The sequence below is a fragment of the Chenopodium album genome, chromosome 9 (genome assembly GCF_948465745.1).
Source record: "Chenopodium album chromosome 9, dcCheAlbu1.1, whole genome shotgun sequence".
Classification (NCBI taxonomy): Eukaryota; Viridiplantae; Streptophyta; class Magnoliopsida; order Caryophyllales; family Amaranthaceae; genus Chenopodium; species Chenopodium album.
In genome coordinates, this window is record NC_137842.1 from 14,781,294 (window position 1) to 14,853,382 (window position 72,089).

The window sequence follows — 72,089 nt, forward strand, 5'->3', positions numbered from 1 at the left end:
TTTCCTTCGGATTTCATTCTTTCTAGTAGGAATTTTCGAAAATCAAATTGTTTTCATGTTGTCTTAGATTAGTTTCAATTAAGTGAATCATTTGGCATGTCATGAATCAATTACCAATTTAACATATATAATTTTACAATCAAATCATCAAACAACTTAAACTAAAAATAACTAGTAAGTTAACAACCTGTAGACACCCAAATGTGTCTCCCCAAAACCAAACCCAGTGATGAATACCTTTCATATCATTTGATTATCGAACAAAGCGAAAGTGTGAAAAGTCTAGTGATGAGGATGTTTTTATTAAAATATCTATTCTTTCTGTTTTTGAAAATATTTCTTTTCTTACCTTATTTATGAAAAATGTGCATTCCAGTTTAGTTTGGTCCATGATAAGGGTCCAATAATAGTGTAGTTGGATAGGGCTTGAAAAGACCTTTCCAACGATATATTATTAGCCCAATTCCGATGAATAATGAGGAAGTTATGGCCAAAATACTAAACTTGGCCCGGATTGGTTTTTACATGCGGCCCAATGATCTAGAGGAGGGCCTATTATTAATTATCATTCCTAAAGCTATTAGGATTGATGATAGTTTTCTAGAATATTCTATAAGGTTCTTTTAAATCCTAATGGAGTTATAAGGATTGATAATTATGTTTTAAAGAGTTTTAAATTGAATAAAAGTACTCCTTTTGAGAATCCTTGTTTTGTACGAAGTGGAATATATTCAGATTTTATTTTCGTGCCTCATAATATTTATCCAAATTTTATATGGTTGGATAGATCTTGAAATTATCTTTCTAATGATATATTATAATATTAAATCCGAGCTATAACAAAAAAGATATGAATGGAATACAAAACTCTATCCAAAACTGACACCCTTCCACTATTTCGGTCATATCTTTTTATATACAAAAGATTTTAATCTGATTTTAATTGGGTTGGAAATTAGACTTCAAGAGATTTCCAAGGACATATTATATGACTTATTAAGACTTCTGGATCAAAAGATATGATAAAAACAAAATCCGCAAAAACTGTTTCGCAGCGCCGGACGCCAAGCCTAGAGTCTGGCGCCAAACCTGGCGTCTGGCGCCAGACTTAGCGTTTGGCGCTGCACTCAGCGTTTGGCGACACGCGCGTGTTTGACGCTGCGGTCGTGTTTAATTCTTTTTGAAACTCTGATTCGTTTTTTAATCACATCCGGCTGATTTTCTCTATAAATAGCCTCCTAAAACCTCTGTTTTTAATCATCAACAACAATCAATTCTCATCAATTTTTATTTTCTCTCTCTCTCCGCACTCTCATCAAGAATCTCTTGATTACTCTCTCTCTCTCTCTTTTCTAAACTAGCTTTTTACATACAAAATTTCGCATTCACAAGATCTAGAAACACCTAGCATTGTTCGAAGTTGCCTTCGCCCTAGACGTGAAAGGTTTTAATTTCTGAGGGTTTGGTCCCAAATCTCTCTTTCAATTATTTAATTTAATTTTTTGTTTTATTTTTTTCCTTGAATTTACTAACGTGTGTATTTTGTTATTAGAAAGAGATACGAGGCATCCAAGTAAGTGATTTAATTGATTTATTGATATTATGATTTAGAAATCATGTCTAGGTTATTATTATGATTCCTAGTGTCATATTAGGATGTTTTGATCTTCCTAGTATCATGTTTAGGGTAATAACTATAATTTCTAATATCAAATATGAAAATTGTGATTCCTGCGATGCTTCCTATTCTTTCCTAATATCATGTTTGTATCATGTTAGGGCTATATATTTGATCTTTATTGTTTAGCGACATGCTAGGGTTTGTTATTAATCTTGTTAGTATCATTCCTAGGATCTTGCTATTGTTATGCTTTAACATGATTATGATTGTTATGATGATTATTATTATGTTGCTTGATTATATTTGTTGTTATTGCTTGATCACACCTTTTATGCATGTTTAAAGGGAATTGGTACTTGTAATCAAGCTTAATAAGATAATTAATAATCTTGTTTAGGGTTAATTTGATTATAATTCAAGTGATCGCCAATAATAGATTTATTTGTGCATTAATATTCAACCAAATGTAGACACCTAAAAATGTCTCCCCAAAACCAAACCCGATGATGAACGATCTTTCACCGCCACTATTGGTCGGGTTCAGTATTTAATCCCGAGAGTGCTTAAAATATCGTATTTAATTAAATTCAATTTTGGAATAGTCCATGGATCAGTCTTGATGTTTGGTCAAAGCATATTTTTAATTTCAGCCCAAACTTATTATTTAATTTTAGCCCAAACCTTTTTTATTTTATTGTTTTATTATTTATTTTGGCCCAAACTTTTTATTTATTTTAGCCCAAATAATAATAAAATCAGAAAATGGCCCGAAATTATCAATCGACACTTAAAATGCTGAAAGAAATTAAGGTTAAAAATGAATTTAGACTGAAAAGCGGACTGAAAATTCCCGCGTCACGGCAACATTCCACCGTGTCACGGGAAACCTTCCCGTCTGACGGTGGGATTCCCCGTGGCACGAGAAACCTGCTGTGACACGGGAATTTCCGTGTCCTTTCCGCGTAAACCCTTAACGCGTTTTCTCCCCCGTTCACTAAATATTTCCCGCGTCACATAAAATGTATACCGTGCCACGGGAATGTTTCCCGTCTGAGGGTGGGATTTCCCGTGTCACAGTACACTTTGCCGTGTCGCGGGATACTTTTTTAGGGTTTTTATCATTTTAGGGTTCTGTGTGTTCCCTCAGCACATTTTTTCTATAAATACCCCCTCATTTATGATGTACGGGGCATCAATTAATTCTCTATTTTTCTCTCTTCTATGCTCTAGCCTAAACACTAGCTTACCCTTATTCTTTCAAAATTCCTTATTCAAGCACTCCAAGGAGTCCATACTTTACTCGTGGTTCTGTCCTTAAGCCAAGGCGTGAAAGGTAGAACTGTTTGAGGGTTTGGCCCCAAATCATTTCTATTTAATTTAATTATTGTTTTATTATTATTTCCTTGAAGTTACTAACTCGTTTATTATTTTATAGTTGCAAGGAAACAGAATCAAAGTAAGAATTATGTTCCTTTTATTTCTATTATTTTTCTAACAATTTTATATTGTTGGAATTATTGTTGAATTGCTTCCAATATTAATGTTTATTCTATTTATTTTATCGATCACCATATTATATGTTTAAAGGGAATATGTAATTGAAAATCACGCCTAATAAGATAATTTGGACAACCGGTTTAGGTTCCTTTTTAATCTTGCTAATTAATTCAAGTGATCACAATATTTTAGAATTATATGTTGCATTGATATTCAACCAATTTAGCTTAATAATAGATTAGAGCAAATTGAATCTCTGTTTGTATGCCTTTGAAATTGCAGGAATGCTTTTCACTATAAGAATCGAGTAGAGGCCAATACGGGCGAATGTGACTCCATGACTCACTTCGTACCATCATCCCCGATCCTCCTTTCGTGGTTCCGAACCATATGGAGTTAGTAATCTGATGGATTATGAATGAGGTGTAACCTTCACGAGTGTAGACACCTAAAAATGTCTCCCCAAAACCAAACCCGATGATGAACAACCTTTCACCGCCACTATTGGTCAGGTTCAGTATTTAATCCCGAGAGTGCTTAAAAAATCGTATTTGATTAAATTCATATTTTTGAACCGTCCATGGACTAGTCTTGATGTTTGGTGAAAGCATAGTTTTTATTTCAGCCCAAACTTATTATTTAATTTTAGCCCAAACCCTTTTCTTTTTTTTTTTTTTTTTTTTTTGGCCCAAACTTGTTGTTTATTTTTATTTAATTATTTTCTTATTTTAGCCCAAATAATAATAAGTCAGAAAAGGCCCGAAATTATCAATCGGCACTTAAAATGCCGAATGAAATTAGGGTTAAAAATGTATTTAGACGGAAAAGTGGGCTGGGAATTCCCGCGCCACGGTAGACAGCCACCGTGTCACGTGAATCCTTCCCGTCTAACGGTGGGATTTCCTGTGACACGGGAAGTCTGCCGTGACACGGGACATTCCGTGTCTTTTCCGCGTAAACCCTTAACGCGTTTTCTTTCCCGTTTTCTGAAAATTTCCCGCGTCACACTAAAAATGTACCGTGTCACGGGAAAGTTTGCCGTATGACGGTTGGACTTCCCGTGTCACGGTACAGTTTGCCGTGTCGCGGGATACTTTTTTAGGGTTTTTATCATTTTAGGGTTTCGTGTGCTCCCTCAGCACATTTTCCCTATAAATACCCCCCTCATTTCTGATGTACGGGGCATCAATTAATTCTCTAGTTTTATTTTTCTCTCTTCTATGCTTTAGCCTAAACACTAGCCTACCCTTCTCATTTCAAAATTCCTTCTTCAAGTGCTCAAAGGAGTCCATACTTTATGATATGTCTATTTTATATAGTATTTTACCCCCGTCCCTCGGTCATAATTAGTAGTGTTTTTGGCCTTTTGGGGCCACTTTTATTACTAATATGTGTTTTCTAGTGTTTTCGTAGTTTTGGTTAAGTTTTGCAGGGAATTACACCTTTGGAGTATTTTCCCGGGATCTTTATGAAGCGACTACGAGCATTGGAGGAACACGACCACTTGTGGAGCCTAAGGCTGGCTAGAGCCATCGAGCCGGTGATAAAGGGCTCGGTTATTTGGATCACGAGGCAATTGGACCATGTATTCGAGACCCGGGAGGAAATATGGATTGGGCCGAGAAATCTAGCCCAATCGAAGTCCAAGCCTCGAAGATGAAGACCCGGGCCCGATCGGGCAAGCATACGCCCGATCGGGCGGTTGCGCGCATGAAGGCTATCAAGAAAGGCGCGCCCGATCGGGTGAGCGTGAGCTTGATCGGGCGCGGCACTTTAGACTGGGCATAGGAAAAAAGGCGGGCCCGATCGGGCGCCCCTTCGCCCGATCGGGCGCGTGTTTTTCCTAGTGTCTGATTTAGTTTAGTTAATTCTTGTTTTAGGGGAAGTATATATAAGTTTTATACGGATTATTTACGGACCTTCTTTCTCTTAGACTTTCTCTCTCTACTTAGTATTTTTCTCTCTCTTAAATTCTCTCTAACTCTTGTTCTTAATTCCTTCATTAATTCCAGATTTAGTTTGGTACAATTTCTTCCCTTTTTAATTTCAGCTATCTTAATTATTTTCTTGTTTATGTTTTTAATTGTTTATTTGATTGGAATAGTTATGATGATTAGTGAGTAGTTTAATTCTAGGGTTTAAGGGGATCCATAATTAATATGAAGGGATAGCTTGTTATTATTGATTGTTGATATTGCATGATAATTTCCTATTGAATTGTTTTAATTCTTTGCAATTAGAATATGAATCGAGCAGATGTAATTTGGTTGTGAATGTTTAGCAATATTGAATTGATGAATCGAGCAGATGTTGATTTAATATTAAAGGCTATTTTTAATAGGAACTTAGGTCTAATAAATTGCGAGAGCCTGTTAGATCTATGTTGGTTAATAAATTGCGAGAGCCTGTTAATCATATTATCTATGCTTTGTTAATTATTAATTACTTCATTCTATCCCGAAATATTAATTATTGGTGAACCTGTGATCCTAGGTTTCCTTATTATTGATTCTTTTCTCCCTAAACTCATTCTTCGTAATATAGAATTCACATTCAAAATATTAGTTACTTGGATAATTTAGATTATATTAAATAATTAGAATTAAAAAGACATGTTTCCCTGTGGAGTTCGACCCTACTTCCCTATCTACCTTAGTTAGTGATTTAGGTAATTACTTTTGATTTGGGGATACGACTTTACCCTGTCACTTTACTCGTGGTTCCATCCTTAAGCCAAGGCGTGAAAGGTAGAACTATTTGAGGGTTTGGTCCCAAATTAACTCTACTTTATTTAATTTGATTTAATTATTGTTTTATTATTTCCTTGAAGTTACTAACTCGTGTATTATTTTGTAGTTGCAAACAAACAGAATCAAAGTAAGAATTATGTTCCTTTTATTTCTAACGATTTTATATTGTTGAATTTATGGTTAAATTGCTTCCAATATTAATGTTTATTATATTTTTTATTGATCACCATATTGCATGTTTAAAGGGAATATGTAATTGAAAATCACGCCTAATAAGATAATTTAGACAACCGGTTTATGATCCTTTTTAATCTTGTTATTAATTGAAGTGATCACCAATATTTTAGAATAATGTGTGCATTAATATTCAACCAATTTAGCTTAATAATAGTTTGGAGCAAATTGAATATTTTGTTTGTATGCCTTTGAGATCTCAGGAATGCTTTTCAATATAAGAATCGAGTATAGGCCAATACGGGCGAATGTGACTCCATGACTCACTTCGTACCATCATCCCCGATCCTCCTTTCGTGGTTCCGAACCATATGGAGTTAGTAATCTCATGGATTATGAATGGGGTGTAACCTTCACGGGTCAATCGTTGTTGCCATGCCTATCGTTGTCCCTTATCGTGGTTGCCTTTTTATGATCCGTGAACGGTTTACAAGTTCCTTAAAAAACTTGTTGGCGGCTCCCTACTTTCCTTGTCCCTAATCGTATATGTCAATTCCCACAACCTATGAGTGTCAAGCATATTCACCACATGCTTTTAACGTAGGCGCACTTTGAACGACGCCTACAATGGGTCAATCGTTGTTGCCTATCGGTGTCCCTTATTGTGGTTGCCTTTTTATGATCCGTGAACGGTTTACAAGCTCCTTAAAAACTTGTTGGCGGCTCCCTACTTTCCTTGTCCCTAATCGTTATGTCAATTCCCACTTCCTATGAGTGCCAAGCATATTCACACATGCTTTTAACGTAGGCGCACTTCAAACGACGCCTACACCAACATAGATAAACAGGTTTAGGGTTGATCTTATTGATTGTATGTTAATTAGAAAGCGCACATGAATACGATCAGAATAAAGTAGAGGCCTATTATTAGAGCAGGTTCAATCTCTTTTAGGTTGGATTTGTACCTTCATCCCCGAACTACCAGTCATGGTTCCAGACCTATTGGAGTTAACGATCTCCTGGATCGTTAAGGGGTGTAACCTTCACCTTGTGAACGGTTTACAAGTTCCTAAAACTTGTTGGCGACTCTTTTGCTCTATGTTCTTTCCCTTTGGACGCCATCGTACTTTAGTGTATGATCACAGTGGGGTTCAAGTTTGGGGTAATGCTTGAAATATTCCCTACACAACCAAAAAAAACCTTTATATTCTAATAGAATAACATAATTTATACTCCGTAATATCGAATTCAAGCAATGTGGGATTTAAATTTCAACATACACCTCAAGTAATAATCCAATATATACATACAAAATTTTATCATTCAAACAATTAGAAATTACTCCATATTATTATTGTAGAAAATATAGTATGAAATTTATATAGTAGTTAAGTAACTAATGATTGCATAAACAAACAAACAAAAAAAAAAAAAAATATTTTTTTTGGGGGGGGGGGTATCCCCCTCCTCCGCCACTGTATGGGACATGTGGTATGTGACCGAGAAGGAAGTTGGAGATCAAAGGGTAGGATAGGTGTTGGGAATCGATTGTTGGTAAGTCATGAAATATATGTAAATTTTGTTTGGTAGTGATGAGAATGTGTAAGAAATATTTAGCAAATTTACAAAAGTATTTTTACTAAATTTATTTTTTCTTTTAATATATATTTACCAAAAACATCATTCTTCCTTACTTTTCATTAATGACCATTTTATCATTTTGCTCGTTTCTCTCAATTTTCCATTCCTTAATACTAGCCCTCTATTAGTTTGTGGGAATAGAAAAATTTTATTACCAACCCCAAGGAAGCATTGTGCTCCTCAACTTTCGATATGGGAGCGTCATATGTACCTCAACTTTTCTTATATGTGGGTTGATACTTCAACCTAGTAGAGATCTTTTGGGTAGGAATTTTGTCCTGCACCAAAGCAAACCTTATGGACTCGGTCTAGAGAAGACAATATATATCTACTAGTGGGTTTATATTGATCTGGCCTACTACACAAAAAATTTAAATTCATGCCTTGAGTATCCTTATTTCTCACTTGAAATTCTACTACTACCAACTCTTAACTAAAGTTAATTTGAACATAAATTAGTCTCAACCCTAATTTCGGCTAGTTTAACCCATTTGACATGTCTGGTCATATCCAATTATTAAACACCCCATCATTCTCTATTGTTAGGCTTATCTTCTTCTTCTTCTTCTTCTTTTTTTTCCCCGATTTGTCGTCCTTTAGATTCTATCCCATAATATAAAGGCAAAATTGGTCTCAACTGCACGGATTTTGAGATTTTGTCAAAGACACATAATCTTTTATTTTTTGTTAATTTTTTGCAAAATTGACCTTGTATTTAGTTCTTAAGGTTCAAATTGACCAAAGACCTTAGTCAAAACATTTTATAACACGCAAATCGATGCGTTTTTTTGTAAATTCATGCTAAATTTGATCTCAAAATTGATCCATATGGACTAAGATGATCACTGAAACCTTGTTTGATCATTTTTCGATCATGCAAATCGAGTCACGCAATCCATGACGATTTTTGATAATAATAAAATATTAAAAATGCCCTATCTTTGACAAAATCTTTGGTGTCAGGTTTTATTTATGATATTTTGTGCACCTGTTGAAGAAGTTTGTGTTATTATAGCTACTAGTCAAAGTTATTGCTACTACGTGTTATTCAACTTGCTAAGGGCTTGTTCTCATTGACTGAACTCAGCTGAACTGAACTGAACTGAACTGAATTGAGCTGAAATGAACTGAACTGAACTGAACTGAACTGAAATGAATATTTTATAAGAGAAGGAAATTAGGAGCTGAGCTGAACTGAACTGAACTGAGCTGAACTGAACTGAACTGAATTTCAACGTAAGAGAACAGGCCCTAAGAGTCTATGATTTTGAGGCCAATTTTGCCTAAAATATATGGTTAATAGTAATTCCATAATTATCACAGGTTCAATTTGGTGTGGATTGAGACTCAACCCAAACCAATAAAATTTTACGATTTGGCTATTTCCAAACAAAACTAAACCAATTACATTACCGCCCACATTAGACCAAACCAAACCACACCACGTACAATAATTTGCTACCAACTTTTTTTAATTTTTTAAATTTTTTGTACAGTAAGGTTAACTCAGGGTTTCAGTTGAAGGCTCCTATCACAAGGTTAGCAATGTGTAGGGCTTGGGGGGGGTGTTAGGGAAGGGGATTTGTTCACGGTGAAGGTCGAACCTTACGCCTCGAGGATGCGAGGCGACCCTTGAGCCACTACACTAGGAGATCTTCCATCCTCTAATAGTTTGTAACTTAGAGGCTCAATATATTAACAAAATGAATTAGATAAGTCAATATTAACTTGATATTCTATTATATATATGGAGTACTTGTCTATATATGTAAACTAACTTTAATTTATTTAAACTAAAATAACTTATTTTTCGCGTTAAGTAACTTAGGGCCTCTTTAGTTCTGGTTGACTGAAAGCTGAATTGAACTGAATTTATTGGAGCTGAACTGAACTAAACTGAATTAAATTGAACTGAATATTTTATGAGAAAAAAGAAATTAAGATAAGAAATGAAATGAACTGAACTTATTGGAGCTAAACTGAACTGAACTGAAAATAAGTTGAAGAGAACAGACCCTTAGGGTCTGTTCACATTTAATGACTTGAACTGAACTGAAAATAAGCTGAAGAGAATAGACCTTCAGGGTCTGTTCACATTTTGAACTGAACTGAATTGAACTGAACCAAATGGATTGGAGTTGAACTGAACTGAATTTAGTAGAACTGAAATGAATATTTTATGAGAGAAGGAAATTAGGAGCGGAATTGAACTTAACTGATTGGAGCTGAACTGAAGTGAACATACCCTTACCCTTATTATGACCTTTTTTTTTGTGTAGGGGGGGGGGGGGGGTTGGTTTAAAATTTGAAAAGCAAAACAAAATCATTAATTAATTGAAAAAATATGTCAAATCAAACTGCTAATAAATTAAATTCGGTTTAGTTTTCGATTTGGTTGATACACATACAATCATTGTATATTGTCCCTACATACAACACCATTAGAAATTTGACACATCATAAAAAAAAGGGAGAAAATTAGAAGTCAAATATAAATTGAATTCTAATGGAACATGAGTCCATTATTGTAGCCAATAAAAACATGACAAAATAAGGTTGTATGTAGGGACCATACAACAATTGTATGTGTAGCCTTTTGCGATTTGGTGCGATCCACAACATAGTTTAAATTATGAACACCTCTAAATTCCTGGTACATACATGGAAAACACTTGGAAGTTGGCAAAGGCATGCAATATTTAATGAAATTCCTACCCAGATACTTGTATTATAAATGATGGACCGACCTTTATCTTTTGTTCATAAATATTTTCAACTACAAAATAAATGAATGTTGTTATACATTGATAGTAGATAAAAATACGTTTCATTCAATAAGAAATGCCCTCAATTTTAGGCAATGTGGGAAGTTTTAAGATCTTGGTATTGGCATGTTCTAGCTATATGAATGATAGCTACTATGAACTTGCTACGTAGTGTACTTTCTTTTTCTTTTTCTTTGCTTTGGTTTGCTTTTTCAAGTTTCATACTTCGTATTTTTTAGGGTGGTGAAGGAATAAATAAAGATTAAAAGATGAGTCTAGTTTTTCAGCTTTAAAGGATAAGAGATGTCCCTTTCTAGATTAAGATAGATTGTTCATGAAGAAATATTATTATTCTGTTGATCTACTACCATAGTTGGCTAGTTCATAACACAACTTCTAAGCTCGAGATTAAGTTATTATACGTATTAGCTCTAACCAGACATGAAATTTCTTCAATTCAGTACAATATATGTCTCTATATACAGTGGTAAATCCAGAATTTTTTTTTAATGGGGTTAAAATACATTTAATAAATTTTAATGGGGTCGTTTGATCAATATACAAGTAACTTTTATAGGAAAAAATATATATAATTATATAGGAAATTTTTTTTCCTTGTTCAAATGGGGTCACACTCGAATATACATGCATTCGCCAATGTCTATACAAAGGGGTGTTTGATATTATTTGAATTTACCAATTGAAACATAATAACTTGACAATGTAATTTTATTTTATTATTATTTTATTTATTTATTTTATTTTTTATTTTATTTTTTTCTTGAGGAACTTGACACTGTAATTTGTACATAGTTATAACTTTAAATTGAATTTTTATACGTAGTATAAATAATTGATAGACACGTTACACTTTCTTCAATTCTCGTATTTGTTACATATCTTTTGTTTATATGGAAAGGGAGAGGGTAAGGGGGTTGGGTGTAATTTGAACATTGTTCAAATGAAGAAAGAACTTTCATGCATTGTTCACTTTGTATGCTTATCTTTAAACCTTTAATTTGTATAATCATGTAGATCTTTTCCATGCATGCCAAATATAAATGTCATCCATATTACTCGATCTACCATGACCCTACCTAAGACGCTTATTTAACCAGAACTATGTTGAGATAAAATTTGAGTTCGATCCAAATCAAAGTTGATTGTACTTTATAAATTGATCAATAATAGATTAAAATTGAATATTGACCGACTTAATTGTTTTCTACTTGATCTAACAAACACTGAATGACTTGTTATTTAGTTACTCACTCCGTCCCTAAATTACATTCCTCTTTCTCTCTGTTATGTGAGGAATAAATGCTAGAAAGAGGAATGTAATTTAGGGACGGAGGGAGTACAATCTAAACCCAAATCAAATGACCTACTCCCTCCGTCCCCGATTGATAGTCACTTATGCTATTTTTAGGCACCCAAAATGTTAGTCACATTTGCTTTTTTCAAGTACCGTTAATATTATTTTTTTACCAAAATTCTCTAACATTTGCAAAAGTATTTGTGCAAATTTATATTTCCAATGTAAATTTTACTTTCACATGTACTTTAATTACTTTCTCTTTCTACTTTTTTTGCATACCTAATGTAAATTTACTTTTTCAATATACTTTCTTTAATTCTCCTTAATTCCCGTGATTTTTCTTCAAAAGTGACTATCAATCGGGGACGGAGGGAGTATTTACCACCTTTAACTAGAGAAAGATATGTAGTGTTTCAACAAAAAAATATTTTTAACCTTCCTTCATGTCATTGTTAAAATGACTATCATTATAATTATATTTTATTGGCGGATCGATTTTAATTTTTTTTAATGTCCAAATTTATTATAAATTATTTATTTAATTTTGAAATATTTATTGTATTTTTTTTATTTTTCCTAATTAAGTTACAAAATTTAGTTTTCATTATTATTGAAATTAAAAAATAGTTCATAAATTAATTATGAAATTAGAAAAAAAAAATTTTAAAAAATTAAAAAAATAAGAAAAAACATTTATAATTAATTTTGACATAAAACTGAATAATAAATCAACCAATATAAAACTAATAATATAGTGGCAGTCATTTTGAGATGACTAGCTACCATAGAATTTTGCGTCATCAGATGATGAATTTGACTAAAAGACTAAGTTGATGGTTTAGAGACTAAGCAAAAAATTATAGAGTATTGTGAAACCCTAAACACAAAAACTTTTACCCATAGAGATCTGAGTAGCTCTTGAAGTAATTCCAGCCTTTCAATTAGGGTACAAAGTTGGAAGGTACCTTTATTACCTTTGGGGAGCAATCATCATTGAAAACCTCATACATATTGGTGGTGGCGAAATACACTTTCAAGGCAGTCGTAAAACACATCACATCTTTTTTAGATCTTTAATATGGTCATCATATTTTTTCCTAATTCTATATTATTTCATGATTTTAAAATCTATATTTCCTACAACATCTTAATACTATATATATATATATATATATATATTTTTTTTTTTTTTTTTTTTTTTGAAAACTCTTAATACTATATATGTCAAAGTACTAATTTAACTAAAATCTTAATTAAGTTGATGGTTGAATTTCATGATTAAGTTGATGGTTGAATTTCATGATCGATTATTATATTCTTAATTTTACTTCATACTAACACTTGTAGATGGTTAGGATGACAATGTCTTACCAGCAAAATGTATATTTTGTACTTCAATTAATTAATGTGATTATTAGTAAACTAATACTAATACTCCAAACCAACTTTGACAAGATACATGGTTGTTTCTTAAATTGTTCAAGTCCAATAAAATATAATAAATACATCAATATAGATAAGATGTTGCTCTCATTGTTTCTTTTTTTTCCCTAAATGTTTATACTGTCGGTGCACCTAAGTGCCTTTGAAATGGTTTCAACCTTTTACTGTTATTTAATTTAACTTTGATAGAAATAAATAGAAAATAAATGTATGTGGTCACATACATGAAGCAAAAACATAATAAATTCAAAAGTTTACACTGATTTGACTTAATAATTTAGAGAAATTGACATAGTGTATTAGTCCCCATCCTAATTTATGGCTAAGATAAAGAGTACGTACTATTCATTCTTTAACTATGACCATGTGATATACAAATTTATAATAGAGAAATGTTATTACATTGTACGTTATTATATGTTGTTGAATTACACTCACTGTATGCATTCAAATTACTATATAAAATCAAATAATTTTAAATATTGTTGGATTACACCAAAGGTATGTTTTCAAATTATAACATATAATTTTGTTCAAAAAAAAAAAAAAAATTATAACATATAATTAATTAAGTTTAATTAATTGAAAATTTATATTTTTTTATGGTAAAATACAAACAATGAAATGCGTGACTCCAAATATTGCAATACATTTTTTTAAGAAATAGAGGAAATATACTGAACAAGTTATCTTCTTTTCTAAGGATTGTATTGATCACATTTAACTATTATTGGTAGAAATGGTATAAGGTAAAATGTTTAAGCTTTGAAACTATGCAATGAAAAGTGTCTAATATGGACTCGTTGGTAATGCAATTATTTACATTGTTTATTAACTCAAGCAATAAGATCGATATCCTACCTACACAAACAGTAAAATTGTTTTATATTTTTATGAAACATTTTTTAATCGTGTAAAATGTGAAAAACATAACAAAGACAACTTTTTGGTTCACCAATAATTGTCCTATTTCAATTTTAGAAAACCAAAAATAAATATAAAAATCATTCTTTATATAAAATAACATTTTTTTTGTGATAATTGATTGTAGATTAATAACTCCTTAAAAGATGACATATAAAACATAAATCAAAACGACCTCTATAATTAAGATTAATTCGCAGATTTTGTAGTGTCTTGTACGTAGAAATGAGAATTTCACATCTCATCACAGGAGGAGGCTTTTTCTAGAATTTGCCATGATTGTGGAAAGCTGTACATGATCTACCTGGGTTAACAAAGTACAAACAAAAATTTAGTTGAAGCAAAACTTAAGTTACATTAATTCACACTAACTGAAGTTGCATTAAAAGGCAATGCCAGCTCATATAAGAAGGTTGCTAGGTAACTTTGACTAGAGACTTTTCAGCTTTTGTAGGACAAATCACAGGAAACTTAAAACTTAAAATCTAACAATTTAGTCACTAGAAAAAGGAGGCTAAAAATAGCCTAAAACTAAGAAAGCCAAGTTTTTAGGTAAGAAATTGATTAGTTGAGAAGTAACATCATGTAATATGTAGTAAGATCCAAAGATTTTTTCAACACTTAATTTCTCCTTTACTTTTTTGCTTATTGCATATTTGCATTGCCTAAAAAAAGAGCAACAGCATTGCATAGCAATATGCAGAGGAACAATAACAGTTCAGAGATGACCTTCCTAGTCGAAGACATCGAAGCTGTCCTCGAAATGAACAGATTACTAGAGAAGGAAAACCTAGAGCTGAAACACGAAGTGACACGTCTAAAATCACAGATTGCTTCCTTGAAAGCTCATGATATCGAGAGGAAATCGACTTTGTGGAAGAAGTTGCAGTATCCCAGCAGTGTGGGAAATAATAAAGAGGAAAGTTTACAGAAACATACACTTCAGAGTCTTCAGACATCAGAACAGCTACGTACACTAGTGTCAGAAAGTAAAAAACCGTCGCCACCTCCACCACCACCTTGTAAGCAGATTATTCCTCGGGATTCAGACATTGGATCAATGAATAATGGTCCGCCGCCACCACCACCGCCACTGCCTTCTAAACTACTGCTAGGCTCTAAGTTAGCAGTTCGTCGAGTTCCTGAGGTAATCGAGTTTTATCGTTACCTCAACAAGAGAAATGCCAAGATAGAGAACAGAACAAACAAAACAGTAGCTTCAAAGGAAGTCAGTCCAGGGAATATGATTGGAGAAATTGAAAACAAATCAATGTATCTCTCTGCTGTAAGTAATTCTGACTTGTTTTTTTCTTTTTCTTTTTTTTTTCTTGTGTTCCTAACTAAAGTAATAATAAAGTCTCTGAAAGTCATGATTTCTGTTTCCAAAACTCGGAAACTCAGTAATTGGGTAGTGTTAATATATATTTGATATTCGGGTTTGAACAGGTTAAATCTGACGTTGAGATGCAACGCGAGTTCATCAATTACTTAATAAGAGAGGTAGAAACAGCAGTCTTCACTGATATATCAGCAGTGGAAGCATTTGTAAAACGGCTAGATGGAGAGCTGTCAAGTCTGGTAGACGAGAGAGCTGTACTGAAGCATTTTCCGCAGTGGCCAGAAAGAAAGGCTGATGCTCTAAGGGAAGCCGCTTGCTGTTTCCGTGACCTGAAGAGTATAGAGTCCGAAACACTGTCTTACAAAGACAATCCCAAACAACCATTGCCTCAAACATTAAGGCGGATACAAACGTTGCAAGACAGGCGAGCATGTATATAAAAAAAATTATGATTATGATGCTAAGGTTCTAACAATTCTCAAAGTTAATAATCCAGATTACTGATATTATGACCAACTGTTGTATATGCAGGTTGGAAAGGGTAATAGAAAACATCGAAAAGACGAGAGAAGGTACGTGCAGAAGATACAAAGAGATGCAGATTCCTTGGGATTGGATGCTGGATACAGGCCTTGTTGGTCAGGTAAAAAGAAATGGTTTGCTGTTTAATTGATTCCATATGATAGAGAATAGCTTTTGGTTGAGATGGTCCACTAACATGGTATCAGACCCAGCGTGACACAAAGGTCACGGGTTCGAATCTCATCCACCCCCACTTTCAAGTGGAATATTAAGCGCTGGGTATGAGGAGGGTCCATGCTGCATCCACACTTCTAGCCCAAATGGACTCTCGTGTGAGGGGGGGTGATGAGTATAAAACATATTCCTGGGCCTCAACCAATAACACCATATAATGATCAAATTTCTTGTACAATGATTTTGAAAGCACATACAATTTTTTGAAATTTCTACAAGACCAATGATATTAGGATGACTGGGGAACAGAGGTAATAAAACAATTTTTTGAAATTTCTACAAGACCAATGATATTAGGATGATTGGGGAACAGAGGTAATAAAAAAATTAGGAAGAAGCATGTTTGTCAATACATGATTTAGACCAATAATAATTATAACTATCTTTTAGTTAAATATTAAAAGGTGGATATTTTACATTCATTACTAATAAATAGCTAATGTATTCATTTTCCGAATGTGTAAATTACTGGCAGATCAAGTTGAACTCATTGAAGCTATCAAGAGAGTATATGAAACGAATCATCAAAGAACTTGAGAGTTCTAGATTGCCTAGTTCAGAAGACATCATACATCAGGGTGCTCGTTTCGCATATCGAGTTCATCAGGTTAGAACGCTTACAACCTTACCAATTTCTGTTTCTCATTCTAACCACTAACTTGAACCATGCTTCTGATGTCTAAACATATAACTATTACAGTTTACGGGCGGTTTTGACATAGATACAGAGCAAGTATTTGAAGAACTCAAACGAATACATTGTGCAAACGCTCCACAAGTTTGTAAGGCTTAAGATATGGAATAATCAGTTATTGCAAAGCAATAAAATAAATTATAGTTTGTAATATAATCTTCCATGATATTTATTAGTGTATAATAGAGTATAAATTAGGGTAATCACTCTGTATAATTCTCCTTACTCTTGAACAAATAGTTTATAGGTATTTCGTATTAGTTGATACAAATCAATAGAAATATAGAGCACTTTTTATAATAGTCTATATAACATGGGATTGTATTAGGAAGAAAAACATAGTTATATAATTTTGAAATTATTCACTCTTGCTTGTTCCAATTTTTTTTCATTATGCACATAACAATAAATATTTAACAGCTCGTCTTGTGTGCAGCTGGCCACACCGTGTGACCACTTAAAGTAACCCCTATAACATTGATTAAGTAACCCCTGTAATACCAATCAAGTAACCCCTATAACACTGACCGAGTAACTCTATAAAAATGATGAAGTAACCCCTTTAACACTGATCAAGTAACCCCCATTACACTAGCAAAGTAACTCCTATAGTGGCTGACCACACGGTGTGGCCAGCCACATATAAGATTTTGTGAATATTTAATGTGCATACTTCATTTTAATTTGATTTTTGCTAGCAAACTTATGGCTACATTTTACGAAAACAAATCTTGAGATTTTTCAATTAACTATCATGTTCTTTACTAATCTTTACCAACAATAGACATTTGAATGTTTAGATTGTTTGATCACACGAATAGTAAGTTAGGTTGCTCCTACGAAACGAGTTTATAATAACATAGTACCTCTTCCCTGATTGGAAAAATGAGAAAGGGAGTACTTAGCCTACACATAATCGTCGGACGAACTCTGATGAGGCTTTTATGTTAATGTTCTATACATAAGAGAGATTTACTCCTACATAATTTAGCTATAACTTTGAAGTTAAATCAATAGAAAAAAAAGGTCTCAAACAACCTGTACTGTTGAAGTAGATGAAGGATTAAACCTTTTCTCAGATCTATTCCTACTTAACATCCGTCTTAGAGAGCAATCTAACATGGGATAATCCCTACTTCCCACAATCTCGTCTTCGGAATCTGCATCAATTCCCATAATTTCTACCACAACTTGATCATTATTTATGATGTTATCAAGGTTCATGATGGCAGCCTCATCCGACTGATTCGTACCATCATCCACGAGTAGATGCTCCTCTGCTGCCAAATTTTCAGCAGCACCATCAGTTCCCTCACCACTCAGTGTCTCGCTTTTCTGACTAACATCAGCTTCCATCACAACTTGAGCTCGACAGATTGGACAGGTAGAATGGCTAAAGAGCCACATATCAATGCATTCCATATGAAACGCATGTGAGCATCTTGGCAAGCTCCTTCCTACTTCCCCTTCCTCAAACATACTCAAGCAGATTGCACACTCCAACGCCACCCCCTTATACCCTTCTCCCCCACTTCTTCCCTCCGACACTGGTCCATACACAAACGTCGGGATCAAATCTATCACCGTCAAGTCAAGACCCTTAGTTTGGTACGAACAAGAAGACAGAGAGGTGATATCATACGTGTAGGTTGTCGACGATACTGTGTGTGACCTGCGGAGGTGAGGTGTGCGGCCAAAGACACCAACTATAGATGTTCGACACAGGTGGCCCTCAGCAAGGAGCCACCTCGCGTAAATATGAAGTAGGAGGACAAAAAGGATGACTAACAAAAGACATAAGATGGCAGCAAGCAACAAGTTATTCTCATAGGCGATAGTGGTGCTACTAAGCATATTGTTTGTGTAGCTTATTATACACAAAGATGCTTCAACTAGTGATCGTATCGCTTCGAACATATATATATATATATATATATATATATATATATATGTCCTTACAAAGTATAGAGTCAATAGAGAACAAAGGAACAAAGATTAAGAACCATAGGATACCATGAAGAATGTGAGAAAAATGTGAAGTTGCGTAAATGCTAAGTCGTCAAAGAGAAGGGGAGGTGCCTCTAATAGTGTAAGTGTATAAAAATAAAATCGGTGTTACGTAAGTCAAAAGGAAGGTTCCCTGCATCCAAGGAGAATGGCTGGAGAGTAGATAAAGGACTCGTGAAGTTGACGGCAGACTACCCACGGAAAATTTTTATTTTTTACAAAAGCATATTTTATGAATTTGGTGCATTGAAAAGAGGATGATTTTTATGAATTTGTTGCATTGAAACTGGGAATTTTTTTTTACTTCAGAGATTGAGGATCCCAATCTCTAAGCACACGGGAACCAAAGGTCAAATTATATGGTATTAGAAACAGCAAGGGTGATAATAGTGCTAAGGGTAATGCTATATGTATTTAATATACTTCCTTTTAGTTGGAAATTTATCGACAATTCAAGAGTAAATTTGGTGTAATAAATATTTATTTATTGCCTATTATTTTCGCTTTTAGTTTCTTACAAGCAGCCCATAGGGCTGCAAATATTTTTTCCCTAATGCGAAATATATGACTCAGACTCAACTCAAACTGAGCTCGAACTTGATTCTATTTCTAAATACACTAAGGGGCCGTTTGGTTCACCCGGGGTAAACGGAATGGAATGAACAAAGGGAATGAAAGAGAATGGAATGAAAATACCCAATATTCTCTATGTTGTTTGTTTTCAAAACCAAGGGAAACAATCCCATCATCCCACCACCACACAACCACCCCACAACCACCACACAACCACCTAATTCATTCACTATCCACCTTTTCTAGCCACCCTCTGTCCACCAAACCACCAGCCGCCGGTCGCCTCACCTTCGCCGCCCTCCGCAGCACCTTCGCCGCCCTCCGCAGCACCTTCGCCGCCCTTCTCCGGTCACGCGCAAGGATCTCTTCCCCAAAAATCAACCCAGAAAAAGCCCTAGTAACATCCCAAACCCCTAGAAATCCCTCCCTCTCCCCGAAAAACCACTGTCCGACCCTCCCCCACCCTCGAAACCCTAGCTGCTAGGACGGTGGTTTTTCGGGGAGAGGGAGGGAATTCTAAGGGTTTGGGATGTTTTTGCGTGAGGAGAAGAGAGTTTTACGGGGAGGGGGAGAGGCGGGGAGGGTCGTCGGAAGTCGTCGGAGATGCGGCGAGTCGTGGGTAGTGCGGTGGTTGGGTTTCTCGGCGGTGTGTGGAGGTAGGAAGGTGGTGGTGTGGTGGTGGCTAGGGAATGGAATGGAAAAGTCTAGGGGGGGTGGGGAATGAACTTAAAGGGATTTAGGGTAATGAAGAGGGGAAAGGGAATGAAAGAAAGTGCAAAACAAACATCAACAAAGGGAATCGGGTCAGTTGATTCCCATTCCCTTTCCTGATTACCCCCAACCGAACGACCCCTAAAAATAGATAAAGAATAAACATTTTTAAGGTTCAAAAAATTATTATACAAGTTTATCTAATGTTTATAATAAATGATTTATTCTTTCAAAAAAAAAATAATAATAATAAATGATTTATATTTAGAATTTCTCTGCAAAAAAACAGGATTTTTTTTTCCTTAAATTCTAATAATTCAATTAATTCTCTTAGATTTATATATAATCGACTTTACTATTTAAAGTTTTCAACATGTATCCTTGAGGTTCATTAAAATTCACCATGTACCCTAAAATTTTTATAAACAAATAATCATTTTCTACTCAATTTTAGTACGCGTAGAAGAGAGAGATTGAAAGCATCAAAGCAAGAGGGTAATGTGCAGATAAAGAGTGTAAAGGTTTAACATGCATTGAGATTTTTACCCAATAATGTTGGTGACATACGAAGTACATTAAGTCACTAATACGTATATTGAAAATTCTCCCAAAAATTATCAATTAACAATTACAAAGTAAGTCTAAACATAATTTCAACCAAGGTTTGGTTCACTTAGTAAGGTTTTTACCGCGTCTAAGGTTCAAATGTTGCTAAGTAAGGATATTTGTGGAAAGAGATTCCCTTACCTTCTAACTACACATAAGTGTCTAACCAGCACATATTGAAGTTAAAAAATAATAACAATATAATTAAAAAAAAAAAATACAGTCTGAGTTGAAGACTAGTGAGAGATTCTGTTCCTTGTCCAAAAAAAAAAAAGAAAAAAAAAAGTCAAATTTTGCTTAGACATGCAAATCAAGTGAATGAGTCAATCCCAATCTAAACTGAAGGTGGACAAATATATAAAGCCTGATTTGTGGCTCAAGAGCCGCAATAGATGGCCCAGCTAAATTTGATTTAAATCAGCTTGGGAAAAAGTGGGAGAGGGCTTGGAATAGCGCCACAAGTCAGAACATATTATCCATCATGAAATCCTTTTCCATTCTTAGCATGTGGCCTGGATCAAACAACAGAAAGCTCTAGTATACAGGCCATACGCCCATACACCGCCTTTTATCTTGCGAGTGTATTATAGAGCTGTCAAAACTAGCCCGACCCTAAATAAGACGACATAATAATTGACTATATATATGCCCAACATGACTAAAAACCGACCCAACTCTGAACGTGAACTTTCAATTTGACAATTTTGACATGACATCAATCAACTTTGATGATTTACAGTTGCATCTATTAGATAATCTGACACAAAAGACAAATGTAGCAAATTTATATTGACATTGAACTTGTTATTTATATACGATGTATATTTGTTTTTATGAAAAATAAATTATGGTCAACGAGAAAAACCAGGACCATGAAAGATATATGTCAATAAGTACATAGAAATAAAGATAGTAATACATTCATCATGTGAGAACAATAGAAACACACCAAATTCAGATGAAGGATTTTCATGTTATAAAGCAACAAAAGACCAGCTTCTCCCACCAGTTTAATCCATAAGCTTGTATCGTTTCTCTTGTACACCTGTTACTCCCATTTGGATCTCTATGATTGTGTGAAGAGGCACCTACACATCGATAACTGACATTAGCAATACGAACATGAAAAAAAACATATAGGCTCAGCTTCTCTCTCTCTCTCTCTCTAAAAAAAAAAAAAAAAAAAAAAAAAAAAGGAAACAGAAAGCAAAACACTGGTGCATCCAACCCTGACTTTCAGAATTTGAATTGAAAGCATGATGTATTTGATAGCAATGCCATTTGAGAAGTACTTCAATTTTATGTACCGATAGTAGAAAGTGTTAAGTTATTACGGTTTAAATTTTATAGTTAAATCTGTCCATTTACAATTTCTAATCACCTCTTCAAATAGGGTGCCAAAAAGGTGTGTTGCAAGTATGAAATGACAGAGGAAATAGTAAATAAAAGTACAAGACCGTCAAGAGTACGTGCAGATGCTTTTAGACATCCCCAAAACCCTACCCATAGCAGGATTTAAACTTTGTTTATTGTTCTTAAGCTCGGATCTTTCAAGGACCTACGAGATCTAGACACTACCAAAAGGGCTCCTTAACAATACCTAATCCCAAAGAGGGCAAGATCTCAAACTTTTTCCCTAAACTTTAAGGAACCCACAAACATCCAAACATATCACTATTAGTACTTTCTGCAGAATTTTGTATTTCTGGCAAAGTGTTTGGAGATGAGATGCTTGGAAGTAGTCTTTTTATAGCAAAATAATTCTAGAAGATATTTGGTCCCAAATGGAGGTGAACAGGACAAGTCTATCTGTCTATCTGTTTTGTTTATAGGTGTTCATTGTTAACTTGTGAAACAGCGAGGCTATAGATGTCTGCAAAGGTTACCTCAATATGTGGTATTTCTTTCAAAGGCCTGTCAGCAAAATAAGCATACAATGCTCTCAGAACAGCCTGCAATTAAAAAAATAAAAAAATCAGGATCATGGTAACATGTTATTATCAATAACCAAAATTTGGGGAACACGTTGAGTAAATTATCATTAAGCTGTATTACCTGATGAGAAATTACTACAACAGGTGCTCTTTGTCGCTCAAGCTCAATGATTACAGGCTCCAGCCTGCATCACAGGAATTTATTTATAGCTATGAATTTTGAAATCAAGCATATATTACTCTGGAAAATAGTGTGAGGAGAGAGCAAAAGGGGCTCTTAAGATTATCAGAAGATGAATATACAAACCTCTGGATGACATCCAAGTATGACTCTCCTCGAGGATAGCGATACCGAAGCTTGTCTTTTTCACGTGATCTGGAATTTGAAGAATAAAGGAATTAAAACAGATATGTATTCCTTTTAAATTGCCATTTTACATGTGTAGGTTATGCTGATATAATGATGCAATAACCTATATGCGAATAATCCATAAATGAACAAGATATAAATAGAACAGAGTACATTACATAATTTGAGTCTATAGAATACACTATGTCAAATATTGACTGTCAAATATTGACAGATATCCTTGGTCAGAAATAAGATTCAATCAAACCAAGTCCACCCGGAAATAAAAGTTAATAAATTAAGAGGGCCTTCCTCAGTAAACTGTAAATTTAACTAAATGTTCACAAATTAGAACAAATATATGTATTCTAAGTTGTGGAACCATTCATAAAACGAATACGTAACAGTCAATACTATATGTAAATGGAATGAGCTACATACTCGTATTCTTCAGGCATGTTCTTCTTGATCTCCAAGTAAGTCATTCCATCACATGCTCCAGCATTAATTTCATCAAGTGCACGCCACTGCACCTGTGGAGTTCACAAGAATACGAGAGTCAAATAGTTTTATAATTTTTATGAAGTAAAAATCACCAAAAATTAGCAAAAAGTAACATTTAATGTCAAGACTAGAGACACATATTGCAGTTCTCAATTTAAATTACCTTGGGAAATCCAACTATATGATTTGCAGTTGAAATCGATCTCTGCAAAGTGCTGGTCCATATCTGCATGATGAGAGAGAGAGAGAGAGAGAGAGAGAGAAAGAGAGAGAGAGAGAGAGAGAGAGAGAGAGAGAGAGAGAGAGAGAGAGAGAGGAGGGGGGAGTTTTAGTTCTCTGTGAATAGGAAAACCCAAAGATGTCTAAAAGTCCAACATACACAATTTTTTAAGCAGACAGTTCACATAACAATCATTGAGGATGCAGCTGAAATAGCTTAGGTGCAGAAACCACTGCAGAAAATAACTAAAACTATCTGGTCAGACATCAATAGTAATGATACAACCCTTTTTGTGGAGCACAGTCCATCAGGACCAGAAACAAACAGAAAGATGAAATTACTTCTTAAAAGGGTGTGGGGAGGCAGAAGGAGGGTGGGGGGGGGGACCAAGACCCTAGGCATGGACTCCTGAAGTTACCGTAAATGGATAGTATTTACAATATTCTCCATAAGCATGTGGTCAGGTAATGACAAAGTTCTCTCCCAAAGTGGCTTTTCCAGTGTGGGCTTTTATGTTAGTACAATTACCAGATAAACAGGTGATGAACTAATGATACCAATCTAATGATGGTGAAATTTCGTGAAGTCAAATAAATTCCCAGCTTATCTTTCTTTTGCAAATATAGTAATTCCATAACTAGTTAAATTCATTTTTTTCTTTTTTTTTTTTTCTTTTGGGGGGAGAGGGGGGGGGGGGGGGGGGGAGGTGGTGGGAAGAAGAGTTAACTATTATAGGAGAGAGGATATATGGAGGAGATTAATGTACCAATGAAGTAAATCAGAGTAACATGATGTCATGATCAATATAAAGGACCCTTACACCCATTCAGAAACTGCTTATGAGCAACGACAACTAGGGATAGGGTAAGACCCCCAACCCTTTGATACGGGTATGAGTTATTTTTTTAGATCCTATGGGTACAAGTAGAATATTGGTCTAGGTGGCATTGGATAGGGTAAGGGTCCGGGTATAATGTTTTCAGACCTAGACCTACCCATGGACCCTTAAGACCCATACTCTACCCAAACCCGTACATAGACTCACACAATATATACACTAGGAAAAAGTTTCAAAATCAAATTAAAAAAACTTAAGGATCTTGAATTTGTACGATGTTGATAATGAAATCAAGTATGATATGAAAGACGACTACAAAATGGAAGCCTATTAACTTTACGAGACTTTAGATTGTAATAAGCTTATGGATTACATTTAGAGAGCATAATTGTCCAAACTCTATTTATAGAGTGTAATCATTAAATTACATAAGGAAAAGCTTAAATGCAATTAACATCATATCAAAAGGGGCATATAGGTAAACAAACATTTTAAGGAGATAATTATCCTCACACTATTCATAAATATTTTCGCATACTTTTTAAAGGGTAGGATGTCGGTCATGTTTTTATGTACTCCCTCCGTCTCATAATATAGTTCTTGTTTGTGATTTTTCACAGTATTTAAGAAATAGGAGGAGAAAGTGGATGAAGCACAATAATAAAAGTGAAAAGTACAATCATAGACAAAAGTTAGAGAGAGAAAGTGGAAAAAAGTACAAAGTATGTACAAAATTCAAAGGTAAATTAGAAAGTACAATGAATAAAGTTAAAAAAAGTGAGGGTATAATGGACTTTATATAGTATCCAAAAGTAGAAACAGGAACAACATTTTGGAACTCCAAATAAGAAAACAGGAACTATATTATGGGACGGAGGGAGTATTAGTTTATTTGTTTTTAGCACAATACAACAATCGCACACTAAAAAATAGACAATAAAAATTTGAGAAAAAAAAATAAGCAAAGGATCCAAATGGGACCCTAGGCCCTACCTACATCCTGCTAGACCCATATGGTCAGGGTAAGGGTCTTAAAATTTTAGACCCTAAGAGTCCGGGTAAGGTGTGGATATGGATTAAGGGTCCTGTTATTACTAGACCATACCCATTTCCATCCCTGACGAAACCCATAAAAATTTGATGAATAAGACTTTGAAATAAAAATCTTTTCTATAGGATCAACTGATCAACTTATTTATTATTTTATTCTTGATGAAAGACGACCAATTTATTGTACACTCAGTTGGACTGGTTCAACAACCATCACCTATATTGAATCCTAATGTGGGAAGGTCTTCTAAGTAGTTCTATATGTACAGCTGTACCCAGCTCCAACCCTAAACAATAACAAACTACTAGAGAGGCTCTTTCAAAGATATTTCAAATAAATACTCACCCATATGAAAATGAGGTATGGAGTAACGAAAAGAATTTTTTAAAAATTTGAAGTATAAATGATCAAAATAAAAAATAAAAAAAAGTTCAACTAAGCCTTTTTAAAATGGAGATTATAGGAATAAAGGCTGTCTAATAGATAGAAAATGCTAAATAAAGTAATACTGAATAAGCACAGATGAAAACAAAAACAAAAACAAAAAAATTCTTACTGTTAGCAGAATTTAAGGATAAGGCCAGCATCATGAGTAGATTTCAAATATCTCAGAAAATACCCAAGAAAAACGAACACTGACATAGAAAAGTAATTTACTGAAAGATGAAAATGAACAAGTCTCGATGTCATGCCTACTACTAATGGATGGGAGAATTGGCTCAGGATACAGGACAAGTGACTTAAGGAGCCTATCTACACTTCTCAAGGTTGGTTTGGAGAAGAACAATGCGAGTTATATGCACTACGCATTGGAACTCACTTGGTCCAAGCCCAAAAGATAAAAGGAGACAAGAGAGAATTTCCAAAGAATCACTAAGGTTAGATCATTTCACAGCATTAGCATATGAACCATACAAGTGTCACATTGTACTGCAGCATTGCTTTTTATAATTTTTCAACCATCAAGTTCCTAATACAAGGCGTAAATAAAAATAATAATTCATTGTACCAGCTTCCAGTAACCAGTTCAAATTGTTGATAATATACTTACTGAAGCAGCACGTTCAGATTTTAACCGCTTTTCTACAAAGTCGGCAAGCTTCTTGGCATACAGCGCTCCAGTATCACTGCAAACACAAAGCAGATATCCATTTTTATAGAGAGCTATCATCACTATTAGTAATTCAGCAGCTAATATATCTAAGAACAAAGTTCTAGTTAAGTATGATATTAAAGAACTAACATGTAGAAATATTCAATGAAAGAGGTCAAATAAGAAAAAAAAACAATGCATTAATTAACATTCATTGCTAAAACTAAACTATTCTTCTGAAGCATACAAAGGAAATGAGAAAGCTCAAAGGGGGTTCATAGAGCAGGTCCCAAGCTAATATTCATTCCATTTCCCTTCATTTCCATTTAATTTTTAGAACCAAACATAGGAAGCCATAATATTCCTTTCCTTTTTTTTCTTTTCCTCCGATTTCCTCCCAACCAAAAAGGGCCTCACAGTTGCAATATTTTGACTTTCACATTTGTCAATGCATGATTTCAACTCTTTAAATTTCTTGTTGTAGGCAAGTAAAATATATAAATAATTGACATTGTGAAAATTTAAATTGAGACGAAGCTAATAAGACCCTACATGACTATATTTCCTAACATATAAATCAACAAAGGTGGTTAATTGAGAAAACATGACCAATGTAAATTTCACTATATTGCAACTAAAAGAGAACGGAGTTAGTATAATTTTTACATAGGAACTTTACTATGTTAATATATATACAGGTTTGTTGGCCAATTTTTATAGGAAAAATTGTCAAAAATAATACAAACTTTGAGCAATCCGCCAAAAACAAATCAAACTTTTAATTATTTTTGAATAATACAAACTTTGAGGGGTATTTGCTTTAAACAAGTTAAAATCGATTAGTTACATCATGAACAGGTTATATTAAACACGTGACATTGTATTATTTTTATAAAACTATAAAATAAGTTTATAAGATAAATAAAAAAATTAACCGGCTTAATAAGTCGTAGGTAAAATAACTTGTTTATAGCGGATATCCCTCAAAGTTTATATTATTTAGAAATAATTAAAAGGTTGACTTGTTTTTAGCGGACCGCTCAAAGTTTGTATTATTTTTGACAATTTTTCCTTCTATTTTTATATAAAAGTTGTCCATCATTAAGTTGAGGCTAACAACATAAACTCCTCACTTCATAAGTCATAACAAGACTTGCACCTTACTCATTAGGTACTTAATTGGCACTAGTTTTTTAATATAAAACCAATTCACCGTAACGATCTATGATCACCACCATATGGCTTTTTTTAAAAAAAAATAGAATCAGTTTAGTCCTAAATTCTGATGTTCCTACTTTAGAATGTTGCATTTGTACGAAAAAGTCAAAAGATAATACTAAGAATCTTATATTAGGTATGATTTTTATGTTCAGCAAGCCTTATCAAATGCTTCACTAATTGTATTATTTACATGTTAAGTATGACCTAGAATTAGGTGCACACATTTTTAATTTTATTCCCAAAAACAAAACACTAAGCTATATCCTTAATTTTGTACATGCCTTTAATTAAGTCACATCCATATCAAGATTCAAATTTACGGAAGGCATTACATGACATGGAAAAAGAGAATGTCAATGGAAGATGCAAAGATGAACCAAACAACTTTTTGTTGCATATGATTAATTATTTACGATAGTTAGCATTTAGCACAAATTTGGAAGTTTAAAATTATAACGATGAAGTATAAATGGATGCAAAGATGAAGAGAAATATTTTAATCATAATTTAAAGATAAATAAATGACCCAACTTTACCTTTCACATTGCATTTGAGTTATTTAGCAATTATCAATATTTAGCATACACTTGGAAGTTAAATCTTAACACCGTAGATAAATAAAAACTAAGAGGCAGTTGGCAGTTTTAGAACATTGAAAGAATCAAATAGTCTGAAAAAGAAGCTACAACATGGTAAAGCTAATGCACCTTAAAGCAGAGTCACCACCAATCCTGGTTCTGACATTATCTCGGCTTTCACCATGTCTAGTAAGTAATATAGGACGGGGGGTGAGATGGGTGTTGACCTGCAATACAATGAATAACTATGGTCATGGATTGTTCAACAAGCACTGTATAATTCAATGCATCACACATGCTTGTGCACTCTTAATTTAAATTTAGCATGTTGTTAATCAGCTACTTACCAAATCATGTAAAAAGACAAAACAAATATCATCCAACAAAAGAAATGGCATAACCTCCACCAGAATCTAAGCAATAGACATATAAATCCAATCTTGTAATACATTAAAAAGGGATGCAGTAAGGAATAACCCCATGGGTGTGAATCTGAAGGGAAGCTAAAGACATCACTTGCCCCCAAAGAGCAAAAGACCACCAACCATAAATAATCTCATCACCCATTACTTTCCAAATATAAATTCAATTTGACCCATTAAATTGATTAGAATGCAATTTATTAGTAGCACACAATCATAGCATTTTGAGTTAAGGGCATTTTGGGTTGAGGGATAACTGGAAACAGTCAATATGCTGTCAGACTTATCTCACAAGGATAAGGCTTTATACAACCTACCCAGGCACCCAAAAAAATAGCAAGTAAAAATAAACAAATAAATAAAAACCATTATAAATCTAATTAGAATAATGTTGATGCTGATTTCATACCAACAACAAGATCAAGCCATCTCAAGTAACTTCGGAGAGATCTCAACTTCATACAGTATTTTAAATCATGAATTCGATATACCATGAGTCCAGATCCAAATCTTATTCATAGTACTTTGTTATAAAGTAAGTTTCATTTAACAACAAGAGAAAAGAATACGAAGTAGAGGGACCATCCACCACACATCAAAACAGACAGGAAAGAACACTTATTTTTGCAATTAGTCAGAAAGGAACACATGACAAAACACCGCATGAACTTGAGCAAAAAATAAGAAAAGTGAAATATACTCTCTCTCGTTAAGTAACAATTCCCCAAAGACAAGAATTTGCATCATTTTTCTTCAACCAAAGCACCCATATGATAGAAGATAAAATGACCATATCATGTCTTCTCCTCTTTCTGAACTTCATTACTGAATCTGTAAAAGACCCCTAAAAGCAATAGGAGCACTCTGACAAACCCCAATATAGCCAATAATCTCTTCCAAATAAATATCCATGATGATGCAAAAACAGCAAACATAATTAATCACGAAAGGTTAGTTTGTTTTTCCATCACTTTAAGTGCCTTAAGATTTCTCTAAAAATAAAGGGTTCAAGTAGCTTAGTCATCCAAATAAATTTGCAAGACATCCAAATAAATTCGACAACAAAGGCAACTCTGTCTAGAAGAGGAAGCACCATCAAGATATTAGCGAAAATTGTTTTTAGGATTTCTTATAAGGTCTTCTAATCAATGACAATTCAGAACGGATGAAACATTATTGTAAACATCTTTAGATAAACATTTGAAGCAACGATAAGTGCTGTTACATTTGTGGGGTTTAATTATTACTTAATTGGTATTACTATTCCGAAGAGCATGAAAATTCTTATGCACAAATTTGTGAGAGACTATTTCTTAGGTTATATTTTGGAGGTAAATATTTTAAGTGCCAATAAGTTGCTGGCAGAAAGCATTCACCCACATATGGTAAGGAACAACACAATAAAAAAATAAAATAATAATAAATAATAAATAAAAAAAAGAACATAAAACAAGTTTTTAATATTTAAGGATTCTGATAGCATACCAAGAAAAAGACAATCCGACCTGGAAGGTATCCACTTATGTTATTCACCTACACAAGAAGAATATATAGGTTCATCAGCAAATAAAAGCAGGAATTACATCAAAGCCAACAAAGGACACTCTTGGGCAATTTTGCTTCAACAGAAGACCAAACTTCAGCTAAAACATGCTCCACCTAAAACAATAGGAATCATGATACTAATAACAAGCAGGTAAATAATGAATGGGGAAATAGGGGGGAAAGGTTGATGCCTTGATGGAGGGGAAGAATTTACTAAAGCTTCCTTCTTTCCACTTCAACTGAAAAACTTATTTGCACTTCTTATAATTATACTGAGTTTACTGATCCTTATTTGTATTTATACCAACTTATTTGAACGTGCTTGAACCCAAAGCTTTACAAGAAAATTTAGATGGGATATAATAACAGCTGCAGAACTACAGGTAAAGGCACTGTAAATAACCTGTGACTGCATGGTCATGGTAATTTTTTCTTTTTTTTTTTTTATACCTTGAGGTGATGCAGCCTTAATACTCTATGTGAATATATCTACACTTGTCTAAATTGAAAATTCAAAATGGAATCCCTTATCTGAGCAAGTTCATTTTCCCACAAATATTCATTTTAGGTGAGAAGAACAAAACCTAAGAATTCTATTAATCCCTATAATTTCATTGTTCAGGTAATCTGCACAGTGCTAGTTGCAAAGTACAACACTACAACTACTCCCATCTTGACTCTTCTATTTGTTGAGCCTAACCCATATTAAGGTTTCGTGGACAATTAGATGTGATCCTTTAGGGATATGTAGCATAAAATAAAGGCAAAATTGGCCGCAACACCCTAAAGTATGGCTTAGGTGCACTGAGCACCCTAAACTGTGCGTAGTAGCCAAAACACCACAAACTATAGTCTTAGGTGCGACGCGTGCCTTAAATGAAAATTTTCGGCCACTTATTTCATTGGACGAGGTGAATCCATGCGTGCTAAGTGGATGGAAAACTACATCACTGTTCTAGAGAGTGAAGATTCACCTCATCTCGGTGAAATAAGTTGCCGGAAATTTTCATTTATGACACGCGTTGCACCTAACACCATACTTGGTGGTGTTTTGGCTACTACGCAAATTTCAGGGTGCTCGGTGCACCTAAGCCATACTTCATGGTGTTGCGGCCAATTTTGCCTAAAATAAATTCAAAACAACATTCTATTCAATTCATAAATATTGATTTGATGAGTTTGTAAAACTTTTGATAAGACTAAATACTAAAATAATGGTAAACATGAGCATGAGAAAAGATGGAAAACTTTACCTGAATTTGGCCACCATGTCCACTGACCGTATCTATCATTTTTATATAGGACCCTTCTTCCACTGGTTCATAAACCTAGTATAATACACAAAATGGTGCTACTCTTAACTTTATATACACGATTCACATCAGAATTATCAGAAATACAATGCAATTTTGTCATTACCTTTTCATAATTATCCAGTCGACGTTTGAAGTCTCTATATCCAGCTTCAAAATCTGGCCTGATTATATCACAAAAATTAGTATTTTTGAAATTCCAAGAAATGGCAAAGTTACAGCAGAGAGAAAATGCATACTGCTCTGCATAATCTGGGCTCTGTTGGACCTTAAGGCGTATGTTTCTCTCAATAATTTTTTCATCATAACATAAGGTCTCCAAAAATATAATCTGAAAGAGGTAGATAAAAGAATAATCAATAACAAATATAAGAGGCGTAAGGTGATAAATACCAATTGTCACGGTCCGGGAGTTTGGAACCCGAAACGTGCGGTGCGCTCTAGCCTTTTGGCAGCAAGAATGCTACCCTTGAGCGAAAGAGGGGCTTGTGAGCACAAAGCAACACAAGCGGGAAATTAAATCACAGGAACACTCACGTCTATTTGGGCGACGGAGTGCGGATGGTCGAGGGCCTGTGACAGCCGATACTTCAAGGCGGGCACAAGCGGGTCCGAACCACGAGTTCTTAGTGCATTAAGTTGGTTTGGAGGGGAGCTATTATGCAAGTAAGACACAATATCTATAAAGGTCTAACAACAAACAAGCATTAAAGCAAGGCAACACTTGGAAGAAGGCTTTTTATAATTTGGCACAGTTGCTAACAGTTACTCCGTCTGCGTTAAAAAGATGGAGGTTACGGAAATGCGCATGTTAAGATGGAGGTTACGGAAATGCGCATGTTAAGGTGGATGTGTGGAAACACTTTAAGAGATAGAATCAGAAATGAGGTTATTCGCAAGAAAGTAGGTGTGGCGGGCATTGTAGATAAATTAAGGGAAAATCGTCTGCGTTGGTTTGGACATGTAAGACGGAGACCCGAGGGTGCACCGGTGCGAAGAGTGGAAGAGTGGGACCATGGAGGGATTAAACGAGGAAGAGGGAGACCAAAGATGACTTGGTTGGAAGGAGTGAGGAAGGATATGAAGTGCATGGATTTACGTGAGGATGAAGTTTTGGATCGTAAGGGATGGAGGAGAAAGATTTATGTTGATGACTACACGGAATAATCAAATTTGGTTCATGTTAGCCGACCCCACTTTTGGGATTAAGGCTTTGATTGATTGATTGATTGATTGATTGCTAACAGTTACTCCGTCAGTTTCATAGGCAATCTGATGCTGTAATTGAACAGAAGGTACCAAGTGATTTTGAAGGTATAGCGTATCCTTGTCAAGGTTTCAAGTTCCAGTTTTTTAGGTTTTATATTGGATGATGTATCTTGATTTGTCAGATAAATTGCTTCATGATAGTTCAAGTGCATGAGTTACTTTTACCTTAGCCTTCCTTATGTAAATGGATGGCACACCTTAAAGGCCTTTTTAATACACTTCTTAACTAATCGCCAAAAAAGGCACTCCTTCCATCGAGCATTGACCCACTCACCATGAAGAAAACAGTCACAAAAATAACTAGTCAAAGTAGTCACTGTTTTGCATAAAATATCCAAACCAAATTCCTATATACTTTTCGGTCCTAATGCCACACATTGACCTTGCATAGTTATCGTATACAACCCGGTCACCTGCTATTGATGTCAAAAATTTAGACAAATAATTCTAAGGATATATAGAACCCTGTTTTAAGTTCCAATGATTTTAATGGATATCAATCTTAGGACAAGGGTATTGATCAAAGTTGGTCAAACAAAGTTGGAATTTTTTGACAAAGGGTATTGATCAATTTCAGACAGAAGTACTTTCCATGATTTAGTGGGTGCTACTAGCAGAATAACACGATATTCTTGGCTGCATCAACCAAAAAGAATAAAATATTTCACTTAAATTCATCCCTCTTACAGAATTATATCATCATTCTGAAATGCAACAATGGGATGACCAGGATCTAGTTTCCAATAACAGAGTTTTTAAATGATGCTAATAATTAATATTATGTTTCATTTAGGTATTGTTATAATATATCATTTACTTAGCAGAACATGCATATTTTTTTATAGATAGATAACACTGCTAGATGATAAATATACATGATTTGATTGACAAACATATGTGAAGGTAATAATAATCATATTTCATATTTGATCCTCAATACCTATATAAAGTCATCAGTGGCACAAAGTTTTAGGAGATTATTTAGATAATAGTATAATACTATGAAAGTGGGGCTAGTGGATGAATAATATATTCTGATAAAAGGGGTCCATAAGTTGCAGAAAAAATAAATAAATAAATAAATATTAAAGCCCAAGGGACGAGGGAGAAATAATAAACAAAATCTAATGGACTGTAAAAGTTTACCGTGTATAGAAGTGATGCAATTAGTCTGAAATGGCTGAATTTGGCATGTGATGCATATATATAATAATACAGGGAATAGAAGTATACCAAAATGGATAAAAAAATAAATAAATAATAATAATGATAATAAAAAAAAAATTTTAAAAAAAAAGGTCTAGATTTAGGAGATGCCAGATAGCGCATGCAAAACACATCAAAGTGATCAACTAGACATCACAACACATCTAGCACATGCAACTAGATCTTTACATGTAAATACTTTTTGAGGGATTCAACTAGATTTATATGAGCCATATAAATCATTGTGGCAACAGAAACAGAACAAACTAAGCAAAATGCTAAGCTTCCTGGAGATGCAATGAAATAACTTAAGTATGTCAACCTGATCTAAAACAGTTGAAAACAACATATAACAAAACCAATCTTAGCAACCACAGGTAGAGTTCAATTGACAGCATTTAAGCATTGAAAAGAAATTGATATTATAATACCTTGCAATTTCCTTCAGCCAGTTTCATCAACATATTTCTTCTTCCTCTGGTGCTGTTAGTAGCATCAAATATACCTACCTAAATGAAATATTAATGAATAGATCAAAATAGAAAACAAGAGATACAACTATCCCCTACCAAATAATCACAATTTAACATAGACACGCACTTGGCCGCCTTCTTGCATCCAGGATATCATATCTTCCATTGCAAGGGCAGCAACCTATTAGCAAAGGCAAAAGATATAAATTAAATTAGTACAGAATCTAGCTTCTAACTCAGTCACATTGCAGTTAAAAATACAAAAATCTTAACTTTTAAGTCGCTTATATGACAGTTTTAAATAAGGAACTAAGGATCACGCCTGTAAGTTCTACTGCTCGGAATTAACAAAATGAAGCGGTTTAAAATATTAGGTATCTTCCAAATTAAACCTGGTCTATACAGACATGTATGATAATGAATAAAAGCATCATCGATAAGACTAGGAGGGTGGGGGCAGGAAGGTTAATCCTTTTGTTTCTAGGTAGGCATTATCAACTAACTATCTAAGGGGGCGGAAAAAGTTAGTATCACATCAATTTTGGGGTTATAGGTTATATGCAAAAGAAACATTTGCATACTCATTTTTTACTCAATGTTAACCATAAAGCATGAATAGAGGTTGATATTGTAATAAAAATTCTTCCACTTCTGCCATCACTTAAGAAACTCAAAAACAGTGAAACTGCACATGATCATTAACTCCTTTTCCCTTCTCAAAGTTCCCATTTTTCTTTTCCCCATCATAATTTAGTTCCTAACTTTACAAATAAGAGAGTACATATAATATACTCTATCGACTTTCATCATGGTGATTTGTCCCTCAAAATGATTGCTTCACTGTATTCAGCTTTTAACTAATTTGGTGAAGCAATGCTACAAGTATCTACTATGGAGGTCAACTAAATTTTAATCATTTCTACTTGAAGTCTAAAGATGAATTGCCAGCAATTGAGCTTCAGAACAACACCAATACCATGCCATAGAGCCTAACATTATCTAGGTTGAGCAACCTATTTGTGTTTTTGACACTTCTTCAAACATCATAAAATTCAGCCATGAGGTTCATTTCTTATTCGAGAAGAAAGAAATTCCATGTTGGATCTTAGTAGCCTTTACCCCTCTCTTCTTCTCATCTTTTTTTTCTGAATTAATAGAAATAAATCATTTATGAGCTGTAATTATACAATTTCCAGGTTTAAATAAAGTAGAAGTGCAATTGTAAGGAAAAGGTCAAAGGGAAACAAAAGAGCAAGATTATTCAAGTAAAGCTCGTATTTTTGGTTTCTAGAGTTTCCACTATTTTGTATATTAACCCTACCCTGTCCTCTTCCATATGCCTTTCAACTTTCAGCCTCCCAAAAAATAGGAAAAAGAAGAGAAATGCAGAGCAGTGTTGGGTTAAGGCAGCTGGGACATTAAGAATTACCAACTACAAAGGAACATGTGAATACTTCTGTGTTTTACAATGCCTCCTTGTCACTTGATTGCATCATATAATCTTTCTTTCAGAAATTAGAACCAAATTGACTTATATTTTATGAGACATTCTTCATCTAGTACTCTCTTAATCAAGCTGATGTAAAGTGGTTGAATATCAGGTTTAGGAATGCCCCTGCTATCAGCCATAATTGTGAATCAGGATTAAGACAAACTAATAAATAATTTAACACAATCAAACATAGCAAATCTAAACATATACACCTCAGTTGGAATTCTTCCAAAAATGATTTACCTCATTTCGTGCCTCTATGCCCTCAGTATTGTCACCTCTAAAAAACTCAGCAGACTGCAACAGAAGATGCAAAATCATTCAAGCCAAACATAAAGAAAGTGAGGAAATGTTCCACATATATAATCCCATGGAGGATCAAACCAGTTTATTAAGACAAATATGAATCCAAGAACCACGCTTTACCTGATTAGTTCCAAGCTTCAAGCGCCTATACTGTTCAGAAAAGAAAATTCATGAGTCTCCATGCCTTTGTCCATATAGACTAAGGAGAACAAATAAAGAGATCAGGAAAAGAATAGTCACCTTCCCCACATTAAAGTGCTTGGTATCATGGCCTAACCACCTAAGATATCTTGTCAATTTAGCAGCAGTGAAGGTCTTGCCTCGAGCAGGCAAACCAACCTTTATGATAGAGAAAGAACGGAAACATATAAGGGGAGAAAGAGAGAGAAACAGGGGGAGGGAGGGGGGGACTGGGGAAGGGAAAGAAAACAATGCTCAATCCTATCTTTACTTTAGGCATAAGGAAAGCTAGAGCATAGTATTCACGTAAAGCTTACCAGCACAATTGCCAAATGTCTATCTTCCTTTGGGCCAAGCATCTGATCAGCTACAGCTGCTGCAGCTACTGCTCCGGCAGCTGCCGGCATTGCAGTCTTAAATGAATGAAGGAAGATATAAATAAAACATCCAGTCAAGAAAAAAGAAGCTCCTCAATACAAGTTCATTTGAAGAAAAGTTGCAAAACCTTGTTTTCTGAACCAGGTTTCATATCATCAACAAAAGTACCAGCACTAGCTGATTTGACTAGTCTAGGAGACCCCACCCCTCTGTCCACAAAAAGTCCCTTAGGAGATTCCTGTTTCTGCAAAGGTGAAGTAGTCATCGCTGGTTTTTCTTCCACCACAGCAGTTGTGCACACTTTAGCAGGATCTTGCAGTCCTACCTCTATGTCCTGCATAAATATAGCCAAAGTACTTTAAACCTAGAAAACAAAAGATAGAAACACTGAAATCAGTTATGTGAGAAAAGTAATAACATCTTAATGTGAGACACAAGAGATGAAAAAACTACAATGAAAAATTATACAGACTAACAACTGATGCTAGTAGGGTTTTAGTCTTCCTATCTAAGGCGGGTGGTTTTGTATGTATGCAGCTTAACCAAAAAAGGTTGGTCCCCAAGAGATCCTTGACTACTGAGGCAATCGACTAAGCTACTCCAATAGCGTACTAGACCACAATCAAATGCCTTTAAAAATGTTCCCTCCTAGGACTGGACAAGGGGTCAGACGTACACAACCTTACTAGCTAGTACTTTAACCTATGTTACTCGGACCGTTCATTTCACCTCAAGTACCCGTGTTGCATCCTTGACACTTAGACATAGGAAGGACACTTGGAGTCTTGGACATAGGAAGGACACTTGGACACTTCATTTTTAGTTTAAAATTAAGGGAAAAATTCACAAAATAGCCGAGTCAGACACTTGGACACTTACATGTGTCAAACATGGGTTCCCAAGTCTGAATAACATAGATTACTAGTACAATTGCAAAGAAAGTCATGCAGCTTTGCACTTGGAACTGACAGACCCATTTCAAGCCAACTAAGAATTTATGAGTAGATAAAATCAGAGATTGAAACACATGCTCAATCTGAAATTTAAGCAACAAGAACTTTACAAATTGTGGGGTTTGCTACCTATGAAAATCAATATTAACTCTAGCCCAGTTCTTGGGGTTGAAAATTAAGATACATCCCAAGCATAATCATTATCTAAGATCTGTATACAAATAGCATCAATATTCATATTAAAGTTCTGGTTTTGCAACTTTTACTTCAAATTCCTTCAATAAGATAGACTTGTCAGGTACAATTTCTAAGGGACTGATTATCCCTCAAGTTAGTAGTTTTAACTCACTTTTTGCATTTACCTCAAATAAATAAGTCATATAAGCCTTTTACTCTAGGACATTTAAGAATTGATAATTTCATTAATTACACGTAACACTTGAAAACAAATAGCAAACCTCATTAACTGTAGGCTCGCTTGGCCGACTGCCAGTATCACCAGTTTTTGAGAATTGTGAAGAAGTTCCAGAGCTAAGTTTGCTAGCAGCTATGTACCTGGGCGTTTCTGCCTTATTAGCTGGATACACTGCAGATGTTTCAGGAGATGGAACAACATAATGTTCAAGATCAAGCTCCAAAGTAGTAGAAGACCCACTCTGCATTTAGAGAAAAGGAGATGAAAAACAGAAAAGGCAAAAAAAAAAAAAAAACGTTATACTATCTACCAATCACATGGAATTTATTTTTATTCCCCTATTAACAGACATCTTTAAACAATGTGTTCAGAAAAACTCGTCTGCAATTTAAGCATAAACAGCTAGCGAAAATGTCCTTACCAAATAATAGCATGATGTAAACAAGATAATGCTGGAGAATATTGGTGCAACTGTGCAAGATAATGTATTTCCTAAACAAATATAATGTAGGCACCATGTAAATAATCAATTGCCAAGCTTGAATGAAGGAAGTTTGAAATTTGAAAAAATATATACATAGGAAAATTTGTCAAAATAAGCCAACCTTTGTGCATTAAGCTCAAAATAAGCCAACCCCTAGATTAACTAAGAATAAGTCGACTTTTATGGGATATCTTCCCAAAATGACTCAAAACATATTGAGTTGGGAGGTAACCTGTTATTTAGGAAACTTATGCCACCTGTTGTTGACTTATTTTGATATATAATGTCTTCATTTCAATAAAGAATAACCAACAACTATATATATCTAACAAAATCAAACCTAAGTTGATATGCTTCATATATTAAGCAATAAAAATCATTACATTCACAGGAAAGTTTTACATGCCCCAACTATCTTAACAAACCACAAAAGACCTTGAATTACATTGTACCTCAATGCCTGTCTTTGCATTAATGCTAACATCAGGAATTCCACGAACAGCAGAAGAGTGAATGTTCTTCTGGTAAGCTCTCCAACTCGATGCAAGATCAAAAGGCGAAACTCTATCAGCATTAATACAAACCCGATACTCTAAAACAGCATCAGCATTCAACCTAAACAATGCAGCCCTTGCATCTCCCTCCAACCTACCTCCAGATAGTATCCTGTTCGGACCTTCCTCGATTATACATGGATTATTACTATCTTTCGGCCTCAATAAAAACTTGAAATCCAATGTTTCTACATTTTCCAACAACACACAATCAATCATCACTCAATCAAAACCCCTTAATCCCTTATAACTAATATCAATTCAAAAGCATTCATTCATCTATCCATTATAATCCAAAATACACAAATAAATCATCACAATAAACTTCATTTCATCATAAACTCAAATTACCATGATTAGGAGGAACAACAAAGCTCAATTCCCAAATTGAAGTCGATTCACGCTCCAATGGCAGCTAAAACCAAACATTCAAAAACAACAAATTAACTCCCACAAAATCAAAAATCAACAACAAATACATCAATCAAAATAGAAATAATAATCATTTTTTACAGCTTTAGAAGAATCCCAAGAACCAACTAAAGGAGCAGAACCAAAAATATGAGGAAGAAGGTCGCCATTGAGAATATAATTCTCCATTTTAAGAGAAACATAGAGTTGTCCACCATTAGCTTGATCATCGTTTCCGCCATGAGAGCAGCTATCGGAGTTCGTCGAAGTTCCCGCCCCCATTTTTCTCTCTCCTAAAAGCTCAAAGGTTTTTTATTTCTATCTTACTTTGTTTTTGTGAGTGTTTTTGGTTCGCTCCTTTTTATTTTATTTTTCCCTAATTTTATTGTTTTTTTACCTCTATTATTATTTTTATTTTATTTTTCTTGAGGCAACTATTGTTTTTTGTTTGAAATGGTTTTAATAAAGACGGCTAAGATCTTCCGAGTCACTAGAATTTAGAGGAATTTTGTGTTTTTTTATGTGTGGATTTGGTTGGAGGGTTGAAAAAATTAGTGTCCATTTTTTTTTTCCAAATTGATAAGGCTTTGGAAATGAGGTTGAGATATTGAGACGGATAGGAGGGTCGATAAAATTCAAGAATTAACTTGATTCTGCTTTATTTTCCAATTAGTTTTAAAACTGTGTATTGCATGGTTCTAAACTTAATTCTGTTTTATTATCAATCTAACTTTTTTTTTAAAATCAGAAGTAAGCCTTTTATTGATTAATAGACGAACTGTCCATAAGTACACAATCAAAAACAGCGGGAGCAATGACTTTCCCAAACTTGTTTGTTCCAAAAGTACTGAGCTTGCAAGGTGATGAGCAACTATATTGTCATGATGACATCCATTTTAACATGGGATAAAGAAATAAGCTAAAAGTTATAACTAATAGCAAGAACATCATCAAGAGTGGACTCCATATCAATCAAGACAGTAACAGAGTTGGAAAGACGAGAGATCACCACTTGGCTATCAGATTAAAAAAATCAATTATCACACGATTATCGCCGTACTTCTATAGAGGTACAGGACATTGTAATTTGGTTTATTATTAATGCCCTGGAATTCTGTCACAAGAGTGACATCGTAGTGTCAATTGGGGTAGCTCCCTAATTGGAAGCCCGATATTTTAAAAGGGCTATTTAAAGAATGAAATTCGTTCAATGGGTAATTCAAAGCTATTATTTATAATTAATATTGCTAGTCATGAGTCATAGGTAAGTTGATTTGTGTTAGGGGTGAGCAAAAATTCCAGGTACCCGGAATTGGAACCAGTTAGGAACCGGCGGGTCCAAAACCGGAATTGGACCCGATGGTTCCGATTTCGGGTAATAAATTAAGGACCCGGTTAAAACTAATTCCAATTCCAATTCTCAACTTTTTGTAACCGGAACCGGTTGGGTACCCGGTTACCTAATATATACTAAACTAAATAAATTTTAAATAATAAAAATATGTTGAATGTATCTAATTTGTAAATTAAGAAAATATTATTAATACCCAACATAAATACAAATAGCTTAATGCATATATAAATATAAGTATTAAACGCTAAAAATGAGCTTAACTAAAATAAGAATTATAATTTGTATTATATTTTAACAATTTCATACATAAAGTGGGTACTCGGAATCAGAACCGGCACCTGGTGGTTCCAATACCAATTCCTAAATTTTATGACCCGGTTGAACCAATTCCAATTCCGGATCCGAATTTTAGGACCCGGTTCCAACCAATTCCAAATCCGGGTCCTAAAATTTTGACCGGGTAGCCGTTTTGCTCACCCCTAACTTGTGTTGTGTGGAGAGCATGTTTTGTTTATTTATTTACTGTTAGGATATGGTGCATACGTACTCAGATTTTGTTGATTCGTACTTTGTTGTTTGTGTATGGTTTTTCTTTGTATTGGCCTACTATGACCCATTTTATATGGTAAGTAGTGAGGTTGAACTAAAGAGGAGTACATGTAGGAAGAGCATATCAAGCATGATGGGATTGAGCGAATAGGGTTATATGTTTCATTGTTTTGTTTCTTATTATATTGGATTATTTATGTAATTGTTGACACTAACATATAATCATTGTATTAATATTTTAGTTTGGTTTTAAAGGGAGCTTGTAATGGTTCCAAGTTATTGGTTTAATGTTAGTTGGGTTTATTAAACTTTATTTTATTTGAGATTTCGAAAGTTAGTCTTCCACTTTGTGACTTTGAAATAGTTTTAGCCGTGGCGGTAATATTTTGGTTATCTTTGAAGTTTAGGTTTTATTTTGGAAATTTTGTCAAAAACCTCCTTTGAAAAGCATGTTTTTGTCAAAAACCTCCTTATAAATTTTTTTTTGTGAAATCATACCTTAATTAAATTTTTTTTACAAAATCATACCTTTAGACGGAAAACGGGGTTTGACCCCGTTTTCAGGCGTTGACCACCCACGTGTTCAATGGAAAACCACCCAAACCCACCAGTCCACCACCACAGTCCACCACCACCTCCTGCCAGCGTCTAGGGTTCCTGGTCCCCCCCGCCGGCGACGCTATCCCAGCCCAGAACCCCATCGACGACCCTCACTCTCCTTCCTCTTATCACTGCAACCAGAACCCTCCTAACACGGTGGCTATCTCCGCGCAACCACATCACCGCCACTTACTCCACCGCACCACCTATCTCCGTGCAAGCATAAGAACATCAATCCCCAGCAGCCTTAATCTCCACCGCTGCAACACCGCACCAATTGCAACCCCAATTCGCACCAATTAAGCCCCCAAAATCCCTAGCAGCCTTCATCTCCACCGCCTAGGGTATTGTCGCCGCGAAGGGAGTGGTTGGGCAGGTGGGGTTAGGCGAGTTGCGAGGGTTTGGTTGGCTCGAATTGGTGGCAATTGGAGGTGGTGCGTGCGGTAGTCGATTCTGCGGCTGTTGTTGGTGTCGATTGGTGGGGTTGTTGGTGTTTGTGTGGGTGTTGTGGGGGTGGGCGTGGTGGCTGGTCTTTGGTGGTGGTGGTGGCTGGTCTTTGGTGGTGGGTTAATTTTAGTGGTGGTTTTCCATTAAACATGTTGGTGGTCAACGCTTGAAAACGTTTTCCGTCATAAGGTATGATTTTGTAAAAAAAAAATTGATTAAGGTATGATTTGACAAAAAAAAAATTATAAGGAGGTTTTTTACAAAAAAAAATGCTTTTAAAAGGAGGTTTTTGACAAAATTTCCTTTTATTTTAGAGGAAAAGGGTGTTTTTAAAAGAAGGAAATTTCAAAGGTATTACACGAGCTATCGCTCATTAGCACGTGAGCTCTCGCTCGCCCTTGCCATAAGCTGACCGAGCATCCGAGCACCATTCGTGCTATCATTTGCTCACACGTGAGCTATAGCTCGGCCTTGCTGCAACTCATTTGCCTTGCGAGCTATAGCTCTCTCGCTACCTCAGCTTGTGTAGGTTACCTGCCTTGCGATCTATAGCTCTCTTGTTGCTCGTTACATACAATATTGCTAGTGGTTAACAACATTAACTAAGAAACACTTCGATTTGCATTACAAGTATTATTACTCCAACAAGGCCAACCACTCGAACCCCACCAAATAGGACTTCACCCTCACCATTCCTCGCGACTACTCCAAGCCTGTCCAGCCATTGTCTTTGAGGCTTGCATCATAATTAATTTTGATGAAGCTCGTAGAAAGAGGGATTTAATTATCGTCTTTGAGCCTATACTTATGTACATATGACACAACTTACAATAAGATGTCGAGTTATTGGCAAATCGGACATTATACAATATATAAGAAAGGACGAATTTAGAGGTCATAAAATTTTGTGTTCAATATTGTAACTTTCTATATTTATAAATCAATAAACAATAAAATATGTAAATGTGCTTTGACCTCTATTATATTTGTGAAGAGGGGAGGGAGGAGTAAAATATTGGTGTCTAAATGTTGGAATGCCCAAAATACCCTTTTCTTTAATGTATCTGTCTAAATAAATTTGAAATACTCCCTCCGTTTCTTTTTACTCGCAACAAATACTATAAATAGCCGTTACACATTACTTGCAATAAACTATTTTCTTTCCTTTTATAGTATGTTTTTTTGTTTGATTTTACAAAATTACCCTTACTTTTGTTTTTAAACACCCTAATTAAACTACTGATTTTATCTCATTAACTTAAACTCTACATTAATTAACTTAATCATTTCCACCAAAATCATTCCCCTCCCAATTAAATTCAACATCACTTTCAATTGCAAACCACCACCACTACCACCACCACCACTACCACCACCACCACCACTACCATACCCAGAATTTCTCTCTCTTTCTTCACCGATCTCCCCTCGTTGTCGCCGCCGTCCTTTCTTTTCTTCCGTTTTCTTTTCTTCCTTGTCGCCGCCGCCCTCGTTGTGGGCTTTGTGGGTCAAAATAAGTGCTGGGCGAAATACGTGGTGGGTCGAAATCGGGGTTGTGGGCGAAATAGGTGGTGGGTTGTGGGTCGAAATCGGGGGTTGTGGGTCGAAATCGGGGGTTGTGGGCGAAAAGGTGGGTGGTGGGTCGAAATTGGGGGTTGTGGGCAAAATAGGTGGGTGGTGCTAGGTCGAAATCGAGGGTTGTGGGTCGAAATTAGGGGTTGTGGTCGAAATCGGGGGTTGTGGAGGAAATAGGTGGTGGGTTGTGGTGCGAAATCGGGGTTGTAGGTCGAAGGGGGTGGTGCTAGGTCGAAATCAGGGCGGTGCGCCGTTGCTGGGTCGAAATTGCTGATGGGTGGTGGTAGTAGTCGTATGGTGGTAGGTGGTGGTGATATGGTGGTAGGTGGTGGTGATATGGTGGTAGGTGGTGGAGGTGCTGCTGCTAGGTGGTGGCGGACTGGTGGTGCTGCTAGTGATAGGTGGTTGTATTTGATTTTTTTTTTTTTTTTGGGTTGGATTAATATTAAACACATGCCCTTATTTTTTTTGTTAATTACACTTACCATTTTTTGCCTAGGAGTCCGCAAACTACTAGTTTGTTGCGAATAAAAAAAACGGAGGGAGTACAATTTAGCAACTAAAAAAATAAAATACTACTCCGTATTTGACTTACAAAATTGGAAAGATTTAACAATTAGCATACTTAAAACATATTTAACATTTAAGATATTATCAAATCTTGAAACAATGATGAGATCTTGGGATGCCATCATTTATGAAAAAGGTTTCTTAAAGCTTAAGATGGTTGAAACGAGGCCTTCGAATTCATTGACTCACCAAAATGCAAGATACCCAAACAATTGTTGACGAGATCAAATCAGGAGGTAGATTCCAAGTTGCGATAATTCGTCGCAAACAAGAGATTGTGGCCTGGCAGCATTGTAGATCGTTTTATCTCAAGCTATTAAGGTTGGAGACTGAAATATGACTTATTTTCATATGAAAGCAAGAGAAAAAAAGAAAAAAAGAAAAAAGAAATTTGTTCCGAAGTTAGAAGAGAATAATGAGAGAGTGGAGTGCGAACTGCGAAGGACCTAATAATATTCAGAACATTGTCATGAAGTACATACTTTGATGATTTATTCACGTTATCTCGATTGTACTTGGTTATTGGGCGGGTTGATTTAGGGTTGGTGCGGGTTGGATTAAAGAGGGTCTCATTTTATAAGTCCAATAGCGGGTCGGGCCAATGCAGGTTGTGGGTCGATAATGGACATGCTAACAAAATATTAATTAAAATAAATATTGGACACATCCATAATTCAGTATATATATATTACTAGGAATATATATATATATATATATATATATATATATATATATATATATAAATTTTTTTTTTTACATTATCTATTTGACATATCTATTAAATTAGACAAATACTTTAACGTTATATTGACCTTACCTTATAAGGGCCCATTCCATTAAAGGTACATTAAATTTTGCTCTAACCCTATTATTATTGGGCTATCCTACCCAATAACGAGGTTTGGTCGTGATCTCCAATTATGCCCTTAAGGTAGATATGATTGATAGAAGCGTTTCTAGAGATATGGCAATTTACTTAGACAAACCTTTCGCCAAAGATAGAAGATCATGAAGCACTAAGAGAAGTGCATTCTTGTAAATCACCAAGACCAGACGTAGGGATGTCAATGGTGCGGGGCGGGGCGGATGTTGGCCTTCCTATCCCCATCCCCACCTAAGATTTTCATCCCCATCCCCATCCTCGCGGCGGGTCTAAAATTCATCCCTATCCTCGCCCCGACGGATACAATTCCAAAACCATCTCCCCCCCCCCACTTGGATATTCACCCCCACCTAATCCCCACCAAAGACCCGCCTAATCCCCACCCAAGAGCCACCTAATCTCTGCATCTCAAATACACAATCCTACGTAATTAATATGGATTACAATAAAAAAAAAAATTCTTAATATTACACACGTTTTTGTTTATAATATAAGTGTAGTACAATTAATTTTTTATTTTAACTTAATATTGCAACACTTACAGAAATATTACTCTTAATAATCTAACACAACAATATTTATTTGTTACCTTGAACTAAAGTAACAGGAAAAAAAAAGTGTTGCTCTAGACTATATAAAGCAACTGTCGCTTAAAGTGTTACCTTTTTCTTGTCTATATATATATATATATATATATATATTGTAGACACCCATTTGTGTCTCTCCAAAACCAAACCCGGTGATGAGTACCTTTCACGTCGAACCATAATCGAATGAAGTGAAAGTGTGGAATGTCTAGTGTTGTGGATAGTTTTAATTTCTTTTCTCTTCTCTCTATTTTTGAAAATCTATTTTAAGAAAATAGTCAATCCAGTTTGGTTGGTCCATGATATGGGTCCAATAATAGTGTAGTTGGATAGGTCTTGAAAAGAGCTTTCCAACGATATATTATAAGCCCAATTTCGATGAATATTGAGGAAGTTATGGCCAAATTACTAAACTGGGCCTGGTTTGAGCATTATAAGCGGCCCAATGATCTAGAGGAGGGCCTAATATGGATTTATCATTCCTAATGCAATTAGGAATGATTTTAGTCTTCTAGAAAGTTCTTTTCATTCCTAATTCAATTAGCATTGATAAAAGAGTGTTTTTGAGAAAAATACGATTTTACGGTTAAATTCTATCTGATTTTAGAAAACGCGTCAAAAACCTTATTAGCGCCTAACGCCAGCATTAGCGCCTGGCGCTAGCATTAGCGCCTGGCGCTAGCATTAGCGTCTGGCGCTAACTTCGTTTTTTCGCGTCAGAATTCTGGTTCGATTTTCTATCTTTTTGGCTGATTTTCTCTATAAATAGCCTCCTAAAAACTCCGTTTTCAATCATCTACAATCATCAACTCTCTCTAAGCTAAAGCTTCTCTCTCTCTCTCTTTTCTAAGCCTACCTTCTTTTTACAAAATTCCGCATTCACAAGACCTAGATACACCTAGCATTATTCGAAGTAGCCTTCGCCTTAGACGTATAAGGTTTTAATTTCTGAGGGTTTGGTTCCAAACCTCTCTTTCAATTATTATTTAATTTAATTGTTTATTATTTTCCTTGAAGTTACTAACGCGTGTATTTTGTTATTAGAAAGAGGTACGAGGCATCCAAGTAAGTGCTTTAATTGTTTACATTGTTATTATGATGTAGAAATCATGCTTAGGTTGTTATGATTCCTAATGTTATGTTAGGGCGTTTTGATCTTCCTAGTACCATGTCTAGGGTAACTTTAATATCAAGTATGATTAAAAGTATGATGCTTCCTATGTTCTTTCTAATATTTATGATTGTTAGTATCATGTTAGGGTTAAAACTTTGATTTTTATTGTTTAGTGACATGCTAGGGTTTGTTATTAATCTTGTTAGTATCATGCCTAGGATCTTGCTATTATTATGCTTTAACATGATTATTTTAAATTTTATTTTAATTGTAATTTATTATGATTATTATTATGTTGCTTGATTATATATATTGTCATTGCTTGATCACACCTTTTATGCATGTTTAAAGGGAATTTGTACTTGTAATCATGCTTAATAAGATAATTAATAATCTTGTTAGAGTTAATTTGATTATAATTCAAGTGATCGCCAATAACAGGTTTATATGTGCATTAATATTCAACCAACATAGATAAACAGGTTTAGGGTAAATCTATTGATTGCATGTTAGTCAGAAAGCGCACATGAATACGATAAGAATAAAGTAGAGGCCTATTATTAGGGCAGGTTCAATCTCTTTTAGGTTGGATTTGTACCTTCATCCCCGAACTACCAGTCATGGTTCCAGACTTATTGGAGTTAACGATCTCTTGGATCGTTAAGGGGTGTAACCTTCACCCTGTGAACGGTTTACAAGTTCCTAAAACTTGTTGGCGACTCTTTTGCTCTATCTTCTTTCCCTTTGGACGCCACCGTACTTTAGTGTATGATCACAGTGGGGTTCAAGCTAGGGATAATGCTTGAAATATTCCCCCCCCCCCCCACACACACACACGCACACACACAGACACTCACACACACACACACACACACACACACACACACATATATATATAAGAACTAGGAACTAATCTAGGCCATTAGATCATGTTAATCAGACAATAAACATGCTTCCCGTGTCATTAATGGCATTTTTTTAATATTTCAATTTTACAAAGTGATTTCCAGTTTCATTTCTAAAAAGTAAATGAAATTAGTCATAAAGTAAATGAAATTGCCTTAAAAGTTAAAAAACTGGAAAAAAGTTTAAAAATTCTCAAAATTACAAAAATGCCATTAATGAATGCGGGAGAGATGTGAGCCGTCGGATGTAGGGTGATTAAAGGCTGAGATTGGTTCATAAGCTAGTTCCTATTATTCACCTTGGTTCTTACATGATCTCAATTATATATATATAAACAATTTGAGGTCACAAGTTCAAATCCTACCAACTACTAAATGCTTGTGAGTGGCAACGTTTGGAAATATTTTTTAATTGTCTCCTTAGATGGCAACATTTTTCATTTGTTGTCTTTGTAAAAGTGTTTCCTAATGTATCATTTTACCTTGGCTTTGAAAATTGTTGCCTTTGAATAAAAATGTGTTGCCTTATGAATAGACATCAGGGGCATATACTACACCTCATATGTGTTGCCTAGCTATAAGGCAACACCTTTTTTTATATTAGGCAATGGTTTTGCATTGTTACCTTTGCTTTATTTTGTTGTAGTGTGTTATTATTTTATAAAATAGTATAAAAATATATAACTTTGTTTTTTTTTTTTTACAGGAAAACTTTGTTTTAAAGATATATAGATGTGGGGATAGGGATGGTGGGGTGGGTACAACTTAAAATCCACCCCGCCATCACCCATGGCGAATATGATTTTTATCCACATCTCCACCCCACCACCCGCCAAACCGAGACCCATCCCCACCCCACTGGTTCGCCCCACTAATTGATAGGAATGGTGTCCTTTGAACATGTGTATTATTCCAATAGAGGGTTTAGAATTATTAGAAAGCTAATTATTCAGTGAGGTCAAGTGACCGGAATGCCTATCTGGAGGTCGCTTTCGATCAGTAATATTGATGTATAATTAATGTTACAACTTAATCTTGACCGAACCCTACGGGTCACACCCAATCAAGTAACCGATCCATGGTGATGAATTAATCCGAAAGGAATTAATGAGTCATCATAGTATTATGAGCATAAACGTCGGAAGTCGAGCTAGAAGCGTCGAAACCGAGCGTTACAAGTCGAGTCGGATTAATGAAACGACAAGATTGTAAAATCAAGCAATCAACAAGTCGAAAATATAGTCCTAGCCTCGGTTTTTCCTAGCCAATCAAGAGCTAGGATATGTGCGCTAGCAAGCCTCATCCACAAGCAAGGCCGCAAGCACAACATCCCTTGTGGTGTTAGCTGGTGCTTGCTGGCTGAGCTCGCAAGCTAGCAATGCTAGCAAGGAAAGCTGCAAGTAATGCACGCTGTGCCTTGCTAGCAAAGACTAGGCGAGCTAGCAGTGCATGTCGCGCCATCACAAGGCTAGCAACACACAATTTCTAGTTGGGCCTTGCGTATGGCTGCGACAATTGCATGCCGCACCAGCAGGCCAGTAACCACAAAGGTGCGCTGGGCCTCGCTGGTGCATGGCAGTGCCCAACAGCAGCCCGCTAGCAAGCAAGGCATGCTTTCTGGGTCGCGCATGCTCGCTGCTAGCTAGCAGCCCAGCCAAGGGGGCCAAGTGCCAATGTGGCAGCCTCGGCGCCCAAGGCTAGTCGCGACCAGCTGGCTTGCGGCTGTTGACCGAGAGTGTGAATGTGGCGGTTTTGGTGAAGATGCTTGGGGAGGAAGGAAATGGTCCCCTCCCCCTTGGTGGTCCTCACCTAATCCTTCTCTCTTGCTATGCCACTTGTTGATTCTTAATTGCATTGCCTTTTCTTTTTGATTTTTTATTTAAATTAAAATAAAAAAGGTATTGGACCAACTCTCCCACATTGATAGGAGAGAGGAATGTTCATGGGATTTTCTCTATAAATACCAAGCTTTGGGATTTGAGAAAATCCACTTTAAGTTGTGAGCTTGAAAGGATCACCAAAAGCGTGAACACTTTCGCTCGTAATATTCTAAGTTCTTCTGGTATAGCCCTGTATTCCCCCATATTTTTCTAATATAATCATTTATTATTTTTACAATATTGTAATTTCAGTTTTATAAGTATGGATTATTTTATGTAAAAGTAATACAATCCTCTTTATTAGTAAATTAAAACTACTAAGTTTTTATTAAAATTATAGCCCTTTCCTTAACTTAGTGGCCCAATTACTTAATTCCTACCCAAACCCAAATTACCCAAAACCCACTCCTAATAAAACTAGGAGAATAAAACCCAAATAAAATAAAACCCTCACCCATTCTCCTCTCTTTCACGTGAAATAGAAAAAAAAAAACAAAACCCTCAACTTCTTCTCCTCCCTCAATTCTCACGGCAAAAGCAAAAAGAAAAAAAAGGAGAAGCCTTGAAGTCCGCTGCCCACAGAAACCGCAGCACCACCGCCGCCTGCAGCAACCACCAGTCGCTAGTCGACGCTCCTCCATTGCTGCTACCGTTCGACTCTCTTCTCCCTCTCTTCCTTTGTTCCTTTTTTAATGTTTTATTATCCCAATTAAATTTCTTAAAGATTCAACCTTTAATTAAATTTTTTTTCCAAATTATATTATTATGGTTTGATAGCATGTTTAAATTATAAAAGATTATAAATTTATGAGTTTTAGCATGTTTAATTTATTATATAAAATTTCAGATTATATATGTTGTATAATTTAGGGTTTAAACCTTGATTTTTCATGTTTTAGGGTTTGATAACGTACTAATCAAGTTATCTAATTATTCTATGTTTAAATTACATCAAAGTATGATTATTTTGATTATATATAAATTTTCAGATTATTAAAGTTTTGATGTTTATGAGCAATATATGTTAATTTCATGTTTTTGTGCTTCTAAGCCTATAAAATAATTATTGTGGGTATTTTATGATTAAAAAGCTTTGAACTTTAAATTACAACCTCAAATATAAATTTTCAGATTTCATACTTTTTATTTTGAAGCCTCTAATTACATTGAATTGACATATTTTTGAGTTTTTAACACACTAACTTGCTATATAACAATAATTTCAAGTAATGATGCTTATGGGGTCATTTTATATACTTAAACTAAATTTTCAAATTTATTTACTTACTTTAAAGCTGCTGGAATTTCTTGTTATACACTATATTTTCATAATTTTAACATATAAACTTATAGTTGGGATGTTAAATTATTAACTTTGACTATTGGGGACAATTTAAAGGCTTTATTTTGATGATTTAAGAGGTTTTAAAGTGGTTTAGTATTGCTGTAAATTTATTTGCTTGAGTATTGATTTATTTCTCATTGTTTGGTTTAGGAGAGGACTTTGTAGAAGGCGACTTCTAGTTTTAAAGTGGCCAACCGGATTGTTTACACAAGGTACGTACAAGTTACGAAACCTTGCTTGTAGGTGCATGTTTAAGGACGGATCGAGAACTTAGTATGATGTATATGATTGGCTGGGTTAAATTGTTTGGTTATACATTGTGAATTTTAAATGATGTGCACTATTTTATATTGCAAGTATTATTTGTCCTCTAAATATGCAAGGTGCGCTTAGAGGCAAAGGTATGTGATTGGTGTAAAGATTAATTTATTACTCATTCGTGATTATGCAAACAGGATGAGTAAAGGAAGAATTGAAGTCTTATAAGGTGAGGTTAAGGTTTTGGGGTGCCTTATGCACTCAAGGTGTTTATACACCGAGGTAGTAAAGGAATAAGTAATAAATGTTGTTTGCCACTAATAAATCAAGAATTTAAATTGGAAATTTGCCTTGTTTGATTGAATTGTGTTTTGAATGTTTGTATTGAAATGCATATGAGTCATCACCAAGTCTAAACCTGTAAATTACGTACAGTGCAAGATGGATGAGCAATAAAACTCTAGATTGGTGCACATCTGGAGTAATGACAATCAGGGGTTGGGGTACATGGGGTATTAGTCGTGTACTTTTATCGAGGTCGTCTGATCTACGAGTCTCCTATTTCAAATATTTTTTTTAAAACTAGGAGTTAGGTGAGATCTCATACTAACTACGGTCACGGAGTCGCGCCCGTGGTCGTTGGATGTTTATTGATGTTTCCGAAAGGAGGCATGGGGTTTTTCTTTTATTGATGTTCCAAATGGGACATGGGTTGGACAACCTTGTCTATTGCTAAATCCAATGAAATAAATAAATGAGTTAGTTAATATCAACTAGTGAGGTCTTAATAAATTTGATAATCGAGCCATGTGTTGAGTCTGTATTTTAATGATGCTTCTGCTTGATTATTAGTAGCATATTAGGTATTTCTTAATTTATTTCGCAGCTTGTATGTACTCAGCTTTGCTGATTGCGTGCTTTTGTGTGTGTCTTTCTTTGGTCATGGCCTTCGTCTTTCAATGACCCTGTGACGATCCAATTTTTACACTTGTAATATTGGGGAGCAGATTAACCACAAGTTCTTACACATGCAACATCTGTTTCTAGATGGTTGGATCTTGAGTGGAGAGTTGGTTACTTTTCTTATTTTTATTGCTATTTACATTTAAAGTTATTTAAACTCAACTTTACTTTTATACTATTTCTATTGGTTTAAATTTTGAATAAGGGCCTTAAGGGTTCCAAGTTGTAAGATTTAATTTGGTTTTGGTTATTGGTTTTGAAACTTATATATATTTGTTTTAGTTTTTCCACTGCTATTTTTTGAAAAAGTCTTAACGTTTGAACACGTGGCGGTAGCACGCCAGTAATTCTCTTGGAATTGTTCAGGTTATTCACAGGTTTATAAGAGAGAATTATTGGGGTGTTACAAAGTGGTATCAGAGCGCTTAGGTTAGATTTAATTACCACTAAAGCCAATTAGCTTAGTATGACTTAGGCGTCTATTCAATGGTTGAAATTTTGAATTTTAAAGACTAAATTTGTTTTTATTTATTTGAAACTTAGTATGTTTTAAACCATTTTATTTAAAATAATTTTGAAGTTTATTTTGTCTACTTGGTGAGCTTTGGGTAGCTTAAGAAGGGAATGCATGCATATTTCATACATATCTTTGCATTTAATTATCACATGAAGTGTTATTTTCTTATTTATTTAAGATGTTGTAATTATGTTTTAATTGATTTATTTTGTGATGTGCTTGTGTTATGCTTTTTGAATGTTCGTTGCGTTGGGTTCACGTAGAAAAGAGATGAGCGACTCAGTAATTACGTCTGAAAGCATGAATAATGGTACTAGGAACAACCCCATTGCCGTGTCTCAGGATGAGAATGATACTCGAAGTGAAGATACTCCAGAGAGGTTTGAAAGGACTATTACGCCAACTAATCCTGATGAGGAAGACTACCAGTACATACATGAGTTTAAGACAACAAAGAATAAAAAGCATAAGATTAAAACCTACCAAAGAATGTTCCATGAGTATTCTCTTATTGAATTCCCAGATGAGGATGAGCTTGAATGGCTACAACCACTACCTGAAGATCCAAATGCTGGGAAGAGAGCTACTAGGAATCCGAATCCGCTCTACAAGGCAATAATTATTGAAGACTCAGATGATGAAAATGATCCTAATTTTGATGTTAATAATTATAATGAGAAAAAAGATAAGAACAACAATGTGATACCTTGAGGATTATTTTTGTTAGGGTGGAGTTAGCACGAATAAGGCATTTGCCATTGATAATGGTTATTAGAACCTCATTATAGTATGATTTGGATGATTAATTTTAATAAGTAGCTAGTGCTACAGAGTTATTATTTGGTATTGATACCTTTATATAAGTTATAATAAAAAGTTGATATTTTATTTTAAGAGCTTCATTTTACTTTTATTTGTGAGCAAGAGCAAGTTTAATTTTTGTGATCATATAAATTTTGGGGAGAATTCCTTTGTCTATGATTAAATTTAGTAAGAGTGTCGCGGGATGGGGAAATTATTTTCTTAACTTCATTTAATCCTGCGTATGAATCGTGTTTTTATTGTGTGGTTTTGCTTGGGACAAGGGGGTGCAATCTCAAAGTACCCTTTTGAACCAATTTATGTGACAAAATGTAATATTGTGATTCAATGAATATGTGTGAATAGTATTTGGGTTTCATTTAAATGGAGTGCATATTTATTTTATTTCAGGCGTAGAGCTAGAATGGCTGAGAACGCTGCCTTAGCTGATGCTATTCGTTTGTTGGCTGAAAATTTGAACCAAAATCAGGGAGACCAAGTCAACCCTCAAGCTGAGATGTTTAAGAAGCTGGCCCAGGTTAGGCCACCAGTTTTTAGGGGAGGTGCTGACCCTACTTTCCTAGAAAACCGGATTTGAGAGTTTGATAAGCTGTTCGTGGCACTCAACTGTCCGGAGGGTATGAAAGTGGACCAGATCGCTATGTACCTTAAGGACGAAGCTGATATCTGGTGGAGAGACAATGCTGTGACCGTTAGGGCCAAAACTAACTTTGGGTGGGAAGTGTTTAAGACCTCCTTGAGGGACAAGTTTTACCCTTCGTTCCTAAAGAAACAGAAGGCTCAGGAGTTTATAAGCCTGGAAATGGGAGATATGTCGATCTCTGAGTATTATAATAAGTTTATGACCCTTTCTAGGTTTGCTCCTGAGGTAGTACCAACTGAAGAACTGAAGGCTCAGAGGTTTGAGCATGGATTGACTGACGAGTTACAAAAAGACCTAGCCGGATAAGTTTTTAAAGCCCTTGACAAGGTTTATGAGAGAGCTGCACATATGTACCATCTGAATACTAGGAGTGCTAGTGCGAGTGCTAAGGCTGGGGAGAAACGGAAGGACTTTGGGAAATCTGAGAACTAGAGTAACTTTAAGAGGCCTAGGAATGGGAACTCATTTGATAGGGGTAACCAAAATGTTAGCAGTTCTTCTAATGCTAACAATGGAGAGAGAACCTACCACTGTAAGAGGTGTAGGAGGAACCACCCTGGGAGAGACTGTGATGGGAATTTGGTGACTTTCCGGTTCTGCAACAAAAGGGGGCACAGGGAGTATGAGTGTTACACCAAGCAGAAACAACGGGGAAATAATGGTGGGAATGGTGGGAACACCCAGCAGAGGCCTAACAACTTCAAAAACCAGGGGAATAAGGGAAATGGTCAGAATGGGAAGTTTGGGAATGGTAGCAACAACAACAACAGGTTTGGAAACGACAACAACAACAACTCAGGCAACAACAACAATGGTTACCAGGAAAGAAACAACACTCCCGGGCGCTTGTCTGTGATGAGCAAGGGAGAAGCTTAGAGATCCTCGGATGTAGTTACTGGTACTTTTTCTATTCATTCTGTCTCTGTCAATACTCTGTTTGACTCTAGAGCAGCTTACTCTTTTATTTCTACTTCTGTTGTGCGCAAGTTAAACTTAACTGAATCAAGTCATGTTGATGTGTCAGTCAGTCTGCCTACGTGCAAACTTGTTCATTGTAATAAAATATTCAAAGGCTTGCCTTTGAAAATAGGAGAAGCTATCTTTCCATCTAATCTTATTGAGTTTAACCTAGGTGACTTAGATGTAATTCTGGGGATGGATTGGCTGAGTTTATACAAGGCCAAGATAGACTTTGAGATGCAGAGGGTGCAACTGAGTGATCTTTTGGGTAAGATAGTGTCCTATAGACGGTTAGGGAAGCCTAAGGGTTTTGGGATCATTTCTGCTATGAAGGTGAAGAAGCTAGTGAATAAGGGATCGATGTCCATTGTACTTTTGCTGTGTTCAAGATTTGAGTATGAGTGAGAGTAGGCGGATGGAGGATGTACCCATTGTGAATGAGTTTTTAGATGTCTTTCCATAAGAGATTTCGGGAATGCCACCTAAGAGGGAAGTTGAGTTTACCATTGACTTAGTTTTAGGAGCTACACCTATCTCAAAAGCACCTTATAGAATGGCACCAGCTGAGATGAGTGTGCTAAAGGCTTAGTTGCAGGAGTTGTTAGACAAGGGGTTCTTTAGGCCTAGTTCATCACCTTGGGGAGCACATGTTTTATTTGTGAAAAAGAAGGATGGAAGTTTGAGGCTATGTATTGATTACAAAGAGTTGAATAATGTGACTGTGAAGAATAAGTACCCTTTACCTAGGATAGATGACTTGTTTGACTAGCTGAAGGGGGCAAGTGTATTTTCGAAGATTGATTCGAGGTCGGGGTACCATCAGTTGAAGGTTGCAGATAAAGACATTCCAAAAACAGCCTTTAGAACTTGGTATGGACATTACGAGTTTATGGTCATGCCTTTTGGGTTAACCAATGCACCAACCATATTCATGGAATTGATGAACCGAGTGTTTCATGAGTACTTGGACAAGTTTGTAGTCGTGTTCATTGATGACATTTTAGTGTATTCGAGGAATGAGGAAGAACATGCTGAGCACTTAAGAACTACCCTTGAAACTCTTAGGAAGAACAAGTTGTATGCTAAGTTTTCTGAGTGTGAGTTATGGTTGGAGAAAGTTGCATTTTTGGGGCATTACATTTCGAAGGAGGGTGTATCTGTGGATCCTGCGAAGATCAAAGCGGTGAGTGAGTGGCCTACACCTAAAAATGTGACTAATGTTCGTAATTTCTTGGGATTAGCTAGATATTATAGAAGGTTTGTTAAGGATTTTTCGAGGATAGCAAGACCCATGACTACCCTTATGAAGAAGCAGAGCAAGTTTGAGTGGAACGAGAGTTTTGAATCAGTCTTTCAAACCCTCAAATAGCGATTGACCACTGCACTAGTGCTGGTATTACCTGATGGGAGAGAAGGATTTGAAGTGTATAGTGATGCCTCGAAGCATGGTCTGGGATGTGTTCTACAGCAGAATGGAAAGGTGATCGCGTATGCATCGAGACAACTGAAGAAACATGAAGTCAACTACCCTACCCATGACTTGGAGCTTGCAGCTGTTGTGTTCGCATTGAAGATTTGGAGGCACTACCTTTATGGTGTTTCTTGTAAGATCTTCACGGATCATAAGAGTCTAAAGTACATCTTCACCCAAGATCACTTGAATATGCGGCAACGTCGATGGCTAGAGTTTCTCAAAGACTACCATGTCCACATCCAATATCATGAGGGAAAGGCGAATGTTGTTGCAGATGCCCTTAGCAGAAGGTCAAGCCATGATGTCAATGCTTTAATTGTGGCCAATGAGTTGTGTGAGGAAATGAGAAGATTAAACCTTGAGGTTGTTAATCAAGGAGAATTAGAGGGGTTGCTGAGTGCCCTTACAATCCAACCATCCATATTTGAGGAGATTATAGTGAAGCAGTTGGAAGATGAGTCATTGCAGAAAATCAGAGATCGAGTGACTAGTGGTGCAGCGACTGAATTTAAGATTCATGAAGACGAGAGTCTGAGATACAAGGAGAGATGGTGCATATCACAGAAGTGTGAGGAGGTAAAAAGAAAAATCATGGAGGAGTGTCATAGTACACCATATTCAGTTCACCCTGGGGGAGATAAGTTGTATAAGGATCTGAAAGAGTTCTTTTGGTGGCCGAATATGAAGAGAGAGGTTGCTGAGTTTGTATTAAAATGTCTGACATGCCAGAAGGTGAAAATAGACCACAAAAGACCCATGGTAAAGGTGCAACCATTACAAAAAACTAGGTTGGAAGTGGGATTCCATATCCATGGACTTTGTGACAGGCTTACCAAAGACTGGTATTGGGAATGACACGATTTGGGTGATTGTGGACAGACTTACTAAGTCAGCAATGTTCATTCCTATCAAAGAGACCTGGAAAAAGAAGCAGCTAACAAGTGTTTATGTGAAGAATGTAGTTCGGTTGCACGGAGTTCCCAAGGACATAGTGTCAGATAGAGACTCGAGATTTCTATAAAAGTTTTGGCAAAGAGTGCAAGAGAACCTTGGAATAACATTGCAGATGAGTACTGCCTTTCATCCTGCAACAGATGGTCAGACTGAGAGAACAAACTAAACCATGAAAGATATGTTACGAGCTTGTGCTTTAGATTTCCAAGGGAATTGGGAGGATTGATGTGTCTATTTTATATAGTATTTTACCCCCGTCCCTTGGTCATAATTAGTAGTGTTTTTGGCTCTTTAGAGCCACTTTTATTACTAATTGGTGTTTTCTAGTGTTTTCGTAGATTTGGTTGACTTTTACAGGGATTTTCACTTTTGGAGCATTTTCTCGAGATATTACGGAGCAATCACGAGCATTGGAGAAGCACGACTAGATTTTATAGCCCAGGGCCGGTTAGAGCCATCAAACCGGTGATTAAGGGCTCGGTATATGTGATACCGGGGCGTTTGGACCGAGTATTCAAGACCTGAAGAGGAAACCCAGATTGGCCCAAAGAATTGGAGCCCAATCGTAGTCCAGATAGTGGGCCAAGAGAGCCACCCGGCCAAGAAGGCTGGCGCCCGGAGGGGCGCCTGTAGACACCTAAAAATGTCTCCCCGAAACCAAACCCGATGATAAATAACCTTTCACTGCCACTATTGGTCGGGTTTAGTATTTAATCCCGAGAGTGCTTAAAAAATCGTATTTTATTAAATTCATACTTTTGAATGGTCCATGGATTAGTCTTGATGTTTGGTAAAGACATAGTTTTAATTTCAGCCCAAACTTATTAATTAATTTTAAGCCCAAACCTTTTTTATTTTATTGTCTTATTATTTATTTTTGGCCCAAACCTTTTATTTATTTTTATTTTAATTATTTTCTTATTTTAGCCCGAATAATAAAAGCCAGAAAAAGCCCGAAATTATCAATCGGCACTTAAAAAGCCGAAGGAAATTAGGGTTAAAAATGTATTTAGACGGAAAATGGACTGGAAATTCCCGCGCCACGGCAGACTGCCACCGTGTCACGGGAATCCTTCCCGTCTGACGGTGGGACTTCCCGTGACACGGGAGGTCTGCCGTGACACGGGACATTCCGTGTCCTTTCCGCGTAAACCCTTAACGCGTTTTTCATCCCGTTTTCTGAAAATTTCCCGCGTCACTCCAAAAGTGTACCGTGTCACGGGAAAGTGTACCGTCTGACGGTGGAGCTTCGTGTCACGGTACAGTCTGACCGTGTCACGGGATACTTTTTTAGGGTTTTTATCATTTTAGGGTTCCGTGTGCTCCCTCAGCACATTTTCCCTATAAATACCCCCTTATTTCTGATGTACGGGGCACGGAGAATTTTATGATTTTTATTTTCTCTCTTCTATGCTATTAACCTAAACACTAGCCTATCCTTTTCACTTCAAAATTCCTTCTTCAAGCACTCAAAGGAGTCCATATTTTACTCGAGGTTCTGTCCTTAAGCCAAGGCGTGAAAGGTAGAACTGTTTGAGGGTTTGGCCCCAAAATCAACTTTATTTCATTTAATTTAATTTAGTTATTGTTTTATTATTTCCTTGAAGTTACTAACTCGTTTATTATTTTGTAGTTGCAAACCAACAGAATCAAAGTAAGGATCGTGTTCCTTTTATTATTATTATTTTTCTAACGATTTTTTGTTGGAATTGTGATTAAATTGGTTTTAATATTAATGTTTGTTCTATTATATTTATTTTGATCACCATATTGCATGTTAAAGGGAATATGTAATTGAAAATCACGACTAATAAGATAATTTGGACAACCGGTTTAGGATCCTTTTAATCTTATTATTAATTGAAGTGATCACCAAATTTTTAGAATTATGTGTGCATTAATCTTGAACCAATTTAGTTAAATAATAGTTTGGAGCGAATTGAATTATTGTTTGTATGTCTTTGAGATCACAAGAATGTTTTTCAATATAAGAATCGAGTAGAGGCCAACACGGGCGAATGTGACTCCATGACTCACTTCGTACCATCATCCCCGATCCTCCTTTCGTGGTTCCGAACCATATGGAGTTAGTAATCTCATGGATTATGAATGGGGTGTAACCTTCACGGGTCAATCGTTGTTGCCTATCGTTGTCCCTTATCGTGGTTGCCTTTTTATGATCCGTGAACGGTTTACAAGTTCCTTAAAAACTTTTTGGCGGCTCCCTACTTTTTTGTCCCTAATCGTATATGTCAATTCCCATTTCCTATGAGTGCCAAGCATATTCACAACATGCTTTTATGTAGGCGCACTTCGAACGACGCCTACAATTTGGCGACTCCACTGGGGAGGATTCTTAATTATTTATCGATTTGAGTGATCGGTATTTAATTAAGATGAGTGGATGAGACTTGAAAGATTCTTGAAAAAATATTCCTGTGATTAATTTGGCATTTTTGCATTTGCATAGACGTTTTAACGTCGCGTTCAGGTCTGTCCCGTAGGAAAAATTGGATAACTTGGTTGCGCGCGAAGGAAAACAGGGCACCAGTCAGATTTTCTGACTGCCGTGCCACGGCAGAATTTGCCGTGTCACGTTATAGTGCATCGTCTGACGGTGCACAGTACCGTGACATGGGAATTTCTGCCGTGTCACGGTACAGTGCACCGTCTGACGGTGCACAGTACCGTGACACGGGAATTTCTGTCGTGTCACGGCAGTCCTAAAATCAGTCCGGTGGCTTATTTTCTTTCCTCACAGTCGACTTCCTTCGATTTTTCTGAAAAAACGTATGTGTTCTACATGCGTCTTAGCCCCGGGGGATTTAAGCTCTATCGACCCAAAAACGCTCATGGCAATAAGGGTTCATCCGAGTTATTAAATCCACCCAAACCATGGAGTCGAGTTCGATTTCATCACTAACTCGCGGAGCCGCCTGTTGGCATACACCCTCAAGGGAGGCTGCCTTGCTAACGCGTCCAAACTCTTAACCATGGTACCCTTTTGACACCCAAAGCTTGACCAATAGTTGAACATAGATCTCGACTCTAGGTTGCGAACTTTTTTTACATCATCGTGCCTAAATGCTATGTGGTTGTTTGGTGCTAACCCTCATGTGTTTGCTCTTTTGTTTAACCCATGGCCGAGGGTTTTTATTCTCACATAGTAATTAGTACGGACCTAAAATCGATTAAAATCTGAAAAAATCACAAAACTGACCTGGAACCGCGCACCGTGTCACGGCATGTTCTGCCGCGCCACGGTGAACAGTGCCGTGACACGGGGAAGTCTACCGTCTGACGGCATACTGTACCGTGTCACGACAGTCTGCACCGTGACACGTTGCCTAGGAAAGTGTCCTGACAGTCTTTTTCTCGATTTTTGTGCGAATGCTGTGTCCAGTTTTGTGTCGTGTCTAGCTATACGGTCAAAACACGCGTCTATAACCTCACCTAATCACTCACATATCGTGTTCACACACCTTTTTTTTAGTCGTGCACCACTTTTTGACCGTATTTTAGGGAAGTCTCGTTTTTGTGTCGTTTTTTTTTTCGGAGTAAGTCGGATGGTATCCTCCCATGTTTTTTTTAAAAAAAATAATAAGTAGAGTTTCAAAATTATAGATTTTTTAATAATTTTTTTTTTCTTTTTAATCCGGATAGGTTAAGGTTAAGTTTGGTCATTAAAGGTGTGTTTGTTTCGGTGTCACAACACTTGGACAAGAAGCAGCGGTAGATTGTTACGGTTCGAGTCCATACCTCAACAACCTCTTATACCAAAGAGGCGTACAAGGAAACCACCTCAATCATCTCCACAAGATCCATCTCCAGTCTACTTTCAACCAATGGCCACTAAGGAAGACATTGAGAACCTCAACAGGACAATCGAAAGATTGTCTGACATGATGCAGACACTCACCACTAGAGTCAGCACTGTAGAGCAAGACAATCAAAACAATGTCACTACTGCTGCAATGGACAAGATTAAGGAACAGATGAGCAAGATTTCTGAAGAGTTCACTTATGTGGAACAGCCTGTCACCTCTTCGTCCATAAGAGAGAAGCTTTCTGAGAAGTTTTCCACTGCTGACATTCCCAAATTTAAGCCTACTGATAATCCGCTTTTCCATTTGAAGGCTTTTTCTGCAACTATGGCTCTTAAGGGAGTAGATGTGACACTCTTCCCTACGGTGTTTCCTCTTTCCTTAGAGCATGCCTGTCAACAGTGGTTCTATTCTTTGGAATCCAAGCATGTCACGACCTGGGAGGATGTTGCTGAAAGCTTTATGAATTGGTACAAGTGTAACATCCAGGCCAAGACTTCTGAACGTGAACTCTCCATTCTCAAACAAAAAGAGAATGAAGGCTTCACCACTTACTTAAGCAGGTGGAGAGAAACAGCTGCGCTCCTGGTGGATCCTCCCAAGGAGAAGGAAATGGTTCGCTTGTTCATTGCTAATCTGACTCATAAGTACAAGCAACACTTGAAGTTTCTGTCTTTAAGTACCTTTGAAGCTATATACGATATTGGAATCAATATGGAAGATGAACTGATGAAGTCTGTTGGTAGCAACAATAACAACAGCACTTGGAAAAACAAGAAGAACGACACTCCTTCTTCTTCGTCTTCTAAGCCCAATAATGGTACCAACATCAATGATGTGCTGGCCCTTAATGCTCCTCCTCAAAGATTCCAAAGGCAAAGGAGGGTTTATACGCCTTTGGGAATGACTTATGATGCTGCTTATGACCGTTTGCATGGTCAGGGACTGATTATGCCAATCGGACCATTTCCAGAACCTTGACCTGAGAATAGGACCGCTAGCTATGACCCCAATGCTTATTGAAAGTTTCATCAAGGCAAGGGTCATAACACTGAGAAGTGTTGGAGGCTGAAAGATGCAATCCAAGACCTGATTGATGCTAACCAACTTCCTGTCCCTCCAGGGGGCAAGAAGCCTAACATTCAAACAGGTCCTCTTTCTGATGCTTTGGCTATCATGGGAGATGAAGTCTCCTTTGATCCGTCAATACTCATTCAACTTGTGAATGAACCTCTGCCGGAAGTTGTATTTATCTCAAGTACTGAAGAAGTGAATGGGATCTGGGATAGTGATGATGAAGACGTCTATCTCAAAGACATAGCCTGTTCATCTCTCGGCACCAATGAAGATGTTTGGGGGGACTTTGAGGTCAAGGTTCTCACCAGAAGTGGACGATTGCAACAACCTAACCCACCTCCACCTCCACCACAATCACATCCGATAGTTGATCCCATCGACCCTGTGAATAGCGATGTGGTCAAACAACTGCAAAAGACCAAGGTGGAGATGAATGTATTGAAGCTTTTAGCCACTTCCCACGAGCATCGAAAGGCTGTGATGAGTGCTCTGGTGAAAATAGGAGTCGATGATGACATGACTCCTCAAGGATTGGTCAACTTTCTCACTACTGAGCTGCCGAGTACTAGCAATCTGATTTCCTTTTCTGATAAGGATCTACCCCCGGAAGGGGACCAACATAATAAGGCCTTACACCTCACTGTAGTGTGTAGGCAGATGAATGTTCCCATGAGCCTGGTTGATAATGGCTCTGCAATCAATGTGTGCCCACTCCGTACTGCAAAGAAGTTGGGTATAAAGAATGAAGAATTGACTCCCTCCACTCAAGGGATTCGAGCTTATGATAATACTCGCCGTCAAGTCGTGGGTACTATCATACTGAATATAACTACTGGGGCCATTGAACGTCGCACCAAATTTCAGGTGGTGGACATTAAGGCCTCTTTCAATCTGTTGTTAGGACGCCCTTGGCTTCATGAGCTAAAGGCGATTCCGTCATCGCTTCACCAGAAAGTGAAAGCCATAGTTGGAGGGGTTCCGATTACTATTGATGCTTCTCCTATGCGCATTCAAGTTATTGATACTCCTATCGTCCATGTTGAACATGACAAAGAAGATGAAGATCTTTGGGGGTTTTCACTAGATGATGTTCTCGTGATCGAAGAGGAGGAAAAGTGCCATCTCGACTTCGATCCTTATTCAAACACCAGTATCAATGCCATTCTGAAGAAGCAAGGTCATTTCCCTGGAATGACCCTTGGACTCAAGAAGAAAATGGCTGAATCTTGGGGCCATCCTGGTGCGCTCAAGAAGGATACTTTCGGCTTGGGATTCAAGACAACAAAAGAAGATCTGAAACGAGCTGCATTGAAGATGAAGGCTCGCAATAACGCTCGAATCACGAAGACGGAAATGGCCATGGATCCGTATCCGTTCACCCTCAATGGCCAGTACATTAAAGAAGCGGAAGACTTCCCATGCTATGAATTCCCTGAGCCATTTGTCCATGATGGGATCCGTGAATCAGGATTCGAGGTGTTCCTCGATTGTGACTTCGTTGACGAAAACGAAGAGCTCTTCACAACCGAGAAGCCAGCTAGCCTAAACTCTGATGATCTAGGAATAGAAAAATGAGTCCAAGACGGTCCGCAATGATAACTCCGAGCTCGTTCAAGCTGTCATAGCGAACAAGGATTTTGACCCCTCCAAGTTAATCGTCCAAGCTGACAACATTTCAAAAGGATGGCGCAAGACATTGAGGATCACTACGCCGAGTGGAGAGAAGTTGGAAATAACCGCTGGCGAGGGTCCTATGTTTGATGAGTCCGAGTCGTCTGGGTCCGAGTCCGAGTCTGAGTCTAAGTCTGTAGACGAGTCCTTAGAGTCTGAGGCCGACCCTCTTTCTGCTATAGAGTTCAACCCTAAGTCTCTTGTTGAGTTCTCTCTTTTTAGTCCTAATAATTTTGGTGAGGTCGCAGACGACCTTGCCTCTCTTGATGTATTAGCCAGTGAATTCAATAAAATGAGTACCTTTGCTTACGATGCGTGCCATTCCCCTAGCCTTGGTCAATATTGCTTTGCTAATGATAAAAATGACAAAGAAATAATAAAAGCAATGGAAGAACACGAAAATAAAACAGCAGTTATTGAAGATACAAAAACAGTTAACATTTCCAATGATACGACTGTTAAAGAAGTAAAAATTGGATTAACACTAAGTCAAGATGAACGCAAAGAGCTAATTAACTTGCTTAGTGAATTTATTGATGTATTTGCTTGGTCATACCAAGATATGCCAGGAATTGACAGGGATATAGCTCAGCATACAATACCACTCATTCCAGGTATGAAGCCTGTCAAACAAAAGCTGCGCCGAATGAAACCAGATGTGGCTCTCAAAATCAAGGAAGAAATCAGGAAGTAATTGGCCGCAGGTTTCATCAGAGTATCCAAGTATCCGGAATGGATAGCAAATGTGGTTCCAGTTCCAAAGAAGGATGGAAGGGTCAGAATGTGTGTTGATTACAGGGATCTCAACAAAGAAAGCTTAAAAGATGGGTTCCCTCTACCTCACATTGACATTCTGGTCGATAATACAGCAAACCATGCACTCCTGTCATTCATAGATGGTTACGCCGGATATAATCAGGTATTGATGGCCGAAGAAGATATGGAGAAAACCATATTCATCACGCAATGGGGTACATATTGTTATACGGTAATGCCATTCGGGTTGAAAAACGCGGGTGCCACCTACCAAAGAGCAGCTACAGCATTGTTACATGACATGATGCACAAAGAGGTGGAGGTCTATGCCAAAGAGCAGCTACAGCATTGTTACATGACATGATGCACAAAGAGGTGGAGGTCTATGTCGATGATATGATCGTTAAGTCTAAAGATCGCCCAGGCCATATTATTGCCCTTCGCAAGTTCTTTGAAAGACTCCGCAAGTACAACATGAGATTAAATCCAGCAAAATGTGCATTCGGAGTCACGTTAGGCAAATTACTTGGATACGTGATCAGTTCTCGAGGGATTGAAATAGATCCTTCGAAAGTAAAAGCGATCATGGCCATGCCACCACCCAAAAATGAGAAGGAGATTCGAGGCTTCATTGGAAGGTTGCAGTATATAAGTAGGTTCATATCAAAGCTCACAGCGATATGTGAACCTATATTCAAGAAGCTTAAGAAGAATGTCCCAGTCACATGGGATGATGATTGCCAAAAGGCTTTCGACAAAATCAAAGAGTATTTGGCAAACCCACCCGTGCTAGCGCCAGCAATACCTGACTTTCCTCTTCGACTCTACCTTACGGTCACAAGAGAAACGATGGGGGCAATGCTAGCACAAGAAATCGAAAGCAAGGAGAATGCAATCTATTACTTGAGCAAGAAACTTCAAGGATATGAGACGCGATACACACCACTTGAGAAATTGTGTCTCGCACTTGTATGGGCCGCACAGAAACTAAGACATTACATGCTCACTCATACAGTGCATGTCGTGTCCAAGATGGACCCTCTCAAATACTTGTTCGAGAAAGTAACGCTCAACGACAGATTATCAAGGTGGATAGTCAATCTGGCTCAATTTGAATTGAGATTTGTGCCACAAAAAGCCATCAAAGGTTCTACAGTTTCTGACTTCTTAGCAGAATTTCCGCTAGAAGAAGCTGAAAAAGAAGAAGATGAGTACGATTTCCCTGACGAAGATTTACTCATGACCAAAGATGATAGCTGGACGCTCTATTTCGATGGAGCTTCAAACCAAAAGGGATGTGGTGTAGGAGTCTTGCTCGTATCACCCAATGAAGAGCACATCCCAATTTTCATGAAGCTCGACTTTGATGTCACCAACAATGCCGCAGAATATGAAGCATGCATTTTGGGGTTAGAAACAGCTGTCGCTTTGGGAATTAAGAAACTCAGAATCTACGGTGATTCTTCACTAATCATTAACCAAATCTCCAAGAGATGGAAAGTGAGAAGTGAAAGTGTCGCTACGTATCAAGCTCATTTAGAAACTCTCACGGAGCAACTAGATGAAGTGGAGTATACGTATTTGCCAAGAGAAGAAAACCAATTCGCCGATGCATTAGCTAAATTAGCATCAATGGTGCGAATTCCAACTGATACAATCAGAATGCCACTGACCATAGAAAGAAGATATGAGCCGGCTTATGTTCATGCACTTGACGATGAACAAGAACCACAAGAAGAAGATGAAGAGCCATGGTATACGGACATCCTTAATTATGTGACAAGAGGAGAATACCCTCCTAATACTGATAAAAGGGTACGCCGTGCTTTGAGGCTCCTGGCCTCACAGTATGTGCTCATCAGGGGAGAACTCCACAAGAGAACTGCAATGGGAAGAAATCTCTTATGCATAGCCAAGAAAGAAGCACATAAAACCATGGAAAACCTTCATGCTGGTATATGTGGAACACACATTAATGCAAAGATGTTAGTCCAAAAGATTCAATGACAAGGTTACTATTGGACTACTATGGAGAGAGATTGTCACGAATACGTCAAGAAATGTATGAAGTGTCAAGTCTATGCAAACTTACAGCATGTTCCACCTTCGCTTCTCTACACGTATACTTCTCCATGGCCTTTCTCCACTTGGGGCATTGACATCATTGGAAAAATAACACCACCAGGACAAGGGGGGCATGAATTCATTCTCGTAGCAATCGACTACTTCACCAAATGGGTCGAGGCTGCCTAATATGCCAAGCTGACGGCAAAACACGTAGCTCAATTCATTGAGAAAAATATCATATGCCGCTATGGGGTATTACATGAGATGATCAGTGATAATGGAACACATTTCCAAGCCGAATGCGCGGAATTATTACAGAAATATCATATCAAACATCACCGATCATCACCTTACAGACCACAAACAAACGGAGCAGTCGAATCGGCCAACAAAAATGTGAAAACTATCATCGAAAAGATGACAGAAAATTACAAGGATTGGCCAAGTAAGCTACATTTCGCCCTTTGGGGTTATCGAACCTCTGTTCGTACATCGATAGGGGCTACCCTTTTCTCTTTGATCTATGGAGTTGAAGCTGTACAACCAATCGAGCTCGAAATACCTTCTCTTCGAATCGCATTGGAAAGCCAACTAGATGAAGTCGACTGGATTAGAGCAAGATACGACGAACTGGTCTTGCTTGATTTTTAGAATAGTGGCGCCTTCGTTGCGGATTCATTGTTCGAGTTTTTATTTTCGTTCTTCCATTGCGTTCGACTCCTTGACTCGGATAAATAAATAATAAATAAAAGTCATTGTAATTTTTATTTTTAAGGCTAAAATAAATGTGCTATTATTATTAAAATAAATGCGACTACAAGTATTGCAATCATATGCCTTATTTTAAATAAAAATTAAATCATAAAAAGCAAAGCACTATTGATCTAATCTCTCTTCTCTTTAGGAACATCCTTCTCTTGGTCAATTAGGTCAGCCTTCACCATTAATGTGTCTTTCGTAGCCCGAACCGTCACACCCCTAGTCGAACTTTCACCCCTTTCACCTTTCTTGAATTTTTTCGGTTGTTTCTCCCTATAGACCATCTTTTCTTTACCCTTCCCTTTCACATAATTCTTCTTTCTTGGCATTATAGGAGTCTTAAACTCAATCCCTTGTGTTCTCGGACCTAGACGATCTTTAGGAAGAGCTTTCTTATTTCTAAGACGACTCTTCACATCAGACTTGCGTGGTCCGAATCGTTCCCTTCTACTTCTAGGGTTCAACCATGCCTTGTATGCACTAGATAAAGGAGGAGGAGCTTGGTCACTTGCAGAAACGGTCCACAAAGGTCTTCCAATCCAATACGCCTCGTACTTGTGAACGTTACTTTCATGCAACGATACTTCACGAGGACTATCGTTATAGCGTGGAATTACTTGTTCAAGTCCATACTGCCGCATCAGTCGAGAAGGGCAATAAAAGGTCAGTTTTGAGATACTAGGAACACGGCAATATGGAGTATCATTCGTGCCAACCATCCTAGTAAGCCTCCACCAAGGCACCACCCAACGAATGGAAAATTTTCTCCTTGCAAAGAAATTTTTCCAATCTTCATACGACATGTTCGCAGAGTAATTCTTTTTCCTGCGGACTAGGTCGTTAGGGCCATATTTTTCAAAATCGTGACACGGTGCCTGTTTTGTGTCACGGGGGCTACTCGGAGCGTATTTTTACCTGCAGTAGTACTAGAGAGCCCTTCCTGATGGCTTTCCGGTCAGCTTTTGCCTCGTCAAGGCCACGAAATGTCTCTCCAAGGCACGTCGGCATAGGAGATCTTCCAGATTCGACATGTTCAAGCACAGACGCTAGACAAGCATGTCCTACCCTACCGTTTGCAAATAAGAGCTTGCTAAACATGCAAAAAATATATGCCCTTCTACGATATACATGATAAGATTCAGAGATAGGGCGATTAAAATATAAATTAGCAAGTTTTTCTAAGTCTACTTCATTACCACAAACAATTCTATTTAAATCTGGATCTGTTAGATTCAGATGGCGTTCAAAATCTTGGTGATAATATTCACGTAGGGTAGGCATGGCAATAAGATTTCTAGCAGGAAATCCAAAGATTGCATCAAATTCCTCCGGCAGAGGACATATTTCATCATAATCAAATTTGAAACAGTGTGTTTCTGGACTCCAATAATCTAATGCTGCCCTAAGAAAATCATGTTCAATAGCTACGTGTCGCAGGGCTAGCAAACCCCTGACATGAAATAATTCTAACTCTCTTTTTTCAGCATTGGTCAAAGAATAAGACCAATCGCGCAAGGTATTATCAAAATTCTGAGACATGATTATTGAAATATGAAATTCTAAATTATTTTGTGTTTCGTAATTATGCATATCATGAATAAACTGGTCTTATTTTTTAGTAAAAGCGCTCGAAACTGCCCAGAATTTATCTTTTCATACGCGTAAAACACACCGCTGAGTAATACGCGTCCCGTGACACGGGAAGTTCCACCGTGTCACGGGAACTTTTGCCGTGACACGGCAAGTTCTGCCGTGACACAATACACAGTGCCGTGTCACGACACTTCACGCGTCTTCTTTTTTCATCTTTTCCTGTATCTATCCGGATTTTTATAGTATTTTATCTTCACCGTCTATTTTTCAGTTTTTCTGAGAGTTTTATTTCTAATAAAATTCTCACATTTTTTTATCTATATTTTTGTTATTATTATTATCTTTATTTTATTTATTTATTTATTCATCACTTTAAGATTTTATTTCTTTATCACTTTATTTATTTTTTGTCTTTTTATTTCTTTTTATTCTGGGGAAGGTAATTTCACTTATTTTATTTCTTTATCATTTTTTTTTTGTCTTGGGGAAGGTAATTTCATTTATTTTATTTCTTTATCATTTTATTTTTATTTCTTTTTCTTTTGGGGAAGGTAATTTTATTTTGCTTGTCTTTTTATTTCTTTTTCTTTTGGGGAAGGTCGGTACCCTCCATTACTCCACGTATGTTTTTTCGTCGCGTCGTTAATAAATACACAATCACACACAAGGAGTTTCAAGCACACACTAACACACAATAATAAATACATAAACCGTAAATAATGTACAAAGAGTCGTAATAAATAAACATGTCAAGTGTCTAGTATGTACAAATAAAAACCCTCGGTCAAAAGTCCCTAGAGCCAGAATCAGTATCGTCTCCACCCTATGCATATGGGAACGGCCAACCGAAGAGTCCCTCCACCATCCGAGTACGGGGAGTAGTGTCCCTACTAGTCCCTGTAACCCCAGCGATAGCCAAGCTCAAGGCAGGACCCGTCCAGCCGGAAAACGGTGTAGACTGGCCCAAAGACACTGGAATCGTCGGTGAAGGCATCGTCCCATACAGCGGAACTGAGAACAAGCCCGACACCGATGGAGGAATCCCGGACAATGGAGCTGACAACGAACAGGATCCAAGGGAGTCAAAACAGACCCAAACTCAGGCTGCGGAGGCTGCGAAAATGACTGTCGCGCCCCCTGACTCTGGCCCGTAAAGCGCTGGGAAGACTGAGGCTGCTGCCACTGAGCCTCCTGAGTAGTCCGAGGCTCTCGCTGAGAATGAGAACGCCGACGAATCTTAGGAGATCGTCTACCACGACCAAGCTCCTCCTCGTCCGAGCCTCTAGGCCTCAAGCGCGAGCGGGACCTCCGTCGCTCCTGAAAGATACAAAATCAAAAGGTGTCAACAATGCAAAATAAAACAAATGGTAGAAGTAAAAAATGAATGATACCTCAAGAACGTCGCTAGAGCTCCGACAACTCGCACCACGCCGAAGCTTGATGATGCAATACTTCAGGGCGTCCACCAGCTTCATGAATCCCATCATCTCCGGGCGGTTAGGCTGAGGATAAAACAAAGAAAAGTCAGTAACAAGCAGTATTAAAAGGGTGGATAATGCGTCGAAGAAAACTCACCGGCTCAAAGACCTCGGGCAGAGACTCCTGCGCCTGTCTGTAACCCTCTGGCGCGTCAGCAATATGGTCCTCCGTGATACCAATCGGCCCTGGATAGCAGACAGACTGAGGAGGAATCTCGATCCTCCCCACAGGGCGGATGGTCGTCTGAAAATATGATCGAATAATCAAGTTATTCGACTATTTAAAACAGAGACTAGTAAAGAAGATCCTCAAAAGAAATCATACCTCAGGAAGACGGGGTGGAGGAGTCAGAGAGGGAAGCAAGTCCCGCGCATAATCACTCTCCATGTGAACAAGCTCCTGCCATGGAAGAGTATAACGCTCTCCCCTGTTGATCAACTCTCTGATCAAGCGGG

General features: G+C 36.7%; 2 protein-coding genes across 2 annotated transcripts; one reads left to right on the forward strand and one right to left on the reverse strand.

The window, feature by feature from the left end:
• Positions 1 to 14,617: 14,617 nt before the first annotated feature.
• Positions 14,618 to 17,276, forward strand: LOC145559591 (INCREASED PETAL GROWTH ANISOTROPY 1-like protein 1). The gene is made up of 5 exons (XM_081620997.1): positions 14,618 to 15,418; positions 15,580 to 15,896; positions 16,004 to 16,115; positions 16,704 to 16,835; positions 16,929 to 17,276. The coding sequence occupies exons 1-5, from the start codon at positions 14,831 to 14,833 to the stop codon at positions 17,019 to 17,021; spliced, it is 1,242 nt and encodes a 413-aa protein (XP_081477123.1). The 5' UTR covers positions 14,618 to 14,830; the 3' UTR covers positions 17,022 to 17,276.
• Positions 17,277 to 21,593: 4,317 nt separating this feature from the next.
• On the reverse strand, positions 21,594 to 40,393 carry LOC145558420 (6-phosphofructo-2-kinase/fructose-2,6-bisphosphatase-like). The gene is made up of 23 exons (XM_081619664.1): positions 40,111 to 40,393; positions 39,949 to 40,012; positions 39,496 to 39,785; positions 38,603 to 38,800; positions 37,319 to 37,525; positions 37,131 to 37,226; positions 36,874 to 36,972; positions 36,754 to 36,783; positions 36,571 to 36,624; positions 34,963 to 35,016; positions 34,794 to 34,871; positions 32,127 to 32,218; positions 31,994 to 32,051; positions 31,828 to 31,902; positions 30,515 to 30,562; positions 28,737 to 28,834; positions 26,767 to 26,842; positions 23,770 to 23,832; positions 23,544 to 23,635; positions 23,061 to 23,129; positions 22,875 to 22,938; positions 22,706 to 22,771; positions 21,594 to 21,907 (listed from the first exon to the last, which is right to left on the reverse strand). The coding sequence occupies exons 1-23, from the start codon at positions 40,288 to 40,290 to the stop codon at positions 21,830 to 21,832; spliced, it is 2,229 nt and encodes a 742-aa protein (XP_081475790.1). The 5' UTR covers positions 40,291 to 40,393; the 3' UTR covers positions 21,594 to 21,829.
• Positions 40,394 to 72,089: the final 31,696 nt, after the last annotated feature.

What these genes read in the sequence shown, in the direction of transcription:
- LOC145559591 (XM_081620997.1), top strand. Translation starts at nt 14,831, where the DNA reads ATGCAGAGGAACAATAACAGTTCAGAGATGACCTTCCTAGTCGAAGAC. An exon ending in ATACAGGCCTTGTTGGTCAG is followed by an intron (nt 16,116 to 16,703) that starts GTAAAAAGAAAT and finishes AATTACTGGCAG; the next exon opens with ATCAAGTTGAACTCATTGAA. An exon ending in TCGCATATCGAGTTCATCAG is followed by an intron (nt 16,836 to 16,928) that starts GTTAGAACGCTT and finishes TAACTATTACAG; the next exon opens with TTTACGGGCGGTTTTGACAT.
- LOC145558420 (XM_081619664.1), bottom strand. Translation starts at nt 40,290, where the DNA reads ATGGGGGCGGGAACTTCGACGAACTCCGATAGCTGCTCTCATGGCGGA. An exon ending in ATGCAAAGACAGGCATTGAG is followed by an intron (nt 38,801 to 39,495) that starts GTACAATGTAAT and finishes CTCTAAATGCAG; the next exon opens with AGTGGGTCTTCTACTACTTT. An exon ending in AGCACTTTAATGTGGGGAAG is followed by an intron (nt 36,784 to 36,873) that starts GTGACTATTCTT and finishes TTTTCTGAACAG; the next exon opens with TATAGGCGCTTGAAGCTTGG.